General features: G+C 38.1%; 6 protein-coding genes across 13 annotated transcripts; 4 read left to right on the top strand and 2 right to left on the bottom strand.

The window, feature by feature from the left end:
- The first annotated feature begins 15409 nt into the window (after positions 1 to 15409).
- On the top strand, positions 15410 to 17004 carry LOC122027969 (probable isoaspartyl peptidase/L-asparaginase 2). Its single transcript, XM_042586981.1, has 3 exons — positions 15410 to 15895; positions 16274 to 16360; positions 16449 to 17004. Exons 1-3 carry the CDS (start codon positions 15500 to 15502, stop codon positions 16932 to 16934), a joined length of 969 nt encoding a protein of 322 aa, XP_042442915.1. The 5' UTR covers positions 15410 to 15499; the 3' UTR covers positions 16935 to 17004.
- Positions 17005 to 19539: 2535 nt separating this feature from the next.
- On the top strand, positions 19540 to 25946 carry LOC122026305 (carbon catabolite repressor protein 4 homolog 1-like). Of its 5 annotated transcripts, none has more exons than XR_006124101.1 (14): positions 19540 to 19700; positions 19815 to 20142; positions 21850 to 22570; positions 22995 to 23081; positions 23162 to 23245; positions 23317 to 23403; positions 23485 to 23571; positions 24006 to 24059; positions 24161 to 24252; positions 24333 to 24447; positions 24540 to 24690; positions 24807 to 24960; positions 25403 to 25485; positions 25672 to 25946. XR_006124101.1 is itself a non-coding variant. In XM_042584973.1 (13 exons), the coding sequence occupies exons 2-12, from the start codon at positions 19985 to 19987 to the stop codon at positions 24953 to 24955; spliced, it is 1785 nt and encodes a 594-aa protein (XP_042440907.1). In that variant the 5' UTR covers positions 19540 to 19700; positions 19815 to 19984; the 3' UTR covers positions 24956 to 24960; positions 25403 to 25946. The 5 variants fall into 5 exon arrangements, 3 of the variants coding, with proteins under 3 accessions (XP_042440907.1, XP_042440910.1, XP_042440908.1); XR_006124100.1 differs by having other exon boundaries at positions 25617 to 25946; XM_042584973.1 differs by having other exon boundaries at positions 25403 to 25946.
- A 469-nt stretch (positions 25947 to 26415) lies between these two features.
- LOC122026304 (DEAD-box ATP-dependent RNA helicase 37-like) lies at positions 26416 to 33292 on the top strand. The gene is made up of 6 exons (XM_042584972.1): positions 26416 to 27523; positions 27595 to 27678; positions 29961 to 30203; positions 31693 to 31860; positions 31984 to 32097; positions 32516 to 33292. Exons 1-6 carry the CDS (start codon positions 26753 to 26755, stop codon positions 33008 to 33010), a joined length of 1875 nt encoding a protein of 624 aa, XP_042440906.1. The 5' UTR covers positions 26416 to 26752; the 3' UTR covers positions 33011 to 33292.
- A 2274-nt stretch (positions 33293 to 35566) lies between these two features.
- On the bottom strand, positions 35567 to 37688 carry LOC122027354. Its single transcript, XM_042586305.1, has 6 exons — positions 37195 to 37688; positions 36764 to 37108; positions 36511 to 36675; positions 36387 to 36440; positions 36158 to 36304; positions 35567 to 36087 (listed from the first exon to the last, which is right to left on the bottom strand). The coding sequence occupies exons 1-6, from the start codon at positions 37456 to 37458 to the stop codon at positions 35710 to 35712; spliced, it is 1353 nt and encodes a 450-aa protein (XP_042442239.1). The 5' UTR covers positions 37459 to 37688; the 3' UTR covers positions 35567 to 35709.
- Positions 37689 to 41448: 3760 nt separating this feature from the next.
- LOC122027353 lies at positions 41449 to 44941 on the top strand. 3 transcript variants are annotated; one of them, XR_006124374.1, is made up of 4 exons: positions 41449 to 42567; positions 42649 to 42755; positions 44330 to 44602; positions 44685 to 44941. XR_006124374.1 is itself a non-coding variant. In XM_042586303.1 (4 exons), the coding sequence occupies exons 1-3, from the start codon at positions 41493 to 41495 to the stop codon at positions 44564 to 44566; spliced, it is 1365 nt and encodes a 454-aa protein (XP_042442237.1). In that variant the 5' UTR covers positions 41449 to 41492; the 3' UTR covers positions 44567 to 44602; positions 44685 to 44941. The 3 variants fall into 3 exon arrangements, 2 of the variants coding, with proteins under 2 accessions (XP_042442237.1, XP_042442238.1); XM_042586303.1 differs by having other exon boundaries at positions 42649 to 42701; XM_042586304.1 differs by having other exon boundaries at positions 42649 to 42701; positions 44678 to 44941.
- Positions 44942 to 49617: 4676 nt separating this feature from the next.
- Positions 49618 to 54353, bottom strand: LOC122027393 (aspartic proteinase 36-like). 2 transcript variants are annotated; one of them, XM_042586345.1, is made up of 10 exons: positions 53914 to 54353; positions 53305 to 53434; positions 52868 to 53127; positions 52306 to 52533; positions 51235 to 51397; positions 51066 to 51139; positions 50878 to 50974; positions 50697 to 50763; positions 50005 to 50076; positions 49618 to 49920 (listed from the first exon to the last, which is right to left on the bottom strand). In XM_042586345.1, exons 1-10 carry the CDS (start codon positions 54330 to 54332, stop codon positions 49760 to 49762), a joined length of 1671 nt encoding a protein of 556 aa, XP_042442279.1. In that variant the 5' UTR covers positions 54333 to 54353; the 3' UTR covers positions 49618 to 49759. The 2 variants fall into 2 exon arrangements, with proteins under 2 accessions (XP_042442279.1, XP_042442280.1); XM_042586346.1 differs by lacking the exon at positions 52306 to 52533.
- Positions 54354 to 55014: the final 661 nt, after the last annotated feature.

Below are 55014 nucleotides of genomic sequence, written 5' to 3'. Positions count from 1 at the left end.
TAAGGAATGATGCTAGGACCTGAGATTAAGCCAAAGTATATTTCGGAATCGAGAGCTGAGACTGAGAGATGATGCCGACAATGAGATCTAGATGATGGTAGCATCTGTTAGCAATTGAAGCCGAGATAGAGATGATGTCGACGTTTGTTTGTGATTGAACCCAAGACTGGGATAATGTCGGTGATTAAAGCTGAGACTGTGAAGGTGTCGACAATTGAAGCCGAGACTTTAAGATGGTGCTAGGACTTGGGACTAAGCTAGAGTATATGTCGGTGTTCAGGTTGGTCTAATCGGAACTGAGTCTTACTGGGCTATACTAGGTTATCTTTGGGTCATGTCTGACTCACATTGACTTTAATTGACAATTCAGCATAAGTATTGACCCACGGAATATGTGGGGATTGAAGGAAATCTTTGTATCACAAGTCTCCCCTTCAAGTATTGTTAAAGGGGGCATAGTCCAATTGACTGTATTGTGTTGAGTTGTCATTGCTTACCGCCTATGAACTTTCTAAAACGCTTAATTGACATGTCCACATTTGACTAAGACAGTTGCCTAGACCTTGGTCATCGAGGAGAGAAAACCTTGCATTCAATGGACGTGATATGAGAGATCGCGTATAATGTCGATGATTAGCACCCTATACTTTTGTATTAATGGGTGGTATGTGATATCCACTTCAGCCCGTGAGAGCCCCTTACTGTATTAAATGCAACGGTGTGATACGATGTTAGTATTGACCTAACCCTAGATTTGATGGTGGGGGTATATTGGTACCTATTTAATCTTTGCATCTAACGACAATATTTGAATTGTCTCAGAGATTGATGTATCGCCTTGTAACTCGCCATTACTATGCTTTGGTGGCAGAGATTGCGTCTTGATCGTGATCATTTGATCAAACAATCTGATGGTTGCAAAGAGATCTTGCCTTTTCATCCAACGGTTCAACGAGCCAACGCGACAATTCTATTATGCCTCCCCTAAAGTATATTAGGTTATCCTAAAGCAACGCTGCATTCATTCGCTTTCCTTTGTCTTCAGTTTCCTCATCTTCGTCTTTACCTTCTTCGAGTTTAGTAAGTTCGTTGTTCTTCAGTCATCTTATTTTTCTTTGTTTTAGACTTATGGACGCTAGCATCTCCCATGGTATGAATTCCAGCGAACTGTGTACACAAGAGGCGCAGATAAACAACTTCAACAATCTTTTAGTATTCCTTCTGACCATCAGATTCACATTCTGATGTCAGAGCATTGGCCACATGAGCCACCGCTGGACTTGGCCTCCTACTTCTAAATTCCTCTAGCCCAACTAGCCACAAACTTTTACAGTTTGATCTATAGTTCTACCATTCTCTTTCGATTATATTAGATTCCACTTGATCTTATTATATTCTATTATCTTTTTAATCCCCATCAAATAGAGTTTGGGGTCTTTTATTTTGTTGCTAGATCGGGGTAACTTCCTTGGGAGTGCCCGTCTTCATATAAGGGATGGAAGGGTCGCTTCATCTATATCAAGTCGCCTAAGTTGTATACCTAATAAACTGGAGTGAGCATATTTAGAGGCAACTGAGCTCTTAATAGAGCGAAGTTCAATGCTAATCTGTTGGTGGAGAATGAAGTTTTACTTTACCGATTGGGCTAAGCCTGAATGTGATGCAATTGGATAACCACTTGAGCAAGGTGCTTTCATATTTAGATTTTTCCTTTTTAACTAGCTAACTTTCTTATTTTGCAAGTCGAATAATGTATAATCCTTCAATAAGCAAGAAGTTGAAATGACACTTAACCTCCATGTACAACGTGTGGGATTCAAAAGAGGTAGCCATGAAAGTATTTGCTATTATGACTAAGGTCTCGACAACTGCAGTCAAGATTGAGACTTCTGCAGTGATTGAGATGTTGACTTCAGTAATTGAATTGAAAGAATCTCCCAAGACACTAGGGTCTAAGGCTGAGGCCTTACTAGAAATTCGACCTTAAAAGGGAGATCAAACACCTAAGCGACCATTGTCCTCTAGCCCATTAAAACACTCAAGGTAGGAGTCAGAAACTAGCGCTTGACACCAGGACTTCAAAGAAATTTGCTATAGAAATTGGGACTTCGAAGAAATTTGTGACTGAGGCCAAGGCCTCGAAGAATAAAAAATTGATCCGGCTATTAGGGGAGAACATCTCGACCCTAGAATGGCTAAGAAGCTATCCTCCTGAGGCAATGGCAAGAGGAAGGATTGGAAAGACTAATATTGGGACGATATCTACTATCCTCAATCGGGAAGCTACCCCACTATCGTGGCAAACATGACCAACATCTACCAGCGCCACCAAACAACGCACTTCGTTTTCTTAAGAATAGCCACAGTCGAGTTCTGTCTTGGCCTTGCCACCTCAAGGTCCAAGGGTTTAAGAGAGGTCAAGGGAGTCTAGCCCCTCCCTAGTTGAACAACTCCGTACTTACAAGACGGACGCCATATCACACCCAAGCCTCTTAAATCTAGGCGAGAACTTGGTTTGGACTGTCCTAACGGTATGATGTGTTTTTTAACTCGAAACTCATTGAACATCTATAAATTATAGTTTTGTATTATGCAGTTCAAAGTGGGATCGCAAGGGTTGTATCGTTGCTTTCACAACTTAGTTGAAAAATACCAAATGATCAAAGACAAGGTCGTTGAGTTAGAGGGGTAGTAGGCTTAGCCGAGACAGGAGACCGTAGAGGCTTTACTGACTGCTAATAAAGTCAAAATTGAGGAAACCATGGATCATGAGGTAAAGGAGATAACCAAGACTGGGGCAGAAAAATGGCGTTAGAGAGCTAAGACCTATTCAGAAAAGGCTTAGAGACTAGAAAGTGAGTTAACTCAGGCACAAACCGCCATGCAGGCTTCGAAGAAATTAGCCAAACAGACTCAGGAAGAGCTGCTTTGAGGCAAAAAAGAATTGATCATGCAAGAAGGATAATGCCATAATGGGTTGCTTCCGAAACCTAGTTGCATGCCCAATCAGACCTTCACGAAGAGATCTTTGTTGATGTAATCTGTTAGATTTTGAAGGATCTCCTAAGGTAATTGCCTTACGATTTTTATTAAATATAGATTCACTATTTAAGTACATATTATATGTTTGATTGTCTTAAACTCATTTACTGAATGCCCGCAATACAATTTATAGCATGAGAGATATTGTGATTAAATCACAACTAGTGATTATCTTTACATGTGCAATTATGAATGTATTAGAATTTCTTTATTCGTCGAATTAATGCATCCGAACATCATTAATTCTATAAGACTAGTATGGGTTATACTCTTTAGCTCACCAAGCAGCTATTTTCTGCTTGGTTCATCGAATTTTCCACCTACTTAAAATCCACTAGGATTTTCCTGTAATTTCATTCACAGTTGTTAAATAACAAAATAACTTAACTTTTGAACCATTTACTATTATCAAAACACAGGTTTGATCGTCTGGTGCTCCCTGCACCAACAAAATCTCTTTCGAATTTCAGTGGTTGAATGTGTGAGCCGATCATTTTATTGAAAGCAATCTTCTCGGTGATTAATCCGTTGAAGGGCAACCTCGTTCTGATATCACTTGTTGAGAATCAATGGCCGACTAAAAAGGGGTTGAATAGCTTGGTCACCCCAAGTCATTTGCTTCTTTATAAATCGTTAGTTACGTAGCCAAATAATAAAAATAAAGTAAGAGAAAACAAACTCTAACAAGTTTATGTAACGTGATTCGGAGATAGGTTGCTCCTTCTCCACGGCTTGTCCTTAAGATGAACGATTCCTCAATCCTTCGGTGGATTAGTCCCTAGCAATCTCTGGCTAAAGCTTACTTCTTCTCGGTAGAGTGAAACCTCTCACAAATCTCTCTTCCTCTTTACAAAATGGAAACTTAAATTAGGAGGAAGAGAATTAGCTTAGAAGCTTAAGGGAATGACTTGGAGTATTTTAGCAAGAATCAGTAACCTACTTCTTCCCTCAAAGCTCCTTTAAATATAGTGGAAAGAGTTGATCCCAATCAACTCATTTTCTACGCACCAGTCGACTAGCAAATCCATCAGTCGACTGGTACTATCATTGGATCTAGCCAACGGTTACTTCGTAGAATCGATTCTGCCAACGATCACCAATAGCCACTTATCAGTTGACTGGTCGTTGCTCTTGAGTGAACAGAACGTCTCTGTTCGCTCCCAGTCAACTGCTCAGTCGACCGCCACTTCCATCAGTTGACCGGTCCCGATTACACACTCACACTCATCCTCTCCGAGTCACCCTTGAAGACCTCTTCCTCAGCCTTTGTCCCTTAGATGCATTCGAGTATGCGGCTCCTCACCATGCATCATTCACTTTAGCTTGAAGTCCGCTTCCCTTCACTCCGTTGCTCCTCGTTCGACGGTCCCTCGGATGCACTATCCTTCATCGATCTCAATGACTCGAGCCATAGGATGAGCTTTTCCAAGCTTGGTCACACCAAACTCCTGTATGATTCAAGCATTCACACATATCAAATATATATGAAACCTAACTTAAATTTTTTTACACATCAAAATCATGATCATATCTGACCAAACCTAGGTCGATTGAACCAACAAAATTGTCCACCACAACCAAGAGAAACCTCTTCTGGTAAAGCCCTATTGGGAAGGGACCTACGATATCCATTCCCACTAGTAGAAAGAGCATGATACTATAGAGGTCTTTAACAACTTAGTGGGTCAATGATGCAAATGTTGATGCCTCTAGAAATTGAGGCATGCCTCAATTAATCAAGTTGTGTTAGCTTGTAGTATATGTCAAAAGTAATAGACTATGAGGACCTTTCATGTCAAAGTTTGACTCCCATGTGATTTCTGTAGCATCCTCACTGGATCTCTCTCATGACATAATCAATATTTTCAAAACTTAAACACTTGAGAAGAGGGCAAGAGAAGACATGCTTGTACAAAACATTCCCCGCCAAAGTGAATCGTGTCACACACCTTTTGATAGTCCGAGCCCGTTCAGAGTTATCCGGCAAGGGTCCTGTGTTTCAGGAAGGAAGCGAGAGGAGTTTTTCAATCTGTCTAGTTATTTGAGTGAAATAGTGAAGCACATGATCAATGTGAGCGACCGATTGATCTCATATTATGGGTTCTTCCACCTCCTAAGTTACCAAGGCACTAGCCATTTTAACAAACTCATCTGTCTTCTAGTTTTCCTCTATAGGCACATTTTGGAGGATAACTTCTTGAAACCCCATCTTTAACTTTTCAAAGGCTCCAGTCTAATGTCAGACTCGGTTATTGTGAATCTCATAAGTGTTTTCAAGCTGTTGCATTGCTAACTATGAATCTGAGGACATGAGTGGCCCCCATATTCTTAATAGCCTACAGTAGAGATGATAATTTTTTCCGAATCCGATATCCGACCTTAATGGAGGAGAGTATGGAAAGAATTTTTTAGATTCGATTAAATAATTGGATATTAGGGGATGAGTATATATATATATATATATCATTTTTTATTAAAAAGAAAAAACATTAGTCTGCTTCTCGCCTTAGAAAAAAACTTAATTTGTCTCTTTACTCGGTCACAAATATATATCTCATCTTTTTTCCACATAGAATCCTCACAAACACTTATTTATTTTAGATTTTAATAAATATTCATAATTTTATTGAAATATTTTTTTTTAAAAAAAAAGAAAATTGTAGTTAGTAATAAGATAATGGATAGGGTATAGATGCTTGATCCTCCGATGGGTATAGAGATGATGATGAAAGTTAAATACCCAATAGATATGAAGATCAATATGTGGATGAATATAATAAATGAGGATGGATATGGAATCCGATCTATTGTCATCCCTAGCCCATAGGTCGATGAGCAAAACTTTAAATTCAGCTTTATTGTTTGTGGCCCTAAAATGAGGCCTTTTTGCCAATTGTAGTGTCTCCTCGAGGTAAACACAATAAAAATCTGACTCTACTTTCCTTCTTAGTGGCCCCATCCACGAAGATTTTCTAGGTCTCTTGCAATTCCTGACTAGATGTCTCATTGAGGAAGCCATCTAAGGCTTGAACTTTGATGGATGCCCTTGATTGGTATTAAATGCCATATTCACTGAGTTCAGTGATCCATTTGATCAGGTGCCCAAAAGCTTCTAGATTGGTCAACATTCGACCTAAGGTGCTATTGGTGAGCACCGTGATAGGATGCAAAAGGAAATAGGTCAAACTCAACAGGCTATCAATACCAGAGCCAGAGCCAACTTTTCCAATGTCACATAACAGGTCTCGATATTTTTTAATAAATGACTTGAAAAATAGATGGATTGTTAAATGTTACCTTCCTATCATACTAGGACTATTCCGAGGGCCCCTTTCGAAATCGATAAATATATCCATAGAGGCTTTCTCACCACATGCTTATACAAAACGAGCATGTTGGTCAAATAAACTTTCACTCCATGAAAGCTTGTTCACATTTCTTGTCTTGTGAGAATTGAGTGACCTTGTGAAATCCTTGAAGAATGGGAGACTCTTTGTGGTTGATTGAGAGATGAACAGTGACAATGAAGTGATTCAACCAACCTGTCTTTGTATATCCTTAGTGTTCTTTGGGGACGTCATGTTCTGTAAGACTTGAACCTTTTCTGGGCCAAGGAAACATCCACTCTTGATGCCAAATAAACACTTAGCTAGGTTTATATTGAGATCATACCTTCGCAAGGTGCATGTCTCCTCCATGTCGTTGATTAAGTTCTCAGCTCGGGCTGAATTGATCAGGATGTTATCAACATATACTTCGACATTATGATTGATTTGATGCTTGAATACTTGGTCCATAAATCGTTGATAAGTGGTTCTTGTATTTATTTAGTCCAAACGATATAACAATATAATATAAAGTTTTGTCAGAGATGACTAAACTAATATTTTCTTGATCTTCCACATCCAAAGGTTATACCCTTGATACGCGTCCAACATGTAGATGAACTTATAGCCCGAAGTTGAGTTCATGAGTTGATGGATTCAGGGCAAAGGATAGCAATCCTTATGGTGAGCTTAATTTGTTAAAGTCACAAAAATTGATACACACCGGCCATTTGTCTCTTGACTTGGGTATTAGGACTACGTTTGTCAGCCAAGAGAGGAATTGATCATCTCAAATGTGCTTTACTTCTAAGAGTTTGATGATCTCGGTGAAGATCACTTTGTCTTGTTCTGGCGTGAAATGTCATTTTTTCTACTGAATCGATCGAGACTTCGGTAGGTTGTTAAGTCAAGCTTCATTACAGTGGGTGCTACCCTCGTGACTTCATGTGATGAGTAGGCAAAGATGTCATTATTCCAGACCAAACAAGTGATTAGTTTCTCTTTAAGTTTAGGTGCCAAAGTAACTGTCATCTGAGTAACGTGGCCAGGTTAGCCATATAATATTTAAACTTCCTATTTTTCTCGGATTGGTTGAGGAACGAATGTGTTGTGTAAGGAGCGAACCTCTCGCATTTTAGCCTTTTGCGCCTTCTTGTAACTTCTCTCTTCGATGGAGTCACATGTGCAATTCTTGTAGTGTTAAACTTGTTGGATAACCCGACGCAGGTACGTACTAGAACACATTTCGTAAACATGCGCAGCAAAAAATAAAAATAAAAATAATTCATAATTAGTACATCACACACAACACAAGTATACAAGGATACAATATGTCAAACATGATCGCATAATTAAAATTTTACGAAAAGTAAATTTATGCTAGGTATAGTTGATGGATGATGAGTAGAAGGTTCCATCGGATCATTCGGAGTAGGAAGGAGATCGACCAAGCGACGCACGAGCCTCGCCTCTACTTGTATCCATGCCGAGCTATCTTCGAGACAACTTTAATAAGTCCAAGTCGTGTCTCCGCTTCGGTACTAATGAATGTGGGAGACGGTTCGATCTAAGAGAGGGATCACTGTCTGATTTGTACCCAGCAACAATTGCAACCGATTAAGCGATATAAATGAACTGGCAAGCAACTATCACAAAATCGCTATCCGGTGGTGACAAAGTCATTGTCAGTGGTTGTAATCGAAGGCAAAAGCCTCCACTGTCTGGCGGTGAGCTGACGGAAAAAGGTCGGACAGTCAACGATTCTAGGAGGGGCGGCGACATCACATGTACAGTAGCTCTCGCTACTGTTCGACGGAGGATCTCGCTGCTACTGGTGATGTAGCTGATGACAAGAGTGTCCGGGATCAAAAGGTGGCCACCGGGAGGACACAAATGCCTAGTGTCGATGCTGGCTAACAACACAACGTGGACAACAACTTACATTGTTGTTCGGCGGCAAATCTCATTGTTGTTTGCAGTGTTTCCTCACTGCTATCAGAAGCATAGCCAATGGTAAGATCCTGGAGGTCAGTAGGCGACCACAGGAGGAAGGGGCAGCCAACGACAAGTCTTTGCAGTAGCAGTGACAACTGTGGCGATGCATGCACAAGACAACGGCTCCAGCGTTTGCTCTCTCCGACAAGGAAGTTGTTGGCCAGAGAAGAAGTGCTTTGGGTTGTGCTAAAAGGGGAAGCAGCGGTGAGCTCCTCTTCCTCATCGGTGTCGACGGCAGAGGTATATTGGTGGGCAGAAAACGAAGGAGGAAGAGAGGAAATAGATTATATATATATATATATACTTCCCTTTGGATTGGGATCAAATCCAAACTCATATCCTTTAACCCATAATCTATACCAATAGCCTTAAGTTTAGGTCAAGATCAAACCATGTTTAGTTCAAGATCAAACCATGTTTAGTTCAAAACCAAACTATCTTGGTTCAAAGCCAAGAATCCCAATTAATTAAAACCAAACTAATTTGGTTTATAATTAAACCAACTCGTCTTTAAAAGACGTGACTCATCTACACTCCTGTTGCGCCAAATTGATTCCATATTTGTCCTTTGGTCTGGTCTAACCAGACTTAATCTTTCTCAATCTGAAAATCCAATTCTCAAACTCGTTTTATATCTCTTAGATAAACTCGTAATGCGTGTGATCTTATAGATTTTCGATTATGTTGGTCATCCATAATTAACCATTAATTATGGAACGATCATGAGTGACACCTAGTAGCTTATCATGATCCCCAATTAATCAAAAAATCATAAGTTGATCTCGGAACCATTTCTAAACCCTTCAGCGGTTACAGTGGGTTGTGCTTTGTTCCTTTCACTCATCTTATACCCACTTGGTTTAAGACATTATCTATGTACCAGCCCCCACTAAGCTGACTATGTCACATCGAGCTCAAGTAATACTTCCTCATTCTGCGAATTCTAATTATTCATACATATGTACAAGAGTCTCATACTCTTAACATGTAATGTTTTGGCCAAACATTTTGAGTAATAATCCGAACGAGTGGTCATAGAGTATACGTCTCATCGCAAGGAGCAGTGAATCCTCTGTGTGTTATTTAAACACCTTCGGGCACTTCAACTTCTATCCAATCATCCCAAGTCCACATCTCTAAAGAGATGGTTGCTTAAGATGTCAAAGTATAAGTCTCCATGACTAAGGTGACTTGTATACCTCAAGTCGAAGGAAACTTGCACTCAAGTTGTAGTAAGAGCTTCATTGACATATCTATATATATATAGAGAACTATATGAAGTCTTATAACAAGTCACTCCAATGAACTAATTACCATAACTAGCATCCACGTTTAACTCTTGACATCCCAATGTCTCTAGTTAGTGAGAAACAACTGTTTAGTTATACCAAGGAGTATAACCCGTGCTAGTCTATCGGAATCGATGATGCCCGAACTCATCAATTTATCAACTAGGGAATATTCTAATACATTTGTAATCGACATGTAGAGATACTCATAAGTTGTGATCCAATCACAAGTTCTCTTATGCTATTAATCGTATCACGGACATTCAGTGCATGAGTTTAAAATCCAATCATACACATAAATAATGTGCACCCAGATAGTGAATCTATATTTATCAAATAAATAGTAAAATCATAAGGCGATTGTCTTAGGACATCTCTCAAAAGCTAACAAAATCATAATAGCGTCATGACTCAGAGTTTCCACAGACGATATTAATTTATTCTGACCAAATATCGTGGATCATCAAGCCACTAGTCAACAAACTCACTGACATGAGCACACTCCAGAGACCGTCAATGAAGGAGAAGAAAGACCTGAGATGCACTTAAAGAGAGTTAAATATATTGGATAGGAAAGGGATCCCAAGGCCACTACGACGCTCAAATTAGGATTTGTTTGAGATGATATGTTGAAGAACGGAGATGGAGAAGAGAGGTAGAACCTAGTGGGTTGAAGAGAAAATCCAAGAATATCCTTTTTGTCATTACTTTCGTGAGTATTTATTGTTGGATTGTGACGTACGTAAGAGGGGGGGGGGGTGAATTACGTGGTTTTCAAAAATGATTCTTTTTCGGTTTTTGAAAACACGAGTACATAGTGAAAAGTAAGAAATAAAAGAAAAGAAACACGAGAAGAACACAAGTTGCTTTTTACTTGATTCTGAGCCTTCGGCGACTCCTACTCTAAGGCTCAGATCCTACGGACCTATCGATGGACAATCCACTAAAAAACTTCTTCCGATAACCCTGGAAGAGAGAATCGAGTACAAGAGAAGTTAAGTCAAGTGCAACACACTACACTTGTCCTTTTATAGTAATTAAGTATAAACACAGATATTACCAACACTTTTTAAGAATTGGAATGAGGCACTTTGTGTTGATGTTTGTTTGCCAAGTGCGATCGAAACTCCTTGGAGCAGTCGTCGGACTTGGCAGCTTCACAGTAGAGTCACAGTAGGAACTAGTAGCAATCAGAAGCTTGAATGCACGTGTAGTGGATCATATGTACTTGATGATGAAGTGCCTACTCGAGACTGTCTTATAAAGGGCTTGGAGGGCGCCTCCTATAAGCATGGAAGGCGTCTCCAATAAGGCAAATCCAAAAATCATCTTGCGGAGAGCGCCTTCCACCTTCTATAGCCATGGAATGTACCTTCTATGAACAGTACTGAAGCTCCTTCCATAATCATGGAAGGCACCTTCGGGTATTGTTCATCCAAAGCCAATGTTGCTTTCTTGCCTTGCAAACATGTGTTAGTCAAAATAACCTACAAGACAAGTGTTAATACAAATATGAATAGTAGTAATTAGTTTCTATCCTTCCAGGACCAGGAACTAGTCAATGTCTCAGTATAGGGATCCCGAATGGATCTAAACTGGACCGACGACGCCTATTGTCCCTCAACTGAGACGCGTCCTCACAAAGTCACTCTCCTCCAATGACTTACCTTTACTTACCTTTTGCCAGACATCTGGTCAATCCGTCGACCAGTCTGGACTTCATGCCAGCTATCCGACCAACCCATCGACCTAGCTGGACTTCGTGCCAGCTATCCGATCGACCCGTCGATCTAGCTGGACTTCGTGTCAGCTATCCAGTCGACCCATTGACCTAGCTGGACTTCTCCTGTACACTCAGTCAGATTGTTAGATCACAATAAACCTAACTTAACTTACTTTGTCATTCATCAAAACCTGAGTTAAACTGTTAGTGCTATCTGCACAAACATTTATATGGTTATTAGGACAGCATCTTCACGTCGACTAAAGTATCATCATAGTTAGAGTAGGTGAGGGGAACATATCTGAGAGTTACTTCTTACCTCTTAATTCATCCAATGCCACATGTCAGTACGGGACATCTAGGGGACCTGATCTTATGACTTTGAACTGCTCCTCCATTGTTAGAATGTAATTCGTCCTGGAATATTCACAATCTTTGTCAGTAAGCCTTGTAAGACCTAGAATATTCGCAGTCCTTGTCAGTAAGCTCATGTAGGGCATATGCCTGTCCTGAGAGTGAGAAAAAGGTGACATCGAATTAGAATGACCTTGAGAATAGATGAAGTCAAAATCTGAGATCGAGACTAAGAAGATGTGGTGGTCCCATGCTAAGAGAAGGTGTTAGCAACTGGGGTCGAGACAAAGATGATGTAGGTGATTGAAGCCGAGACTAAGGGATGGTGGTAGGAGTTGGGACTAAGCCAAAGTATATATCGGGATTGAGAGCTGAGACTGAGAGATGATGCTGACGACTGGGGCCGAGACAGAGATAATGTCAACGTCTATCGGTGCTTGAAGCTGAGACTGTGATGATGTTGACGATTGAAGTCGAGACTACGATGATGTCGGACATTGAACCGAAGACTACAAGATGGTGCTGGGACCATAACTAAGCCAAATTATATCAACGTTCGAGTTGGTCTAATTAGACCTGAGTCTTACCTTGGGCTATATCTGGCCATATTTGGATCATATTTAATTCATATTGATTTTGATTGACAACTCAGCATGACTATTAACTCATGAGACATGTGGGGACTAAAGGAAATTGACGTATCAACCCGCACAAGAGATTCTTTGTCCAAGTATTTTAAAATTTTAGAATAATGTATGAGACTTTATCTTGATTTTTTATATGTCTCTAACTATTTTAGATTTTAATAGAGAGTATCGTAATAAAACTTTATCTCTAAATCTACATTGGTTGTGGAATTACAATCCTATTAAAATGAATAATAACTTTAAGCATGAGAAGGGAAAATTAAATCACATCATCTTCAATTATGCTCTTACTATTTTTAGTTAATAATTTTTATTATATGTAAAAAAATATAGATATCATAAGTAGGGGTGGCAATTTTTGACCCGACATGAAAACACGACCCGAACCGAACACGAAAAAATCAAGTTAGGGTTGGGTAGTTTCAGGTTCGGGTCGAAATCGGATCGACCCATTTGACCCAATTAATAAACAGGTCGGGTTCGGGTCAACCTGAAATGACCCGATTACAACCCGCGAACCCGTTTATAAATAATTATAAATTTAAACTAAAATTACAAATTTAAAAAAGTTAAAAACCCTAAACATAGAGATATGTTATGCTATTGATTGCAATGTTGCTATGGCTTATCATTTATGATATGAATTTTCAATTTGTGTAGATAAATGTTATTTTTAATTTTTAATTAAATATACAAATTTTATTTAATGAATTCAGGTCATATTCGGGTCAAACGGGTCAAACAGGTTAAACGGGTCAAACGGGTCGAACGGGTTAAACGGGTTAAACGGGTTAAACGGGTCAAACGGGTCGGGTTCGGGTCGGGTTCGGGTCAAGTGCAAATAAACAGATCAGGTTCAGGTTGAATATTTTGACCCGAAATAATAATCAGGTCGGGTTCAGGTTGTCATTTGCCAAACCGCCAACCTGTCAACCCGAACCTGTCAATCTGAACCCGAACCGAATTGCCACCCCTAATCATAAGAAAAAGTGAGAAACATGTTTTTTACATTTTTTTTAAGAAAAAAAATAACAACATTAGACTTGGAATGGACCTCACAAACAAAGTAGGACATTTACAATTATGGCCTAACAGCATGATGGACCTCACATGAAAATTATGGCCTAAGAACATCATGTTATGGCCTAGATAACGAAGTAAACGTTGTGCATATTTGCAAATGAAAACTATACTTAACAACATCGTGGATTTCTCATGTTTACATCCTCGGTCCCCGTGATTTATCTAACTTGTCCTCATATTTATATAATAGAGGATAAATAAATTGAATTAAGAGATAATTGAATATACATAATAATAAAAGAGTCTTTAACTTTTTTCATACTTAAAAGTCATGTAAGCCCGATATATTTTATTTTTAAATATTTTACATAATGAAAATCATTTAATTTAAAATTTTAAGGATTATGTAAATGAAAAACTTAATTTACATATTCATAAAGATGTATATTCTAACATGATCATCCATCCTTTCCAAGTCCAATAAAATGGCTTAGTTTTTCTTAAAAAAAGTATGCTTGTTGACTTCACAAAAGTCAATAAGTTCTTTTTGTTTTTTTAAATTATACATTTACAAATTTTAAAGTAAAAAAATAATATTATTCACTTTCACCCCAAGTTGCTTGGTATTATGGATGCCATGACAATTAAAGACCCTTTTATCATTATGCATATTCAATTATCTCTTAATTCAATTTATTCATCCTCCTATTGTATGTAGTGTAATCAATTTTTATTATAAAAGAGGATAAGTTTTTCATTTGCTTTAAATTTATTCATTCTTATATACATGAATACCTAGGTTAAATAAAATTACATAAATATTAATAGACCAATATAAATGTAGTAATTAATCATAATTATAACTATTTAATCACAATGAAATCAAGAAATATGAATGGAAAAATAAATCATGAGCCATTAATAAAAAAAATAAAGAATTATTTTTAACCTGAATGATGCAAGGTTTATTGTAAGTGGAAGGAGATAGGGAATTGGACGAAGCCTTTGTTGCCACATCGGCCACGTCGATCGTTCAATTCAACATTGATTAGCGAGCAAGGACGAAACGTAATACTACGTGGCAGATTAACGTGACGTGTGTATGCGTGCATGGCGTGCTTAGCCTAATCTGCATGGAATTCATATTAATCCTTAAATTCAGCAATAATAGATATAGATTTGACGAGGATATGCATGATCATCCAATTCCTCAAAATTATGTTTCAATAAAAAATAAAGGAAACAGAAATAAAGGGGCCCTTCCTTATTTTTAGTAAAACGTTATCATAGTTTGCGTCGTGATATTAAAATTATATATAGTTTTTACTAATGTTATAAAGTATTATAATGCAATCTACTTTACTTTTATTTCATCTCTCTTTATTTTTTTCATCGGATTCGGATGGAAACAAAATGAAAAAAAATCCAATCAAATTAATTATTTCTAATCATTTTTCACTTCCTTCTAAATAAATAGAAAATTTAATAATGTTAAATCTTTCTTCATTGGAAAGAATTAAAAAAATTACAACTCAGTGCTTAGCTTTCATTTATAAGTATTTATTTTCTTTTCCTAATTATCTTTTAGTAGAATCAATTAAAAAGGAAAAAACAGATGGCCTTCCGTTTTTTTAATAAAAAAGCGAAATTTTTATAATTTCGAATCTATTTAAATCCATATGGTAATTTATGGTTTTTTATTGTGTTAATGAATTTGTAAATTAAGTTGTAACACGTTTAGAGACGAAGTCACAGGAATCGCCCACCTCGTGCAGGGGGGATATCGAATCGGCGGCAGGCCACGACAATGTCGGCTGTAGAATCTGGACAAGATTTGGTTGGATACGCGCGGGAAATGAGTCAGCAGATGGCCTCCCCTCGCGTTCCGCAAGGGCTTCTGTTACGTGTGACCTTTCCCGCAACTTTGGGGCGCGCTTCCCCCGGACTTCACCCGCCCTCCCCTCAACTCATCTCTTCTCTCCCTTCGCGTCCGCGCTCTATAAATACAACGCAACCGCCAGGGTACTTTCGAACAATCACGATTCACGAGCCGATCCATTTACCACGGCAGCGGCGGCGGCGAAGAGAAGCGAAGGGAAAATGGTGGGCTGGGCAATCGCCGTGCACGGTGGAGCGGGCGTCGACCCCTCGCTCCCCGCCGAGCGCCAGGAGGCGGCGCGACGGGTGCTTTCCCGCTGCCTGGCCCTGGGCGCGTCGGCGCTCCGCGCCGGCCGCGCCGCCGTCGACGTGGTGGAGATGGTGGTGCGGGATCTGGAGACGGACCCGGTGTTCAACTCCGGCCGCGGGTCGGCGTTGACGCGGGACGGGACGGTCGAGATGGAAGCCAGCATCATGGACGGCCGCGGCCGCCGGTGCGGCGCCGTCTCTGGCCTCACGACCGTCAAGAACCCCGTCTCGCTCGCTCGCCTCGTCATGGACCGCTCGCCCCACTCCTATCTCGCCTTCGACGGCGCAGAGGAGTTCGCGCGTCAACAGGTTCTCCTCTCTCTCCTCCTCCTCCCCTGTTTCATTCAGTAATTTTGAGTCGAACCCTACACCCAATTTGTCGTCCATAATATTACAATCACACCGTGGATAATTAAGACTATAAAATTCACCTGAAATTTACTTGCAAAAGTGGTTTTTTTGTTTTTTTTTTCTCGATCGTTGCACCGGAAAGCTTGCAATTTGCAGAGGTGTCAAAACTTGAGAGCAGAGCATCGGCAACGTGTATGACTCACTGCCGTGCGATCCAACTGTTGTGCTTTGTCTCTTTCGTAACGGGGTTTTGTAGCCAGGCATAACGTACGGTCCTATATTTATTGTCGCCTTCGAGTGGTCCTAATTCGGGCCCAAATCTCTTTCTCATCGCAGGGCGTCGAAGTGGTGGACAATAGCTATTTTGTCACAGACGAGAACGTGAGCATGCTGAAGCTTGCAAAGGAGGCCAACAGCATCCTGGTTCGTATTGATTTTCATGATTCATTGTTTAGGATTTCTATGGAGATTTATTAACGGAGTGGTTGTTCTCGATCGGCGCGGATCGCAGTACGATTACAGAGTGCCGATTCCGGAGACTTGCAGCGCCGGCGCCGGCGCCATGCAGATGAATGGGCTCCCCATCAGCATCTATGCGCCGGAGACCGTGGGATGCGCGGTGGTCGACGCGAACGGGCACTGCGCGTCGGCGACATCCACCGGGGGTCTGATGAACAAGATGTGCGGGCGGATCGGCGACTCGCCGTTGATCGGAGCAGGGACGTACGCGTGCGGGGCGTGCGCGGTGTCGTGCACGGGGGAGGGGGAGGCGATCATCCGCAGCACCTTGGCGCGTGACGTGGCGGCGGTGATGGAGTACAAGGGGATGCGGCTGCAGGAGGCGGTGGACTGGGCGATCAAAGAGAGGCTGGACGAAGGCAAGGCGGGACTCATCGCCGTGTCCGGCGACGGCGAGGTGGCCTTCGGGTTCAATACGGTGGGGATGTTCAGGGGATGCGCCACCGAGCAGGGGCTCATGGAGGTGGCCATTTGGTAATGATTAGGACGAGATTGCTAGTAATTTGTGTTAATGAATTCAATAATAATAATTAAATATTAAGATAAAATTATAAATTTATCCTCCTAATTAAATTGGCCCATCGGTCTAAGCATTCCGATTTATCCGGTTGGCTCAGCCTGCCCGGTCCAATTTATTAAATGACCCAAAATGACGGACTGACCAACCAAGCAACCAACCCAAGCAACCAAAAGACTAGGACCTTTCCTTGAAGCGTGAGAGAGAGAGAGAGAGAGAGAGAGAGAGAGAGGGAGGTGGACGGTGACTCTGCACCGAGCCAAAATGTCATTCAAAACACTTGAAGAGAGAGCGTGAGGAATGCTGAAAGAGACATACTCCCTGCCAAAGGCAAACCAACGCCTATTTCTCACCTCTCCAGCCTCAATTCATCGTCTCACAGACAATGAAATAGCGCAGGAAGCTCCTCCCTTCGACTCCTTAGCTAGATCCGATGGCTCGCTGGCTTCGCACGCTCTTCTCTCCCCTCAAGAAGCTCTGGCTTCGCCTCCACTCTGCGCACAGAAAGAGTACTATTCTCGGTGCGTGCAGTTACGGTTTCTTCCCTCGGCGCGCAATTAACATGGGCTTTTCTTGTCAGAGAGGGGGCTCTACGTCTTGTACGAGGACGTGCAGTCATGCCAATGCGAGGACGTGCACATTCTCTGGTCGATTCTCGTCGAATCGCACTCGCCTCGGCTGCGGTTGAAGAGCGGAAGCGCTGCTTCCTAATCGATCTATCTGTCATCTGTTGATGAAAAAGGCATAGAAAGGTGAAGTTTTTTTTGCTCTCCTTTTTCTTTCTTCCCCCCTTTTCCATGTACAGAACAGATCAGAGTCACAGACCTCCATTTGAGACGCGATGGCAGCTCTAATAAACACTGTACATACTGGCAAAATATTCAAATAAGTAGAAGGCTTAGCTTGTTTTCTTCATCGGTCTGGAGTCTATACAGGTTAGTTGCAGGGTAGCAGAGACTACCTTTTCATTGTGAAATAATCAACAATTTGTGATGCGGATTGATTGTGAGAAAAAGCCTGATGCTAATTTTCTTTATACATAATAATGCTGCACATAAATATGTTTAAATTGATTTCATTTTGTATAGTTGAATTGGAGATTGATGTGGACAGAGCACGATCCGATGGGCCAGCAGATCGTGTAAATTTTAAAAGAATCTCGACTGTGTCGCGACGGTTTAACTGTCAAATGCGCCTCCTAAAAGCTGAAACAAATATTAGATTAAATAAAATTGCACTCAACAAATTTAATTATTATTCTCCTTTCGCTTTCAATTTTAAATCGTCCCACCACCTCTGGCAATTCTACTGCTGCTGCTGCTGCTTTCTTTCTTTCTCGCATGATTGAAAGAACTTTGCCCAATAATTAATGTTAGGTCAGATTCATAATTAAAGTTTAACCACGAACTAATTGCGTCCAAGATTTTTCTTAAAGTTGCGTTAGTAAGATTTCCTTAAAATGAAGGATAGTTGTTTTAAAAAAATAATTAAAAAAACGGTAAAGTAGAAAAAAATCTTCAATCATAATTTGAATTTTGCATGTAATCCTCACTCATAAAAAACTTTGTTTCCACTCTCTCCATGCAAAATTTTATTTGCTTCAATTCCCTCATGCAAATATTATGACCTAATTATCCTCAAATTTTTTAGGTACAAAAGGTCAAAAAATGAATATAATTCCTTTTAAATTTAGCATTTTACATTAGAATCGAGTATATTTTCACAATGAAAAAAAAATTCTAGTATATTTTCTATCCAATTAAGTATCATTTTAAAAAAAATATATAGTATATTTTCTATTCAATTGAGTATCATTTAAAGAAAATCTAGTATATTCGAGTTTATTTTCTATTAAAATTGTCCTTCATATTTTTTTAGGTATAAATAGTCTAAAAATGAGTATAATTTCTATTAAATTTAGCATTTTAAACTATATTTTCTATTAAATTGAGTACGAGGTTTTTCCTATTTAATATAATTCTCCTAAATTCAGTACCATTTGAAAAAAATCTAATATATTTTTCATCCAATTCAGTATCATTTAAATAAAATATAGTATATTTTCCATCCAATTGAGTATCATTTAAAAAAAATCTAGTATATTTTACATCTAATTTGATAGAAAATATATTAGATTATAGTTTAATGTACTGAATTTAAGAGGATTTATATTCATTTTTAGATTTTTTATACTTAAAATATCATGGGCAATTAGATAAGTATATTAGACTAGATAGTGAAAATAAAATTTTTTTTCAATAAGAAATATTTATAAAATTATATTTACCAATAGAAACTGCAGATAAATTTATCCTTAAAAATATTGAAAAAAATATAGTGAAATTATCTTCACCAATCACTTATTCTAACTGAACAAGACTTTCCCAGTATTATTTTCACCGAATAACGTATCTGATGCAAGTACAGAAACTCGACCCGTTGGCGACCAATTATCACAGGAGATCTAGGACGACCCCACCTGTTCAGCAGACGAAATGGCTGGTCGATGGACGGGTTGATGTTTGGGATGCTCTTTAAGTCTCGGAAATTAGTAATTCGTTAAATTACTCAAATGCTCCTCGAGCCCGTAGCGCCGCGGACTGCCTCGTCTTCCCCTTCTCTTCCCGAACCCTAATCCCAACTCCTCTCCGTCGCCTCGATTTCAATCGTTGCACTTCCTTAGCTCAAGAAATTTCAACCGAAGACTGATCGATCATTGATCCGTAGGTATGCCTTCTCTCGACGAATTGATTTGTTTCGTGATTCATCCAAGCGTGGCTCTATTTTTGTAGTGTTTCGCGCACTTGAGCAGCGTACTGATCGATAGTTCGTGGATTTCAGGTGGTCAACCCTGGCGGAAGCTAGGGTCAGATGATGGCGGATCCGCGCCGCATCTGCCGCCGCCTGTCTGGAATCAGCATTGAGTCCGTGAGATCGTGTTTGAAGGTCTCTGACGAAGTTTTGAGATTGGGGGTTTGTATTGGGAGGGAGGAATTGGACGCTGCGGAAGTATGCTGACCGTTCTCCGGGTTCATCTTCCGTCCGAAATCCCCGTCGTAGGATGCGAGATCACACCCTATGTCCTCTTGCGGCGGCCGGATGGTTCCATCTCGAGTGATGAAGTACCCGAGTCTATCCCGTTCAATGGTTGCTGCATGAGATATAGGTGGTGAGTGGTCATTTTGTTTGCTTCTTTCAAATTACCCACCTTCCCTTGGTTTGATCTCAGTTAAAAAAATTATTTTGGTCCTATCTTTTCATGTGAATCGTGACATCTGGGTTCCTTAGTTACTAGTTGCTACGGCACACTTATGATTATTGTTAACAATATTATGTATCAGATTTTATTTTATTTTATCATCACGTTTCTCATAAGATAAAGTATTTCCTTGTTGGATACCTAGGGCTAGTACAAAATTAGTTAAGCTGAGAAATTACTGCAATGAAAATCTTGCACATTGGTATTAAAGATACTTCAAATTCCACTAGCTCCGTCTTTTTTGCTTATTGCCTTTAGTTATATAGGAAAGAACCACTTGACTCTAATAACTTTGGTGAGTTTTTTTTTCCTTTGTGGTGTGATGCCAAATGCTGTTTCCTATATGATTTTGCTGTGAATTTTTGAAACCTTCTAATCTATGAATCTTTGAGGAGGTGCTTTTTTGTGCTTCCAAAATGCCACTAATTAATTTCCTTTTGTATTTAGAAAACAGAACATGTGGTATGAACAGGTTCTTCCTGTTTGTAATGGATTTCCTTTTGTATTTAGAAAACAAAACGTGGTGTGACAGGTTCTTTCTGTTACATACGCAAAGTTTAAAATACAATCTTCATTTCTTTATCATTTACATTTTTTGTCCATGGTTTTGACAATCATATTGTCATACTGCATCCCTCTTTTTGAAGTGCACTAGCTCCCTGTTTCTGAGCTGACGAAGGGCATCCCCCATTCTTGTTTTCCTACATAAAGCTCATTCCTGAAGCGTAGAATTGACGAATATTTCTTTAAAAAATCACGACCAACAATATCCTTTAAATGTGTCTTATAACCTTTTTTTTTTCTATTTTGTGTTAATAGAATTACATAGTCCAATTAATTTTAATAATTCATTTTATTTGAATTTTAACATAACAGTATTGTTTCTGTACCAATCTGATATATAGAGAATTTGATTACTCGCACTTTGCATTTTTTATCAAGACAATTTCACGGGGGAACATCACAATGTTTTGGTCTCGATTCTTGGATCTATTTTGGTTCTGTTGAAAAAAACATATGGAAAGCTAAATAGTACTTGCACAGTGTACGTTTTCTCTATATTTGCTGGCATCCTTTATTTCTCAGTAGCCTTGTAGTGTTAGGATGTTTGCTGGCATCCTTTATTTCTCAGTAGCCTTGTAGTGTTAGGATGTGAACTTCATTCCTGCAACATTTGTTTGTTAACTTGGGACCCTCTCAAGATAGATAAATCCTTGTATTTTCCTCATATCTGTAATACTGCAACTTTATATATGTGCTAAAATTTTAGCCCATGAACAAATGATCAATGGTTGATTAATCATATTTCTTTGTCCAAGGGCCACAAAAGTTACACAACTTTTGTGTGTTGAGTCAATATCTTCTATATGCGCAATATATAAAATATATCGGTTTATTCATGCTTCCAATTTATCCACCTGTATAAATTATTCCCTGTACGCTCAATTTTTTTCCTAATTGCAAGGCATTCCCAAGCCTCAGAATGCCATTGTATTACGAACATAGAAGCTTAATTTTCGTTCTAGATGAAGTTTGCATTTTTAGTGATATATTGTGCCTATAATCTCATCTCGTGCAAATGACTTCCTTCCCTTATGTAACCAATTCTTGTTGCAGGTACAGAAATCTAGGTGATCAGAAAGTTCCCATATGCAGTGTACATCCGACTGAGCCTGCAACTCTACAGTGCTTGGTTTGCCTCAAGGAGAAAGTGCCTGTTGCTAAGAGTTTTCATTGTAGTCCTAAATGCTTCTCTAGTGCTTGGCAGCATCATCGTTCATTGCATGAACGGGCTAAAAAGGCACAAACTGAAAATGAAGCTGAGGAGGAAGAGGTGCATGGACGTGGATTTGGTACTTTTACTCTGGGTTTATCTGGTGCTCCATCAAGTTCTGCTCCAGTATCTATATATCCTATAACTGTTGCTGACAAAAATGGGGAATCCTGGTCTGAAGTTGGTGTTTCTAGGACATACACACCCACAGATGAAGACATTAATCATGTTCTCAAGTTTGAATGTGTGGTGATTGATGCAGAGACAAGAGCAAGTATTGGAAATGTTAATACAGTTTTGACATCACGAGTAATTCCAGCCCCTGCACCTACTCCACGTCGAATGATTCAAGTGAATGGAGATCTCTTGGGGCAATTAGATGTAGACGGTCGGGCATCTTCTGGGACATTTTCTGTGCTCTCGTACAACATTCTTTCTGATGTGTATGCCACAAGTGAGCCATATAGCTACTGTCCAACTTGGGCCCTTTCATGGCCTTACCGGAGGCAAAATTTGTTACGTGAAATTGTTGGTTACCATGCTGATATCATTTGTCTCCAAGAGGTGCATATTTTAAATTTGCTTTTTTTGTTGTTGTAGAGAGAAATGTGAATATTTGCAAAACTTGATGATTTTATCATATTCTGCTTTCATCTGCTATTGTTTTTGTTGTGATTGATATTACTGAACTGTTCAGTATCCAGTATGAATGACTTTGCCCTTTACATGTTAGCATTTAGTTAAAATTTTGTTCTCACCCTCTTTCACCCATAAGGTTCTTGTAATGCTATTGCTATGAACTATATTAGGGCATCTGTTGCTTTCATGCTCATTTGGATTTATCAATGTCTTGGTGCATGTAGTGCATCAGTCTTGTTTCTAAAATACCTACACTATATTCTTCTATCAAATATATGTTGTTTGCTTGATTTTTTAATGATCTCTTTATTTAGTTTGGGATGTAGATCATGATATAAGCTATCTGTAGGTCCAAAATGACCATTTTGAGGAATTCTTTGCCCCAGAACTTGATAAATACGGATATCAATCACTTTACAAGAAAAAAACTTCGGAGGTTTGCTTTGACATTGGATTACTTCAAAAAAAATTTCCATGTTCTTGCTTCTGTACCTTTTAACAAAACCTTTGATTCAGGTTTATAGCGGCAATCCAAATACTGTTGATGGTTGTGCTACATTTTTCCGCAGGGACAGGTTTTCACATGTCAAAAAATATGAGGTAGCTCCACCTTTGCACTATGTTTCTTGTATTCAGGTGGATCAGGTCTAATGCAAAAAATCTGTGTCCAGGTTGATTTCAACAAAGCTGCACAATCTTTGGCAGAAATTGCAATTCAATCTAGTCAAAAGAAAGTCGCTTTAAGCCGTCTTATTAAGGTTTCCAGTTGATTCTTTATCCATTTTTTGTTTGGGTTTTTTTGTTATCCCATCCTTATATATCTTTATTTCTGCCTGTAGGACAACATTGCTTTAATTGTGGTCCTGGAAGCAAAATTTAGTAACTATGGCACTGTTAATCCTGGAAAAAGACAACTAATTTGTGTTGTGAGTTTCTTGTTCTTTGTATCTCTCTAAAGTAACATAAATAAAAATTCATTGTATTTTTAAATGATGAATATGCTTTATCTAAATTTTAATGGGATTCATTTTTCTAGACCATTTGTAGATTTTCCGACATCTTTTGTGCCATGCGAAAATGATTTATTGTTTTCGTTCACTTTTATTTTTGAATTGGTTAAAAAGTTTGTCTTCGATTGAAGTTTTACCTAACATTCTCTGCATGTTAATTCCATATTAGATGTGATCTATTTAATTGGTTCACTTGCTTTTCCTTGTCAATTGCTTTGCCTTCTGGTTAAGTTTTTGCCTTGCTGTTTCCACATGTTAATTTCTTGCCACCTTACAGATGTGATATATACGTTATGGTAATCTTGTGGCATAAGCTTCTGGACATTTTTTAATCATTCTCATCCTTTCAGGCAAACACTCATCTAAATGCCCTTCAGGAGCACAAGGATGTTAAGCTATGGCAGGTGTCCTGTCCTGCTAACTTTTGTTTGGTCTTTGTTGCATCTCTTTAGCTATTGAAAAATCATGCTAAGTATTATGGTGTTTGTGTTGATTTATTCCTCAGGTTCATACCCTCTTAAAAGGTTTGGAGAAAATTGCTGTTAGCGCAGATATTCCTATGCTGGTTTGTGGAGATTTTAACTCTGTACCAGGAAGGTTTGCAACTTTTCCTATTTTCTTAGTTTTCCATTTGTATAAGTAAAATAGTAAAAAACATAAAAAATCTCTATAAGCAGTGCTCCTCATGCCTTACTGGCAAATGGAAAAATTGATCAATTGCATCCAGACTTGGCTGTTGATCCGTTGGGAATTGTGCATCCTACGCACAAGATAGGTCATCAGCTACCATTGGTATATATATACATATATATGTATATTGTTTGTATTTTGTGAATGTTTAGCTTTTAAATTTTGGTATTAAGATGTGAGTTTATATTTGAAAGGTTAGTGCATACTCATCATTTGCAAGAATGGTGGGAGTAAGCTCTGGATTAGAGCAACAAAGGAGGAGAATGGATGCCGCAACACATGAGCCTTTGTTTACAAATTGTACCAGGGATTTTATTGGCACTGTTGATTACATATTTTACACTGGTATTCTTCCTTTCCCGTCTAATAGATATAGGAAATGAATCTTTGGATTGTTCAGACCTCCTTTTGTGGTACCCTTTTACAACTCATTTTTAATTTTGTTTCATTTTTGTTTTTAGCTGACTCATTGTCAGTGGAATCCCTGTTGGAGTTATTAGATGAGGAAAACCTACGCAAGAACACTGCCATTCCTTCTCCTGAATGGCCATCTGATCATATAGCCCTTCTAGCAGAATTTAGGTGCAAACCTACTAGAATTAGACGCTAAAACTAGTAAGTATATCTTCTTGTTGTGTTTTACCATATTGATTTTAGAAACTTTTGCTCTTTGTAGTAATCAACTAGGTTGCTATCTCCTTAAACGCAATAAATAGCCTTTGGAGATGATCCTTTCTCTTCCCTGGCTTTGGCATTTAGATTTGTGATACTTGGATTATTATCATGAAATGTTCCCTTCTCCATGCTTGAACTGTTGATACAATGAGTTGTGGTCTTCCTACTTGTCACAAATGTTCCTTGTTTTGTAAGCTTTAGAAATATCAAACTATCAAATTGTATTGATGACTGCCCCATATATCTATGACTTGCACCTTTTTGTAAATTGCTTTTTTTTTTCCCTCCTGAAGAATACAGTCCATACCGGACATTGACTAAATCATAATTTGCAATCACATTTCTAGCCTTAACTAATATTTCTCGTTTTGCTGCTATTCAGGCTGTTTTGTCCCATTTGTTGTCTGTTGGATTAAACAAACGAGACGGTAAATCAAAAAGCCATCACTTGGTCAGTTCTCAGAGGTAGATATTTGTTTCCACTGCTGTTATATTAAGTATATGTCGCCATGGTGGGCTCATCTTCAACTATTCTATGTACCATTGTATTGTTTGATAGCTAAATATGTTCTTTTTGGTGAACTCTTTGGCAATAGGATTTAGCCATATTTTGACAGAAACCTTACAGAAACTTGGGGATTCAAAATACAGGGTTCATGGCTACCACGTTGGTCTTGAAACCCCAGTAGCTTCTATAGAAAGTATTCTTGCCATTTGGCTTGACGACATGTGCATGCACTCCTTACCGGTTTTCTCGTGCCGCCAAATGCCATACGATTTGCTTCAATCTAGTATCTACGAGAAATACTGACATTTGCGTTTCATAGTTTGTAGCATGTGAAGTGCTATGCCCGCTAAGGTGGGCTTGTAAACACTTTTCTTGTAAACGCATCGGTTGATCAAGGTGTTTTTTTTTAATGGTCCAATTGAATTGGTTTGGATTTTTGGTTTCTGGATTAAATACTGGAGCAGGCTGGTTTAGACTGATTATTAAATTACCGGTTGGAAGATTCTACCCTTTCTAATTGTCATTATTCGATGATACAATCTAATGTTTGTACGTGGATAGTTTATGAGTGATATTTTAGCTTTTGATCTGAAGTTTCCTCTCAAAAGTTGAGAGAGATTTGTAAGAGAATTTGTTGCCGGAATACAGTGTGGGAAAAAATCACCGTCAACAAAGCCCCAAAAATATTTATTCTTTAACCTTCTGGCAACGACATCTTAACAGTAGCTTAAACATTAATAACTCCACAACGTTAAAAATTATAATTTTCTTGAGATGAAAAGATACTGAAACATTCCAAAAAAAAAAAAGCATTTTTGTAATTTGACTAGTCGGACAAAAAATAATTACTCGTTCTCTGTATAAAATGAAAACGAGCAGGATCACGCTTGATATTTCTGTTGCACGCGTTCCCGAATAAAACTAGGGTTTGTGGTTCCTCTGAAGCCACGACGACTGCTTCCTTCTCACCAAAGTATCATTCTCAATTGAACTCTTTTTTGCCTTCTCTTTCTCCCTTACCACCAACCCTTCTTCTTTCGTCGATTGCTGCTACTTTTCTACATCGTCGCGTGCATCAGAACGAAGAGAAATTTGATCTCGATAGTATTTTTGGTGCAAGGGACCAATCGAGGTTTTCTAGATCAGTAGTTCTGTCGATCTGATACTTTTGTTTTGTTTTTTTTTTAATTTGGGCTGGGAAGATCGGGGTTTGTTACCTGAATTATGCGAACATCATGGGCTGATGCAGTCGCGAACGCCGATAGCTCGGCGGCCGTGACCAGTGCTTCCCCTAGCAACGTTGCCACCGTCGCTCCTTCCCCCTCACGTGGTGGTCGTGCTGCCTACGTTCCTCCCCATCTTCGCAGCCGTCAGCAGTCTTCTGAGTCCTCTGCTGCCACAGCAGCGCCAGCTATTTCGGACGCTCCACTCACCAGGCAACCTCCCCCTTTTGTTGCCCCACCTGCAGGTGGAAGCCGCTGGGGCAGTGGCCCTATTCGTGACCCAAGTCGCCCTAGTGCGAGGGGTGGAAGTGGCGGCTGGAACACCAGAGGTGGTGGGTGGGATAGGAGGGAGCGTGAAGCAAACCCTTTTGCCAAAGATGATGATACGAGTGAGGCTGCATGTGATAGCCAAGAGAATTCAGGGATTAATTTTGATGCTTACGAAGACATTCCTGTAGATACCAGCGGGGAGAATGTACCCCCACCAGTTAACACATTTGCTGAGATTGATTTGGGAGATGCACTGAATGAGAATATTAGGCGATGCAAGTATGTGAAGCCAACCCCTGTCCAACGCCATGCAATACCTATTTCACTTGCAGGACGGGACCTTATGGCCTGTGCTCAGACAGGATCAGGAAAGACAGCAGCTTTCTGCTTTCCTATCATTAGTGCAATCCTGAGGCAACCGCCAGGACAGAGACAAAGAGGATCAAGGACGGCTTTCCCACTTGCTTTGATTTTATCCCCTACCCGTGAGCTATCTGTTCAAGTATGTTGTTTTATTTTCTATGGGCCTTTTACCTTGTTTGATGCTTTTCTTAACTTCATTTTGCTCTACAGATACATGAGGAGGCCAGGAAATTTGCTTTCCAGACAGGCGTTAGGGTAGTAGTTGCCTATGGTGGAGCTCCTATCAATCAACAGGTTATTCTTACATTTACTATGATAATACTCGCTTTGATAACTTGTGGTTAGATGAATCAACACAGTCAAAGGCAAATCCACACTAATTAATGATTCACTAAGGGGGGAAAAAAATTGGCCCTAACAACGCATTAGGTGAGAGGTGCAAAAATTCATGCATGACCCCAATAATGTACCTATAATTGTGTTTTCTAACAACAATAAAGCCTGTTTATAACTGAGTTGGTACTCGGGACTCGGGTGATAGATTTGCATCACAGGAGTAAGGTTCGAATCTCCTGGGGTTCATTCCCTTACCTAAGAGGCTGCTCAGTACCATGATACCTCCCTTCCACAAGGCCTTGGGCCGGGTAGTGGAGGGCACCTGAGGTGATTGTTATCACCTTTTGCATCACTGTTTATATTATTGTATAAGAGTACCATAAAAATGGTAAAAATGAGGTTTCTGATGAATTAGACAACTAGGTCTCTGTTTAAAGGGCGGCTAAAATTTAAGAAGTTCCATTGGATCCATGACTTGGTATTTTCAAGATTTTAAACAAGGGAGTTTTCCTATTTAGTAATCCAAATGGACGGTACAAAATCACTGCAAAGGTTGCAGGTTATTGCAGTCAAAAGTGCCCAATATTCTGCGAGTCAGTATGTAAGAAATTCTTGATTCATTTCTCGATCTGCATTGGTTGCAACTGCTAAAAGCTTCCTCATTCCTTGGTAAAGAGAATATGTTTAATAGATGAACTTTGTTACAAAATAATGGAATATGTAAAAAAAAAATTGTGGCTTCTCTCCTTTAGATCTAGACTTCAGTTTCTATTTTATAATTCAGTACAGCCTCCACTTGCAAAATATCCACAGTATGTGGATATGTAATGCTTAGTCAAAGATATAAAATATTGATAAAGCACGAAACTGAATATCACCATCTGACTGTGGTTTCTTAACTCTGATAATTAGTTGTTACTTACCCTTGTGTTCTGATAGGCCTAACATCAACAAATTCAGATGTTTAGTGGCTAAATTTCCCCCTTTTTGTTAAATTCTAACTTTTTCAAGGTCATTACATAGCTCTGAATGTTCCATCTCAAAGTTGATAGAAATTAATAATTCCACATTATAACATATATTATGTAAAATTCTCATTTGAGTAACAGATAAAATTCAGCCTGTATGAAGCTTTGTAGTCTGGTTCACTTGGGTGAGTAGTGGTTGGAAACTGTTACTCAGACTCTAGTAAAACTATGTGATATGGGTACAGATCTAGATCTAGGTGTCCTTTAAAGACTAGTTGGTGCAAGAAATCTTGTGTTGAATCTTTATGGACTGGCAAGCTTATGGTCAGGCGCATGATTATCAGCTTAACGTCTTTCATGTTTGAAATCCATGAATTCTCTTCTTCTCCAAGTATTCACTTTTTTATTTTTCTTTATCAAGTATATAAGATCTTTTGCATGGCAATGGCATGCTTGTATTGTAATGAGATATCTGCTTCACAAAGGTTATACTTGAAGTACACCACCTAAATTGTTTATCTGTAAATTTATCATTCGTTAAATCAGTTACAGAATAGCATTTGAGAAACATATTTATTTATATGAGAGATATCCCCATAAGGCTAGAGGTTGGTGCTTTTGCTGGCCAGACAAGGTCCATGGGCAATCTATCTTTAGACATTTGCATGAAACATGGAAAGTAAAAGGTGAATGGCATACCATGCTTTTTTTTGGTTCAGAAGTTTTCTTGAGGAAAAGTATACAACTTTAATACTTATAACAAGAAACTTGTGAACAGAAGATGAAAGAGAAGAGTATGATAGATGAACATACTTAGAAAAAAGAAAGGGAAGGAGATAAAAGAGACAAGATGATAATTGTATTCAAAATTAGATGAAGAAACAGAAGGTTATGGTTGTTTTAATTTTGTCAATACTTCTGTGGTGTTTTGTCATATCATGTTCTTACAACTGTTAACTGTACTTTTGGACTACTTGTCTATTTGGTGATGATGCCCATAGGATTTAGTTGTGAACTAGTGTGTGATTTTATTATGTGATGGCAAATGCAGCTTTGGTGCATTTATATCATCCATTTTCAAAAAAATGAAAAAAAAATGTTGGGATATTGGACATAAACTCAACAAAGAATCTTATTATCTTTTATTCGTGTCTCACTCTGATTTTCCTTTGATGCATCTAAATATTGTGGAATGACATTTATGAGATTATTTTTTGTGTTGGTATATTGCTGTTCCTTTGTGTTATGCATCTTTCATATTCATGTTTGCAGTTGCGAGACTTAGAAAGGGGTGTTGATATTCTTGTTGCAACTCCTGGTCGTCTGGTAGATTTGTTGGAGAGAGCCAGGGTTTCACTACAACACATTAGATATCTGGCCCTAGATGAGGCTGATAGGATGTTGGATATGGGCTTTGAGCCGCAGATTCGGAGAATTGTTGAACAGATGGACATGCCTCCACGAGGTCAAAGGCAAACTATGTTATTCAGTGCTACATTCCCAAAGGAGATACAGGTTTGTATCTTTCTGTTAAATAATTTATTCACTGTATTCTGGATTTCTGGTGATTGAATCGTTAACTTAAAGTTGTTTGGAAAAGGGATTGGTTTATGGACTTTTAGTTGAACATTCTATTGATGATCAAGCCAGAGTAATCTTAAACCATGGGCCGCAATTGGAAGGCACTGTAAGATAAGCCAAGGGATTTGCATAAATAAGCCTATGTTTGGTGATACAATAACAATTGATACAGTAGATGGCTGAGTGATCCCTTATTCTAAAAGCTTAGCTGTCAGGGAAGATTTTTATTCATAGGAATTGAATATTCATTGCTGTTTTAGAATGTGATACTGCTGTGCATCTGTCTTTTCCTATATGATAGGCGAACTACTGATACCCTTTTTTTCAAAAAAAAAAAAGAAAAAGAAAAAAGAAAAAATAGTCTTTGAAGTTTGAATTCACACTGATGCTTATGAGACATGACAACAGCATGTGCTACATTATCATAGTGTTATAGAATATCTTTTCATAATAGAAGCTAGATTATCATGTTGCAGTATTGCATTCTTTGCACAATTGCTAACTTATTTCAGGAAAATCTTCGTTATGTCTCTATTCATTGGAATATTAGTTTCATGGTTCATTTTGGATTTTATTCAATTCAGGTGGTGGGATGTTTGATTATAGAAGCATTGGTAGTTAGCCTCCCAGTGTAGTCTGGTTAAAATAAAAATTAATTGGTGTTGAATAAATATTAATAACAGTTTGGGTATGTAGACTTTTTCCTTAATAATCTAAAGGGTGAAATGAGCACTATTGAATTATGCTAGGATGTCATCTACTAATACTAATATCTTAGGCTTATGCAAAGATCCAACACTAACTGCATTATGGAATTCCATTTCAAATCAAAATGTGTGTCTGTCTCTCTCTTTATTTTCTTAATCTCTTGTTCATTTTTTAAGTATGGCAGCAGATACCTGCATTTTTTGGGTACTATCAAAACCCCCAGCTAAATTAATAAACCTCTATTCTACTGGATCAATATAAAGTTTTACATATATATTTGAAAATTTTAAGTATGCCAACAGGTACCTGAATTTTTGGATACCATCCAAACCCAAGCTTTGATTAATGAGTCTTGACTTGATCAAATACTCATTTTAGACAATAAATGTGTACCCAAGCCCTTGGTACCCAACTTAAATGGATAAAATATGCAGGCATCTGCACCCCATGATTTTAAGCAAACTTGAATCTAAACAGGACCTACATCAGTATTTATTGCGTATTTAGACTCTATTTAAATAGGTCTGGTACCTTAGTTACCAGATACCTGACTACTCATTGCCATCCTATTCCATTGTAGGTGGATTTGCTTTTTCACTTAGTTGTCTTTGAGTTTCTTGCCTTTTCTTATTTTTTTTGTACGTGTGCTTATTTTCTTTGATTGATATGCTTTTAGTTTGCATAGTAATATGTTTCAATTCATTTGTGTATGCAGAGGCTGGCTTCTGATTTCCTTTATAACTATATATTCCTTGCGGTTGGAAGAGTTGGGTCAAGTACTGATTTGATTGTTCAGAGAGTGGAATTTGTACTTGATTCAGACAAAAGAAGCCACCTGATGGATCTTCTTCATGCCCAAAGAGATAGTGGCGCTCATGGGAAAGTAAGATTCAGTCTCTCTCTCTCTCTATATATATATATGATTGCTGAGTTACTCTGCACTTTCCTATCATTCCTACAATTTGTGAAAAATATTTAGAAACATTTTTCACTTCAATTTCTGTAGCAAGCTCTGACATTGGTCTTTGTGGAGACGAAAAGAGGTGCTGATTCATTAGAACACTGGTTGTCTATGAATGGGTTTCCAGCAACCACGATTCACGGAGATAGGACTCAGCAGGTAGTTATTAAATCAACTTATTGATTAATTAATTTTGCTTGTCTTTATTTTTCCTCCATTTTCAGTATTATGAAACAGAAGAATAACTAAATTAAAATGTGTTTGAGATTTTTGAGGATTGTTGTAAAACCGATAGTTTTCTGCCTTGTGCGGTGAATTTAACATTTGATTATGGGCAAGAGGGGTCTGATTTATATGCTGCATATATAACGTGTGCAGGAGTTGTAGCCGACTAATTTAGTAGCTATGCTAGTGGTTTGTTGAATGATACTGCAACGTGAGTTTAAAATTACAAATTTTAAAATATCTAGTAGTTATCGAGCTCTGTTGAGATAAGCATGGTGATTCTTTCATACTTATAGAGTTGTTTTTTCTTTTGATTTCATAAAGTGCTTGATATTAGTGTTTTTACTTTCAGGAGAGGGAGGCTGCGCTGCGATCTTTCAAGAGCGGCGCTACGCCAATTCTTGTTGCAACTGATGTTGCAGCACGCGGGTTGGACATTCCCCACGTGGCGCACGTCGTTAATTTTGACCTCCCCAACGATATTGATGACTACGTGCACCGCATTGGAAGGACAGGCAGGGCGGGGAAGTCGGGCCTTGCTACAGCATTCTTCAACGATAGTAATGCATCCTTGGCAAGGTCTTTAGCTGAGTTGATGCAAGAATCAAACCAGGAGGTACCACAATGGCTCTCTCACTATGCTGCAGCGCGTTCTTACAGCAGTGGAGGTGGTGGCGGTGGCAGAAACCGGCGATCCGGTGGGGCCCGCTTCGGTGGTCGTGACTTTAGGAGAGATTCATCGTACAATCGAGGTGGTGGAGATTATTACAACGGAGGTAGTGGATATGGAGGGGGGTCGACAGGGGCCTCTTCAGCTGGTCCAGGAGTCACAAGTGCCTGGGACTAACTAGCATTCTCCAGGAGTTGACTCATCCTCCATTTCTCCTCTCGTCGAGGAATATAATTTTTCTTTTCAGATTTTGTTGGATCTATTTAGGAGTAATTTTAGTGGCTGTGTTGTATTTTATCTTCCTATTGGATGGCTGGAAAACTCGGGATGGTCTGATAGAGAAAAATGTTTCCCGGCTGCCCCATTAACAAAACTCGGGCCTTTGAATTTTCAGGGTCATCATCTGTGTTTGTAAATTCCTGGAACCATTAATAAATGCAGAGCCAGGCAATCTGAACATCTTTGGATCCATCTAAATGAAATTTTTTAAAAGTTAAAATGATATATATTTGAATTCGTCAATCAATTTGCGGGATGGTTTAGGATTTTTAATATTATTTTTAACATACTGTTGGAACTTTTAATAATCTCCGCAACATAAACCACGTTGCTCTAACTTCTCCTTATTTTTGGTGTTGATTAATATCTTTTTTATATATAAAAAACAAATCACTAACCAAACAAGACCTTAATCATTCTATTATTTCACAACAACAAAAAAATCTTTTTGCCGAATCGTCTAAGAAACTTTATATTCTCGCAAAAGTAAAATATTTTTTTCCATAAATGAAAAAAAAAATCTTTATTTTCTGAAATAATAACGAATCACATGATATATCAAAACAAAGACAATAAAAACAATACAACAAGATATCCACCGCCCACAAATACACTTTGTACCACGTTCCTTAATACAATAAATAACCAAACGCAAGGGCGGCCGCCGAAGCCACCGCCGCGGCGGCGGGGGAGCCGGACATCGAAGCAGAGGAGGCAGGGGCGGGAGCAGGGGCCTCAGCGGCCGCGGCCGTCAAGGCCATCACGGCAGCGATCATGGCGACAGCGAAGAGCCTGAGCTTGATGGACGACGCCATATTTGCTAGTATCGGTGAAGAATGGAAGCCGAGGAGGAGGAGGAATTTATAGAACGCAGAGGGAATTGTGGAAGGAGGAGAGGGTTTGGAGGAGGCCTTTTATAGGAGAAATCCATGAATAATTGTGGACAAGCACAGGCTGGCTTCAATGGTGCTTTGTCACGTATTTAGCAACATGCATTGCATGATCGGTTGGATTTTGGATTCGGTGGAGAGAGTCGAGAGGTCGGCAAACAACAGCCTCTCTCTGTTGTTTTTACGTTTTTAGCTGGCACGAGACTTTTGCCTGGGCCATCGGTAGCTGCGGCTCATCTGTCAGAACGACAGAACCAACTACCGATGTTGGACCAGAGTATTATTCCAGCTAATAGATTCATATAGTAAATTGCTTCCCCCCCCCCCCCTCCCCTCCCCCCTCTCTCTCTCCCCCCTTTAAATGTCCGTTCTGCCCCTCTATCTTTTTTTGATTTTTTTTTTTATTTTTTTAGTTTTATTTTTAAATTTAATTTTATTTATTAATTTTTTCATTCATACTTATAGATTTTAAAATTTTTATTTAATTTTAATTTTTAATCAATTTTATTTATTATTTTTCATTAATACTTATATATATTTTTAATTTATTTATTTTTATTTTTTAATTAATTTTGTTTATTATTTTTCATTAATACTTATATTTTTTAAATTTTATTTAAGTTTTATTTTTAATTAATTTTATTTATTATTTTTTAAATACTTATTTTGTTTTATTTTTAATTAATTTTATTTATTATTTTTTAAATATTTATTTAGTTTTATTTCTTTAATCAAATGCGTCGGGAGAAAAATTTGGAGGCAATTTTGATTAAGATTTTTATTTTTATATATTTTCATGTTTTTTTATTATTACATGTACTCTTCATTTGAAAAAATTATTTTTGTTCCTAAGTTATGAATGTGTTCACTATTAATTATTAGTATTTTTGTTAGTTTTAAATATAAACTAAAAATAAACACAAATTATAAACATATAAAAAATTATTAAAAAAATAAAACTGATAAAAAATGATAAAAAAATTGATTAACAAAAAAAAATAATAAAAAATAAAATTTAAAAAAATCAATTAAAAAATAACAGTATTATGAAAAAAATAATAAATTAAATTAATTAAAAACTAAAAACTAAATAAAATTTATATAAAACTGAAAAAATAAGTATTGATAAAAATAATAAATTAAATTAATTAAAAAATAAAATTTAAAATATACTGAGAGTTATTTTTAAACAAAATTAATTAAAAAATTAAACTAAATAAAAATTAAATAAAATAAAAAAATAGAAGAGGAGGGCACATGCGTCATTTGGCAGGGAGAGAGGGGAGAAGGAGAAGGGTGTGGGTCATATGCGGGGTGAGAAAAGCAGCTCTCATTCATATATCTAATAATATCAATTCTTTCTAGCCTCTCTCCAGCTAGTAAAATTTCAGCGAAAAGATGAGTATTCGATTAATTTAGTTAATTTAATATTAATTTTATATAAATTATTTTTATTATTATTTTAAATAAATTTAATTAATTTAATATTAATTAAAATAACTAATTCAATTAATTTAATTTTAGTAAAATTTTAATTTAATTCGGTTAGTTAACTCTAAATCGATTAATTTAATTAATTTATAGATCGAATTAACCAAATACTTACCTATGCAAGACAGGTAAAATTTCAAGGTAGAATTGGAGAGATTAACAGTTATCCAAGAGTATTCCATGCTTAAATGTACAGGAGCGAGCCTTTCAGGTGTCCTATGGGCAATTGGGGTTCTTGCCAGGACCTCCATAGAAGAAGAAGTGCCCCCATTGGAAATTGCTGCCCGTCCGCACATCATAGCAGTTGGGTCGCTCAGTGAATGTGCCGACTTCCCGTGGGGCTTTCAGGTTGTTCGAATCGTCCACGATCTGCAAGTTCCTGAAGTAGCTCGATTTGCTGAATCCTTCTCCGGGGAAATGCCCGCTGCCCATTGCAGTGGAGGTGTGCTCGCCGTCTGGCTCCGAGTTCACCACTTCCCCTCCCCATTCGATCATCGACGCACTCTCCGCCAAGTACGAGAAGAGAAACGAAGGCCAATAGCCCAGCACACAGTCGTTTCCCAACTGCATCCACCAATGCCCTTCCTTAGGATCCTGCTCACACATGCAATTCAATCACTGGTTAACTGAAATAACTATTCCAAGAACTTCAGCACGCATATACCTTCCAAACGAGTATGCTGATATCATACTGAGAACCCTCGTATTTCGATACCGGGAAGATCGTCGCGCCCATCGCAATCTCATTGTTAGTTTGAATGAACCCGGAGCAGAGCAAGTTGTAGCAGCCGGTTGCTTGATAAGAATCGCTCTGAGTTTCACACAAGTGGCATTAGAAGTTATCCAATCACACAACAAGATTGGATGATTGAGGAAGAACAGAGTCGACTCACAGTCCAGTAAGTAAACAATCTTGTGTTGTTGTCTCCATACAAGTCCGGGCTGACCTGGATTAGCATCTCTGATAAGAGAAGAGAATATGAATTTTGTTCACACAATTAATGAAATAGAAGCAACCTGCCAACCAGCTTCGATGCTGTTGAGGTCCTCCCCAAAGGAGCCACCCAGGATCCAGAGCTGAGACAAGCTGAACTCGTTGGGCTGCTCGATCTTTGGCTCCCACACATTTATCGTCGCCTTTGCGCCGTAATATCGGTCCCCCTCTACATAAGCAATCGCATGCTACTCAAGAAGATTCAAGAACAGAGCAAATGAGCATGGCAGTGGGAGTGATAATTTTCTCTTTTCTAAATAGAATTCGATTGATTACCTGATGTCCACTCTCGTTGAGGAGGTCAGGATCAATCGACATGGGGTTTGGGATGCTCCTGTGTCTTTTCTTTCCATAGCGTTTGACAGAGCTAGCTCTGAGCACATCCTCCCTCCTCGTTCTCCGAATGGGAATGGTGTCGCCGGGACACCTCCCGTTCTGATGCCATAGCTGAGCCATGGAGGAGGGAGTCTTGTTCTGGGATGCTGCCTTGTTCTCAGCGAACAATGAGCCTTCTGGGTGGGAAGATGGCATCGTCTGGATAGTGTGGCTCTTGAGGAAAGGGTGATCGAAGGCTGGCTGATGGGAGATGTGCACGCAGTCTATGATATCTCCGTCAGGGCTCTGCAATCAAGCAAAAAGATGATGATCTCGGAAGGGAAGTATATTTCTAGCAAAATTTCTTCGAGAAAGGAGAAGAAAAGAGCGACCTTTATGCTCTTGACGGCCTGTTTGTTGAGCCTCTTGAGGTGCCGTTGCACCTCCAGCTTCTGCCTCGTAGGCGCCGCACGCCGGCTCGCGGTGGCGCACGGCGAGAGATCCGCCGCCGCCGCCGCCACCAGCATTAGCCACAATGTCCACCGCCTTACGCTAACACCCGCCATCACCCTCCTCCTCCTCCTCCTCCTCTGTCTCTCTCCGAGTAAATTGTACTCTCTTGCTTTTTCCTCTCTCACCGCCATTAATTTCTTCATAAAGTTAACACCTTTATCATCTTCCAAACAAGCGTTTCAAAATCTTTACATTATATCTTCAAATCTATCCGTTGAGGAGACAAGAGACTCCCTCCGTGAACGCGGAACAGAAAACAGAGGTCCAGGAAAAATGTGCGACTGCGTTGGTGTCTTCACTCGCACTCTGACCGTACCATTACTGAGCGATGTTAATATTAATTATGTCCACAGAAAAATACGTCAACTCATCGGTCGCTGTCCCCTTCATATCTCTCTCTCTTCCTCTGCTTTGCTTTGCCATTCAGCAGCACGCTTTTTCCTGCCTCCAGCAGCGCCTGCTGGTTTCACTTTCTATGGTGCCTCGAATTCCCCCCGTTGCTCTGGTGCGTGTCTCACGTGCATGCACGTTGTGCATCGAGCTGTTCAGAGATTTGCACCCATGTCTTTCGCAACTTTGGACGCATCTGTTTCAGCTTAGATTTGATTGACAGACGAAACAGAGGAGGCCAACAACGATTACTTATCAGACCCAGTCATTCGTTGTTCAACTAAGCTCAGAAACCAACGTCCCTGAGACGCACAGATAAAAATGGCATTTGTCCAAACCATTCGAGTTCCATTTTATTTGAATCTGCCATTCATACTCTCCCAACTTGACGAAGGCAGTGAATTAAGACGTAACTACTAAATAAAAACTCTGCGTTATTCTTAACATAAAGAGTGTTAATATCGGGTTCCTTAAACGTTAAAGTTAGTGTTCGATTTTAGAGACGAAAGCGATAAATCATTGCATTCCTCTCCCTATAGATGGAGATTTATAATATCATTGTTACATTATATATGCATCTAAAAATATTAACACGTTTCTCAAATATTTTTTAAGAAATGACAAATTATAAAGTGCTCTTGACACATTTCCTTACATGAACATACAAAAATGATTATCAAATTGTTGTGAATTGATAAGTTGAAAGTTTTTAAAGAATGATTTACTGACGGGATATTCTCTGTTTTTCTCTGTACAAACTCCAAAATTATACGATATGACAAGTATCTAAGTTCCTCGATAGGTCGACCAACGACTACTTGACTGGTATATCACCAACTTGGTCATACAGAATATAGATACTGACCTAATCTTCGCTTGACTTTTAGGTTATCGGAGAGACGCACTGTGTTCGATCGACCTTTAGGTCCGATCAATTAGGACGGTGGACTGAGTATCTTAGTATTGAACTCTTAACCTTATCTACAAGTTACGGAGGATGGCTGTTAGAATAGTCTGGTCGGCTATTCACGTCCGACTATCACTGAGGGCCCGCTCGGCCAACCCTGCTTGGTCCACAGTCTTGTGGTTCATTCGACCCTATGATTGTGATCATTTAACTTTGATCTTCACGTCAATCGATCCTTGTTACTTTAACCCTCTCTTGGACGAGACCCTCTTTATTATTGTATTAGCCATCATAGTTTTCGAACATGATCGTCCAATTCTCCAACAGCAAAGAAACAATTTGTTGTATACCAAAATAAATGTTTGTTGCTACCAGAATAAATAAAACATATTTAGGATGTCATTTTCAGTGTAACTGGAGATGATAAAACCTCGAAAGTCATCTTTTTACTTTTAGTGATCACAACAATGGCAACTGACATACAGCTCCATTCCAACCTGATGAATTACAGAATTTCAAGGGAAAAATGTTCGTCATCTGTCTACTTGCAACATAGTTGGGCCATCCTCCATTATCGAACACAGAAGAATCACATTTTCCTTTTGCATTTTATTTCTGAAAGCACAAAACGTTGAGGAGGAGACAAAAAAGGAGGATTCCTTTGCCCAAAGAGCCTCAGTGTCAATAAGAACCCATCAAAGTCTCCAAGATAATGATACAATAGTAAAATAAATTTTTTAATACTTCAAATATTTAAAGTTTGAGTCTCAGTTTTCATAAATTAATGAATAAATTTTTTTCATAAACGGTTAACTTAAGAACATTAGGTTAACGAACTATCCGTTGTGAGCATTTTCTAATTTACTATAGTGGCTTGAGAAAAATTTCTATAAGACTAGATAGGCCACCTGTAAGACTAGTTAAAATAAATTAGATATATCAACAATAAAAAACCCATCAAAATTGTCTTTTCCTCTTTTACAATAAAGAGTGATAATCCTTACTTGGAGACCTTGAAAGGAATGTAAATTACAAGGATTTCACTCAATACAGTTGTACTTTTGTATTATATTTCAGAAAGTACTTGTCACAAAACATTGAGAAGGAAAAGGAGAATTTCTTTGGGCAAGAGCCTCATTGTACATTTGTACATGGACATCAATCGATAAAAATCATCAAAATTTCAGATTAAGTGTATAGAGATAAAATGTCTTTTTTCATAAGTCTTAATTTAATAAATTAATATATGATTATTTATTAATAAATAGTTGACCTAAGAATCTTGGACATCCTGGGTTGATGGACCGTTCACTACAAGTACTTATCAATTTATCCTGATGTTTGATATAAAATTTTCATAGAACTAGATCGGTCACCCAGAAAATTAATTAAATTAGATACTTAATGTCATAAAAAAAATTCATCAAAACTCTCCTCTCCTCTTTTACGATGAAAGGTCACAACTCTCATTCAAAAAAATCCTAAAAAGAAATTATTCTTTACCTAGATGATTAGGGCATCTATATGATTAAAATTTTACAAAAAATTTGTTTATAATCCTAATATGTCACATCATGCCACATCAATATTCTAAAAACCTATTAAAACATCTAATTATTGTATGGTCTAATTAATAACATATAATTGCATGACTATATATATATATATATATATTACATTATTACATTAATTTTAAGATAAAAAAATAACTTTAAAATTTCACTAAACTTCAAACCTTGCACTTATAATGATTAGACCTTTTTTTTGTCCAACTTTTTTATTTTATAATTTTTTTAAAAACTTACATTGGAGTGCTCTATCTAATCCATGATGTTTTTAGCACATATTCAAAATGTACCCTCGTAATCTATTACAGTAATATCACGTGCAAATATTACTCGCCCCGCGGGGGCATCTCTCTTCTCCTCTTTGGTGCCATGCATGGAAAGCTAAAGAGAACTTAAAGCATTTCAAGTATTCTTAAAGCTACATATTCTCTTTCTTCCTTTCCCTTCACCTTTCCTAGTGCTTTCTACTCACAACACCGGCTCAAGGACAAACTTTCTTCCTTTAGCTCACTTGCCTTTCTTCCATGGAAATGAACAACAACTCCACACACAACAAAACCATACACAAATGCCCTAGTTTCACCCTAGTGCTTTAGTAGCTGAATGTCATATCCATTCTTAGTTTTACTCTTATAATGCAGTTGAACTATAATAATAAATAAATCAGTGACAATAATAATAATAGCATGAAAGGATAAACATTTAAATTTGCGAATTTAAATCATTTATTACGAAATTGATGTCCATCTGCCCACAAGAATGGGAATCAGATTCTTGGTCCCCTTATCTTGATCCGCTCTTGAATCGAGACAAGAGAATTGGTGGGAAATAATGATCCCTATCTATTAATGAGGTCAGAGATTTTGGACTAGAGGAGACCCTGTATGTTCATTAGTGGGATGAATTGGACCTCACCTATTTAACAGGTGGCATACAGTCCACTCATCCAATGAACATGCAAAGGTCCAGGATTGGTCCAGAAATCCCGGACCAGAGGATCCCTGTCCTTGTTAATAGGTGGGGGGTCATTGCTCCCCACCAATGTAAAGATTGGATCATGAATTGATCCAGCCTTTACGGACTAGAGGATCCGCTCCCACAAGAACGACCGCAAATTAATCGAAAAAAAACACTTTTAAAAACAATTAAATGAAGGATTAACAATCTAATTTAAGCATGACACGTAAAATAGCTAATTGGTCCCTCCAACTATTTTTTCTTCACACGGAAGTCCTTGATAGATATAAACGCCAAGGCAGCAACGGTCGTGTTCCTCTCTCTCTCTCTCTTCTCTCTTCTCTCTTCTCTCTTCATGTCGCTGAATCCGTTGCCTTCTTCTCTGAAGAGCTCTGTAGGCAGCAAGAGTACCAATACCCGCCACGGCGGCGAAGTAAGCGGAAGAAATGGCGGAGGTGAGGGTGGATCGTATTACCAGGCTGCCGACCGTAGCCGAGCCCTCTGCTCCTCCTGGATCAGTCGCCTCCACCTCCGCTCCCTCCCTTTCCCGTCGTCCGATCTTACGGCATCGCATCGCGACGGAAGAAATTCCACGGCGACTGTGGACTCCGTCCCTGTCCCCCATCAGGTAGCCTCCGATGCCGGTGAGTTTGGCGGCGTAGTAAGTCACAACAACAAGCGCACGATCTCCACCAACGAATCCCGCACCCCGAACTCGATTCGCAATTTCAGTAACTCCTTTGAAGCCGGAAGATACCTGCTCAATTGGAGGTTTGGCGGCCCCTCCCTGCCCCTGTCGCCCCCTTCTCGAGCCCTTTACGGCGACGCTGGAGACGGATCCGTCTGTGGGTTTGGCCCGCTTCGAGTTAGGTCAAGGGTCACGACCCTTCCGGGGGAAGAAGGCGGAAGTCTTTGCCGGGAATTCGGTGGAGTTGAAAGGGTGCTTGGAGGAGGGTCCTATGGTGAGGGCGGCTTATTCCCTCTCGTTCGTGGAATAGCTCACCTGGGGAAAGCTTTATGCGGGGAACGTGGAATGCTTGGATCTCGTGTCGGAAGGCAACTTGAATCTGTTCGCGACGAAGCAGAATTGGGTCAGGGGAATTTGGGTTCTCTTCCGAGGAGGGTGCCGAATGTCCAGAATCAGGTCAAGTTATCCCCTTTCTTCCAGTCCCGGCCATCCATGAACTCAGGTTACTCGACTGATAGGAACAATGGCGTCTATGGTCTTCCAGCAAGGGAGGGAAGTGTTGAGAATCGGGATCGAACGAAGCCGCCAGACCATGATGATTGGCGCTCATCGATGCGTATACCACGTTTCCAATCGCAGGATTTGGTTGATGTCTTTACGTCTCGGAGACCCTATGAGCCGCACATTTCCATCGATACCAGACATGGTAGCGGTGCTTCCCTTCATCACATACGAAGTGACGGTGAACTCTAAAGACTTTGTTTCAGCTAAAGAGCTCGCTACTTGAAACAATCACTATTCATTATATGCTATTTTCTTCTAGGTGTTGCTTATCACGATGGAGTAGATGATGTTGTACCTCTTCAAAACTTTGGAGTATGTTAATACTACCCTTGGCTAATCACTTTAATCTCAAGCTCAAATGCGTGGGTATGATAGCATAACAATTGTTTTTAAAATTAGAACATTTTAGTTCTGCGCCCTATTCTTTGTAGTAGAATATCTAGGTCTTTCCGTCCTTGAAAGCTCATAACTTGAGTCTTTAAATTTCAACTTAATCGCATTTATGGAGTACTAGTTATTCAGTTGGGACTATCTGAAAGAGAATGTCTTACTCCAAACAACTGCATGTTATTTAATCTGGTGAGTACTTTACCAATTGCTAGAATTTGTTATCATCCTTGAACTTTAAACTCCTGATAACATGTTGGGCTTACCTTAAAGTTCTCCCTAGTAACTGCAATGATCAATAAGAATTAGCGGGCAAGAAATGGTTTTGCAGGAGTAGGTAGGTTGATTTGAGCATTCTTGATTCTAGCTAGAAACAAGGTCTTATACTTTTTCATGATCTCCATGCCTAATCTATTTGTGTTGTACCAAAGTAACACCTATCCTTTGTGATCCCTGTTTGTATTCATTTTGGAGGCCTTTTGTATTTTTGGCATTGGCAAGCTGGAGGCACCTAACCAGCTGATCCAGCCCGTGGGGCCTTTTGTATTTTTGATCATCTATATGGTTGTTCTTCTCCCATGGTCCTGTAACCCTATATCTTGATATCTGTTGGATGAACAATTAGTTAGCCCATATAGTGAAGCATTTGGGGCTGCTCTAATATATATAGTGATTTAGCTGATTACCCTTGTTGGGTTATTTATCAACTAGTACACCCTATAATTTTTTATCTATATAAGCTATTTTTCCAGTCAGCTACATTGTCTAGTAAAGTTATCAGAGTTAATGCCACCTTTTTATAGTGGCAGATGTTTTTGTGTTCCAGGTTGATATTTAAGATGTTATCACTGAACCGTAGGCAAAAGAGGGACATAGTGACTAGGAAACCATATGCCAAAAAGTATATGTGATGCTTTAGTCATGGTTTTTGTTACTTGTTACGGTAGGTCTGTTTAAATTGGCTACTACTTTAGCATTTTAATTATATGTTTTCCTACATAATGGTTGTCTTATCAATTTTCTGGATATTCTCTTTTCATCTGATTTAGTTTGTGGTTGTTGGAGTATGTCTTTATTAAACCTATCTGCGTCATATCTCCTTTGAAGTTTCTCCAAGATGATGGCTACTATACTTCTCTATAAATATTGTCAACTTTTAGGATAATTTAAGTCTGAATAATAATTAGTTTGGTTACTTTGGATTGGTTTTACAGAATTTTCTAGAAATATGATGACCACCTTATTACTCTCTGTAAATGATTATAGTTTTGCAGAGAATTGTCCAATTTAGTCTGATTGGAAATCAGTTCCATTTGCATTAGATCTTGTTCAAATGCTACTCTTCCAGAGTCGAAGTTTTTGTTAAATATCACGAACAAACTCTGTCATTCTAATAGCTGATAGATGCTAGACATTGCATTAGTCTGGTGTTAGTAGACAAGAGCTTTGGCCGTTACTATTTCTCAACTGCAATGATTTTCAATAATATATGTTGTTTATATTTTGTATCTAATTCAAGCTGTGATCTTAGTCTTGAAATTTCAAATTTTCAGGGCCCTCATTTCTTTCACGAGAATCAATCAACAAGTAATCTTGGGAGAATTCCTGCTAGCATGAATGAGACAGAAGAGCCTTTTTCATTTTGGAATATGGAAAGGCTCAGTAAAAGAAACACTGTTTCTTCTGTCTCTCCAACGCTTGAACTTGCAGGCAACCTCAGTGTGAAGCGAAGTGCAAAATTTGACAATCCTCTTCCTCATAAGTTCAGAAAGCTGAGCAACGAGGATTAGCATCTAAATTGTTGGTTCTCTGAATAAATTGATCTGGTAGGCTTCTCCTCCTCACCTTTAAATTTCTGTGATTGGAAGAAATGTGCTGTATCTCATAGTTTTATCAAACGGGATGCAGTTGCGTGCGGTGACATGTTTCAAACAGCTGCCTCATAGCAACACAAGTCTGAACAATCCTGAGTTAAGATTTCAGTTTTAATCCATTATCAAGTTTGTCACTGTCCATGAGTTTCCTTGCAGAATTAGAGAATTTCACATACGCATAATGTGGCAGTATTTTTTTCTTGTGTGTGTATGTGAGTTATCATCCATGTTGTATAATTTCTTGAAATTAAAGATTCTTATTAAATCCTCAATAAGATTAAGCATATTCTTGTTGCATTGCAGAGTACTCATGTCATGAATACTGACGTCGCTGTCTTTGTCTATAAAGTTAGAGTCAACTTTGCTTTTTTTATTTGGTATATGTGGTAAAAGCTATGTCTTTCTTACTATGTGAAAAAAAGGAACCGTCACATTCACGCCTCCACGGTGGAAAAAAAAAAATTAATTGAATACACTCATCCCGTTAATTTATCTCAAGATCAACACAAAAGAGATAAATCATGGACGATTACTAGTCTTTGGAATAATGACTAACATATAAGAGAGACATTTACCTTGATTTTATCGAGATTCGAATCCTAAATCTCATGATGATAATATTTCATGAGCTAATCACTAGACCCATACATAAGAATTTCTAAAAGTTATCTATTATCATGACAATATGACTGGTAGAAGTTATTAGGTGAAATGTTTATTTTGATGAAAAGTAAAATTATAAAAGAATTTATAATCAATTAGTATTTATTCTTGTTAATTTTAAATGTAAACTAATTAAGTCGATGCTTTTAAATTCAAGGATTTTATAATTATACACAACATATGTAGTCATAAATTCATTAGTAATCATTTATAGTTATAAATTCACAACTACAAAATGATTTATAAATTATTTTATATTTTGTTCTATATTTTAAAAAGAATAAAAAAATATGCATTTTTATAAAAGAAACTAACTTATACTATATTAATCTAATAACTTTGTACATTTGGATTTACCTTTATTTATCTCAAGAAATCATATGTTCTTTAAACTATTTATAATATAAATCCCTGTTGTAATAGAATAAATTATGTAACGTTTAATTTTAAGATGGAAAGGGAATTAGAAATGTTGATGCAGTGGAATCAACAAGAGCGGTGAATTATCTATTAAATCAAATAAAATTTTCTCAATCTTTTAACTCTAATTAGTTGCATAATTATACTAAATTGAATTAATAATTAAAAAAGAGGTAAAAAAATTACTAGGTGATAACATAAATGGTTGTTAATCCAATACAAAAGAAAGCACTAGAAATCTCCTTCGTTAAAGGCGGAGAAGCCTCTTACACTCGTTGAATACTCAGAAAGTTGGTAGGAAATAAATACAAGAGGTGATCATTATTTTCTAAGTCCAGGAATCTTTTTATAAGCCCTCGAAAAAATTATCCGCAATTTGAAGGCACCTCTAATGAGATCGAAGGTGCCTTCTATCGGATAGAGTTTTATCTATCAAGGATAAAACTTTATCCTTGGCTAACGGCTAGCAAAGGTGCCTTCAAATAATGGAAAGTACCTTCGTATTGTTCATCGAATGTGCTTTCCAGCCATGGAAGGCGCCTTTCACAAGGCAACTCAGCTCAAAGTTGATTTCTTCGTGTAGGTGATTCTCTAGTTAACCGAAGTCAACTCCGACCTTCTCCTTGAGCAGACTTTCTTCCCGGCTTCTCGTCTCTCGAACGTCACGCACGTCCTTCTCGTCCGCTGATGTACTCTTTCGCAACATCTCGTCCTTTTGATGCACCGAAATCGTCGAGTCTCTTCCCGTACCATTTTTCTCGCTAACTGCGTCTTCCGCTCGACTTCTTGTGTTCTTAAAACTCTTGCACACTTAGACACAAGGATCAAACACAACATGACCTAATCGAACTTAGTTGACCATATCAAAACTAACCCGAGTACTAACCATTTTCTCTTTTTTTTATGTTCATCAACCCAAGTTGAAGTTAGGGCTAAAAATGTAATAAAATAATATAATAAAATAATGAATTAAACAAGTTAATTGCAAAAATAAATACAAGGATACAAATTATGAGAATTATCCTAACTCCCCTTAATCCCCTTTAACTTTTATTTATTTTTCCTCAATAAAACACATTCAGAAAAAAAATTTGAAAAAGTAAAGTAAACTGTTAGAAAAATTTGAAAAACTTTTCTAGGGGTGCATAACAACGATTACCAATAAACTAATATCTTTCAATTCTAGAAAAAAAGTTATTATTTTTTCTGGATGTGTAGTACACATTATTAAACAGCAGAAAAAATAAAATTTTAAAAATTTCTATTTTCTTTAAAAATTATCTTTTTAAAAATAATTTATAATAATTTAGACATTAAAAAAATTAAAAATAGAAAATTTTAAATTTAAATATGTGTAATAATTTTAACCGTCAATAATTTAAAAAATATCTCAATAGAAAAAATTAAAAAAAAATCTCTGTTTATAGATTAAATCGTGAGATAGGAAAAACAAATTCCTCTAATAATAAAAAAAATATTTTTCTAATTGAGAAAATTTCTATCCTAAAAAACATTAGAGTTTAATCTAAAAAAAAATTTGGAACATAATATAGGTTCCTATCTATTGATTTACTAAAAATTTTGGAATTACATAGTTTCTAGGAATTTTTCTAATTTATCATTGATGATTTCTTATGTACCAATTAATTTTACCATATTTTCTAAACTTTGGTTGAATGTAGTTAGAATAGTAATATTTCAATTTCTCTATTTGTGTTTTCAATTTTCCGTTTTCTAATTTTAAATTATCAAACAATTCTAGTGGGCATGCATGGACTAATTGTCTTTTCAAAATCAATATTTTTTTCTAATTTATAATATTTTAAAAAAAGTATTTTGATAAATTCAATAGATTGCTTGGGAGATATTACACGTACCTTACTTACCTCATGTTCTGATGCTCCCTCTTCATCGCAACTTTCCTCTGATGATCTTTCCCCTTCATCGATGCTCATTTCTGAGCTACTTTCATCTTCTCTTTAGTGGTTTGTCATTAGAGCTAGTCTGGCGTAGGCTTCGATCTCAGACTCGGAGGATGACGATTCAACCCATGTAGCTTTCAAGATCTTGTGCTTCGATCTTGTTGGTCTTTTGCCCTTGTCCTTGTCCTTCTTCTTTAGTTCGAGACTGTCGTTCTTGATGTGCTCTTCTCCTTGACAATTGTAGCATCGACCTTTCTTTTGCTCCAAAAGTACTTTTTCGCTGCGACTCATTAAATTTACTAAATTTAATGAACTTGCTGAATTTTCTTACCAATAAGGCTACTTCATCTTCATCAATAGATTCTTCAAAGTCTGGATCTGGTTCACCTTTCTAGTTGGCCTTTAAAGTTATGTTGTGGGCTGCTTTTTCTTCTTTATTTCGTAAGTCTACACATCTTGATTCGTGAAATTCAAAAGTGAAAAATAGATTTTCTAATGGACTAACTTCGAGGTCTTTAGATATATAAAATGAGTCAACTATAGATGTTCACTCGAGTGTCCTAGGAAATACATTTAAAGTGTACCTTAATGAATCTCAATTCGTTACCTTTTCTCCGAGATTTGTGAGTCCAATGATGAGTTCTTTGAATCTCAAATGCAGATGTGCAATTGTTTTTCTTTCTTCCATCCGGAGGTTCGTTAGTTGGTTCCGGAGCAAGTCCCGTCTTTGGTTCCGGAGCAGGTCTCGTCTCGCGAGCTTTGCTTCGGAGGTTCCTTTGTGTAGTTCCAGGAACTTCTCCCTTCTCCCAAAGTTCCTTTGTTGATTCGTAATCTCCGATCCGATTGACTTCCTGGGGTGGAAGTACGCTGAGCAAGTGGAACTCGGTTCATTCATTTATTACGAAGTTTGCTTGCTCCTTCTTGGTCCATTGATATTCTTCTTTTTCATTTCCTTGCGGGTCTTTGAGAGCTGCAAAATCATATTTTATAATTAAAAGAATCTCAAAATCTGTTTTAAAAAATATCTCAATCCGACGTTTCCATTAAACGAAGTATCCTTCGAACTTCTGCGAGTAGATTGTTGATCCAACCATCGTCGTGTGCTTCAGTTAGTGATTAGTGCTTCTAAGACGTTATGACTATGATATCAATTGTTGGTGCAGCAGAACCGATAAGAGGAGGGTGAATTGCTTATGGAATCAAATAAATCTTTTTCGATCTTTCGACTCTAATTAGTAGCACAATTATACTAAATTGAATTAATAACTTAAAAAGAAGTGGCAAAGAAATTACTTGGTTACAACCTGGGTGGTTGTTAATCCAAGACAAAAGAATACTAAAAATCTCCTGTATTGAAGGTTGAGAAGCTGCCTCTTACACTCGTTGAATGCTCATAAAGTTACTAAGAAATGAATACAAGAGTTAATCATTATTTCTTAGGTCCAGAGGTCTTTTTATAACCTCTCGAAAAAGTCATCCACACCTTCGCCTTCCATCGAATAGAGTTTTATCGACTAAGGATAAAACATTATCCTCGACTAACGGCTAGAGAAGGCGTCTTCAAAGGTTCATCGAACGCGCCTTCAAAGGCTGAAAGGCACCTTCATACTGTTCATCAAAGGGGCTTCCAGCCATGGAAGACGCCTTCCACAGGGCAACTCAACTCAAACTTGATCTCTTCGCGTAGTTCTTTGCGTAGGTGATTCTCCTTCTAACCAGAGTTGAGCGCACCCGAATCCAACTCCGACCTTCTCCTTGAGCAGGATTCCTTCCCGACTTCTTGTCCCTCGAACGTCGTACATGTCATTCTTGTTCGCCGATGCACTCTTCTGCAGCCTCTCGTCCTTTGAATGCACTAAGTCTGTCGACTCTCTTTCCGTGCCATCATTCTCGCTAGTTGTATCTTCCGCTCGACTTCTTGTGTTCCTAAATTCCTATACACTTAGACACAAGGATCAAACATAATAGAATCTAACCGAACTTAGTTGATCATATCAAAACTATCTAAAAGTACTGACAAGAAAATAGCACAATGGATTGTGAAAAATATTGAATCACTTTGTGGCCTCTCGTTAATGAATTACAATTTATGTGTTCTTTGACTTCATAGTAATCTGCTTAGGCTAAGCAAGAACAGGGCAAATGTGATGGTACTCCAATGCAGCTTGCCAAATACAATTTGGGATGATTTGTTGACTTGGAACTGTCCAGTGTTTAGGTACTGGTTTTTTACAGATGAAATACTCACATTGACAGATAGAGAACCTGTGAAGAACATGAAAGAAAATTTCAGCATTCCTCCTGAAAGGACCATCAGGTAAACAAAATCTTGTGCATCGATCAACTTACAGTCATAGCTCGTCCAGCCTAGGCGCTGATTAGCTAAATCATAGACGAATATCTTGTCCTTGAGAACGAGGTCTGTAAAGAATTGATGCAACAGTTAGTTGCACTGGAATTCATTTCTGTGCCCTATTCTTAGTAATAGACATACAAACAAAGACAATACAAGGGAAGGATAGCAAACTGGAACTCTTGTTTAGATTGATAGGAAGTTGCGAACAAACAAAAAGAGAAAAAAGATTATAGATGATGGAGAAGAACGCAGTACAAGATGCAAGGAATTCCTTCCCAGATTGATTTGGATAATGTGGTAAGATGAAATTGAATTGGAACATGATGATGATAAATTTCAATGGCCAGAAAGGAAATAACACAACCTAGCAAGCAAAATAGTAAATAGCAACAATGATTTACTGGATGTGACATTAAAAATTATACTCAATTGGATGAATTCTCAAATTTTTTGGATGCAGGTTATGGAATTAAGGCTAGTTGAAAGTCTTAACAGTCTTAGAAGTTGGACCTTCTGAATAATAAGAAAAAAGCATGAAAAAAAATTGTAAATTCTTAAAATTTGGAATTTGAGAACTTGAAGTAGGGTCGAGTTTCTTTAGGTCTGGAACAGATAACATTTAGTGTCTAATTTCACCATGTTTCAAGAAGTAAACATTCCAGATGAAAGGTTTTAGTTTGCAAACCTCCTAATATTGTTATTCCTGATCCCTGGTTCTTTTGCCAACCAATACACCATATAACAGAATTATCCTGCAAATAGGCAATTGATCATCTTATTTCAAACACTTCTGTAAAATGAGTTGACTAACAATCATTTCATTTCTGTAGTGTAGCTCATCTAGACAAGTTTGAAAGGTGACTTACGATAGAAACTTCTTGCAAAAGATAATCCTCAGGTTTTACTGGCATGGATGCACCACCCTTGAAGTTCAATGTAAGAGAAGGAAATGATTCATCAACACTGTGGGTTAGAGATGCATAATGATGTTAAAATGTAGTTAAAATCATATCAGTTTAAAAGATCAAGAAACATGTGTGCATGTGATAGAAACCTGCCGGAAGTAATGAAACACTCATTTCCTTTGGAATTGATCAGACGAACGGAAGGGGATAGTGAAGCAACTATCTGAATATGGAACAAGCAAGTGAGAAATAAACCATCCGTGTCTTCTGTTGCTCTGTATCCTCATATTTAAGCTTAGAAGTAAAAGATTTACTTACTGCATTCACAAAAGGGTCATAAGCCTCTTCAGCCAGATAAGCCAGTGTGGTCCCAGAATCAATAATAGTTCCTTGTGTATTCGAAGTTAAAAACACCGATGGATCAATAGAAAGTATTTGTCCATTGACACTAATACTCTCTAGGTTTAGGTTGTAGTGAGACCTTAAGTACAAAATAATAGTGGTCAACATCTGAAGAGATACAGGAAATAGAGAGAAGAAAATCAAGTTTAACGAACAGTAAATGTAAAAAAAGAAAGAAAAAGAGAGTATGTAATATTGCTGTCAAATCTGCATGACAATGACTGAAAGGCAAAGATCTCACACACATATTCAAAGAAAATTTTATTCATTAAAAGTTGTCTCATACATATAAATTGATAATGAGACTTATTCTTCACAAAATAGTGAACCAATTTGTCTCAATAAAAAATAATTGATTTTTACTTAAAACTAAATAACTTTTAAATATTCACCCACTAAAAACTAAATAATTGATTTGTCTCAATGCAACAGTAGCACTAAGTGCCTCAATATCTGGCCTTCTTCTGTCTGCTAGTTAAGTTAAGAATTATATCAAAACAATTGAAGGGCAAACAAATATGAAATAGAAATTCACATGATGGAACTAGGGATTATCAGATATATGAGAAATTTCATGTCTTAATACAATGTGCCAAATCAGTACTTGACTGCATGTTAAGTAATTCATGTGTTGTGGAGCATCCATGTAAAACATACACCATAACACTTAGAATCAACACTAAAATAGAAACGTGTGCATTTGATCAACAAAAACAAAACAAGGAGTGTCATGAGGAAAACAATATCTTAGAATCAAGAGAGAGCTGAAAAAGTTAATCCTTAGACTTGCAGAAATAACAAATTTAACAGAGAAATATAAAGGAGACTTGCAGAAAAACAAATTTAACAGAGAAATATAAAGGAGGCGAGGATGCATGCATCTTGAATTCCCAAATTATTGGCACATGTGGTGCAGTTTTAGTTCATCTTGGAAGAATAAGTTAATACTTATCAGAAGTATTAAACATCATGTTCAATAGCACTTACTGTGATGGAACAAGTGGAGTATAAACGATGCCCGGTTCTACAATTTCTCCAAAAACCAATATGCCTCCACCATTTTCTGATCCCTTTAAGCAATGAGAAAACACCCTAGGAGTGAGGCCCATAGAGGAAAGTTGTGATATGACAGACAATTCATGCTGCCCAAAACCAAAAATTCCATCAACTGCCCTGTCTGACTTGGTCAAATCTCCAGACTGTGAGTTGCTACAACTGTTTAACAGGAAGTGTAATTTCATCATTGGTGAGTACATCTAATGATTTCCATTTCTCTTTTACTTTAGAACTACTGTAGCAGACCAAGTTACTATGATGTTGACTGAAACCAGCATTACTAAGTAGATGGGAAATGCCTACTAACAAAATCAATGCAAAAAGCTGTGCTATACTATGGTGTCTAGAGATTATTTATTCAATCACCTAGTACCCCCTATGCATCACTAGTAATCAGATCCTGTCGGCTACACATGGGAAACCTGACATTTACCAGCAAGAGAAAATGATCTTTGGCGCAAAAGGATACTTGTGATCTTAAAAAACATCTTACCCAAAGACAACTGTAGCTGAGGAGTCCACAGATTGTTCATTTCCCAAGACTGTATCAAAATACAAAGTATCAGATACATAATATCCAGATGTGCCACTTCCATCACCATATTGGAATGTGTAACTGCATGGAGTATTTGAAGAACCAGAATTGGGGCATAAAGCCTCTCCACTTTGGAAATAAGAGGTGCATCTATTATCAGAACAAGATATCCATGATGACGTTGATGACTTATAAGGATCGAAGAACTCTAGCTGGATCTGCAAATGTGAAAAATGGCAACTTATGCAATCAAAAAATAAATTCTTCATCGACACTTCATAAAGACGATATGTAAGTTTAAAGAAGCAACATTACAATCCTAGTTTTTAACTCAGTTTGCCTTTTTCTTTTAAGGGAAAAAAAACAACTGAAATTTAGAAAACAAGATATATTACATTTAGTCCACTTGATATTGGGCATCCATTGCATCCGTTGCATGTCACCCACAAGATATCACTTCCTGTGTCGATCTGAACATAGAATTCTTTTATTGGGTTGCCCAATTTAACACGAGTATAATAAAGCCTGCAGTTTCAACGTCTAAATTAGGTCATGTATAACGCTTGAAAACGAAGAGGAAAGTAATAGAGTAGCAAGATCGAAAGATGAATGTTATCCCTTTATGGCTTTATTATAATCAAAGCAAACCAAATGATTATAACAAGGCTAATAATAGAAAGCACTGATCATTTAGCCCAAAATTTTGAAATGAAAACGGAAGCTGGCCGAAAAAACCAAATCTTTAAGTCGCGAATGAGATATTATTGTGCTTCGGATCGGACTAGAACAAATATTAACAGAATATTATACACTGATTAAATAAGAATATAATGTACTCCACCAAACCAACCAGATCAAAGCTTCAAACGGAAGGATCGAACAAATGCAACAAAAAAGGTGTCTTCTTTACAAAAAAAAAAACGATAAAAAGCAAAAAAACGGACATCTCGATCAGAAGTAAGTCGTATCACGAACTAGACCCAAGACTAAGAGCGGTAGAGTACCCAACGGTGAGCGGATTGGAGGAGCCCTCGACGGGGAAATCTACCACTCCAGCGGACGTCAGCGAGGAGCCACCCTGCAGAGACCGGCCATGCCGGGCGCGGTCCCGAGCCCTAAGATGCTTCAAACTGACTCCTTTCATAGGCAACGCCCTTTCCAGTGTCAGCATAGCAGGGAATCCATCGCCGCCGCTGGCCCCCGCATCGGCGAGGTGGAGTGCGGCCGCCGCCCAAGCTGCGAGCAGTAGGATCCAAACGGGTCTCCGCATCCGACCTCTCACCCCGCTTTTCCACCGACTCTTTTCCTGTCCCACCGAGCTGCTTGCAGAAGCACGACGAGTCCGAAGCCTGATGAGTGAAAGAGAAGAAGAAATGGAAGTAGGCGAGGCAAAAGGGAAAGACTGCTCGACACAGATGCTCATTGGCTGCCATCACTAGGGCCCTTTCCCAACGCGGGTCGGGCGTTGATGAGCCTAAGGGATCCGTTATGTTTTGTACCGCGCTTGCGACCGTAAAAAGTTCGTTAACAAATTTGATCTTTAATTTGATAAAATATGTTAGATCAATATAAAGAAGATAATAAGTTAAATAGTGTTGACGAATAATATTTGATTCTATCTAAAAGTCGAAAAGATAGAAAGTTAAGAAATATGGTGCTCATGTTGATCTCTTGTGAATTCTGTTCGGATCTATAACATAAATTACATCAGTACTGAGTCAGAGAAGGGATCTCGGCGTTGGCCCTCCGACGCCCAAGTCAGTCACCAGCGGTGAATTGTAAAGCAGAGCAACAAGAAGACTATAGCACAAACAGTGAATATCGTATATCTCCGTCAATGCTTGGACCACCCCTTTGTATAGAGCTCCGGCAGCGCACATGCACACTTCCCAAGGTGAACACGCTTCTCAAAACTTTCTCTAAAAAGACTTGTCAGTAAAGTGTCCCTGACACAATACCTTAACAGGTCGAGCATATCTCTGAAGTAACAGTGGAAGCTTCCGCCGTACGATCTTCTGGCAGTCCATGCCCGGTATCGGTGGCACCAACTCCCAAAAGGATGTTGATGGATATCAATGTACAGTACCACTAGGCCGAGTGGGTTG

This window comes from Zingiber officinale, chromosome 10A (genome assembly GCF_018446385.1).
Source record: "Zingiber officinale cultivar Zhangliang chromosome 10A, Zo_v1.1, whole genome shotgun sequence".
Lineage (NCBI taxonomy): Eukaryota > Viridiplantae > Streptophyta > Magnoliopsida > Zingiberales > Zingiberaceae > Zingiber > Zingiber officinale.
Note: the sequence above shows the minus strand (reverse complement) of the source record. Positions and strands in the feature narration are given on the sequence as shown.

Excerpts from the sequence above, each read along its gene's own strand:
- LOC122026305 (XM_042584973.1), top strand. The coding sequence starts at position 19,985 with ATGCTGACCGTTCTCCGGGTTCATCTTCCGTCCGAAATCCCCGTCGTA. Across the intron at positions 23,572-24,005 it reads AAAGACAACTAATTTGTGTT|GCAAACACTCATCTAAATGC; the intron begins GTGAGTTTCTTG and ends TCATCCTTTCAG. Across the intron at positions 24,060-24,160 it reads AGGATGTTAAGCTATGGCAG|GTTCATACCCTCTTAAAAGG; the intron begins GTGTCCTGTCCT and ends TTTATTCCTCAG.
- LOC122026304 (XM_042584972.1), top strand. The coding sequence starts at position 26,753 with ATGCGAACATCATGGGCTGATGCAGTCGCGAACGCCGATAGCTCGGCG. Across the intron at positions 27,679-29,960 it reads GAGCTCCTATCAATCAACAG|TTGCGAGACTTAGAAAGGGG; the intron begins GTTATTCTTACA and ends TCATGTTTGCAG. Across the intron at positions 31,861-31,983 it reads ATAGTGGCGCTCATGGGAAA|CAAGCTCTGACATTGGTCTT; the intron begins GTAAGATTCAGT and ends CAATTTCTGTAG.
- LOC122027353 (XM_042586303.1), top strand. The coding sequence starts at position 41,493 with ATGTCGCTGAATCCGTTGCCTTCTTCTCTGAAGAGCTCTGTAGGCAGC. Across the intron at positions 42,568-42,648 it reads TCATCACATACGAAGTGACG|GTGTTGCTTATCACGATGGA; the intron begins GTGAACTCTAAA and ends ATTTTCTTCTAG. Across the intron at positions 42,702-44,329 it reads TACCTCTTCAAAACTTTGGA|GGCCCTCATTTCTTTCACGA; the intron begins GTATGTTAATAC and ends TCAAATTTTCAG.
- LOC122027969 (XM_042586981.1), top strand. The coding sequence starts at position 15,500 with ATGGTGGGCTGGGCAATCGCCGTGCACGGTGGAGCGGGCGTCGACCCC. Across the intron at positions 15,896-16,273 it reads AGGAGTTCGCGCGTCAACAG|GGCGTCGAAGTGGTGGACAA; the intron begins GTTCTCCTCTCT and ends TTCTCATCGCAG. Across the intron at positions 16,361-16,448 it reads AGGAGGCCAACAGCATCCTG|TACGATTACAGAGTGCCGAT; the intron begins GTTCGTATTGAT and ends CGCGGATCGCAG.
- LOC122027354 (XM_042586305.1), bottom strand. The coding sequence starts at position 37,458 with ATGAAGAAATTAATGGCGGTGAGAGAGGAAAAAGCAAGAGAGTACAAT. Across the intron at positions 36,676-36,763 it reads TCAACGAGAGTGGACATCAG|CATGCGATTGCTTATGTAGA; the intron begins GTAATCAATCGA and ends CTTCTTGAGTAG. Across the intron at positions 36,441-36,510 it reads GCATCGAAGCTGGTTGGCAG|GTCAGCCCGGACTTGTATGG; the intron begins GTTGCTTCTATT and ends ATGCTAATCCAG.
- LOC122027393 (XM_042586345.1), bottom strand. The coding sequence starts at position 54,332 with ATGAGCATCTGTGTCGAGCAGTCTTTCCCTTTTGCCTCGCCTACTTCC. Across the intron at positions 51,398-52,305 it reads ACTCCACTTGTTCCATCACA|GTCTCACTACAACCTAAACC; the intron begins GTAAGTGCTATT and ends TTTGTACTTAAG. Across the intron at positions 49,921-50,004 it reads AGGCTGGACGAGCTATGACT|GTTCTCTATCTGTCAATGTG; the intron begins GTAAGTTGATCG and ends TGTTCTTCACAG.